Source organism: Arvicanthis niloticus, chromosome 16 (assembly GCF_011762505.2).
Source record: "Arvicanthis niloticus isolate mArvNil1 chromosome 16, mArvNil1.pat.X, whole genome shotgun sequence".
Taxonomy (NCBI): domain Eukaryota; kingdom Metazoa; phylum Chordata; class Mammalia; order Rodentia; family Muridae; genus Arvicanthis; species Arvicanthis niloticus.
In genome coordinates this window covers 50,517,485-50,578,432 of record NC_047673.1, presented here as the reverse complement: position 1 = coordinate 50,578,432, position 60,948 = coordinate 50,517,485, and the positions used below count along the sequence as shown (strand labels likewise).

Sequence of the window (60,948 nt, the reverse complement as noted above, 5' to 3'; positions counted from 1 at the left end):
TCCCTCCACCCCCACACTCCCATCTAGAGCAACATCGAAAGGGTACCTACAACTTATGGCTGCAACACACGTTTGATGCATAGGGAGAATAAACACACCAAGCTTTCCAGAGCCATAACAAGTGCAACAAATGTGGAGGCCCTGAGGTCTTCTTCTGTGCAATCTAGGGGTTCGAACCCACTGTTTGGATATACTGGAAGCTCCTCAATAAGGACCTCATAACCATGACTAGGCTCAATACCTGGGGCTGTCAGGATAAATACAATCCCCTTATTATTAGATTAACAGATGATAGCAGGAAAGCTGAATGCACTACTGGTGAGACTTGGGGACTGAGACTTTATGTTACTGGTAAGGATCCTGGAGTTCTGTCCATCATCCAACTCTATGTTCAGACATCCTCAGTTGCTCTCAGCCCCAACATCCTGCTGGCTAGACCCCTACCTACACCACCTCTGCAGGCCCATACACCAATCCTACCCCAAGGCCCATGCCCACCTTCTGCTACTAAGGCCTTAACCCAAGCCACCAGGATAACACAAAGACTGAGTAATGAGAACCCTGATCTCCTCTGGAATATGATGGTCCAGTCTTTTCAAGTCACCAATACCTGTCATTGTCACTGTGGGTATGGGCTTAAGACCCTCATCTTAGCTACCTGAAAGTTAGTGTTCCACTAGCAGCCTTCAGATGAAGATGTTGAACTCTCATCTCTGCCTGCACCATACCATCCTGGATGTTGCCATGCCCTTGCCTTGACAATAACAGACTGAACATCTGAAGCTGTAAGCCAACCTCAATTTGTAGGAAGCCGCTGTTAGCAGTGGCTATACATTTGCATTTCCAAGATGGCGCTGGCCGAGTGTCTTCTCCAGATGTAAACAATTATCTGCGCAGTTGCTAGGCTGATAGGTGTGCCAAAGTCACTACCAATCCCGAGGCATAATATTGGGTGGTGAGCGAACAGCCAATCAGAAGAGATGTCACTCTAGACTGTACTTAAGCCGGACCCCTTCCTCAGCTCTCCCCTTCCGCGCCTCTCCGCGTTTCCCCACGTGTGTGAGACAGATTAAAAAGCCTCGTTTTGCAGTAACTACCTGATCTCTGCGTCTTGTGCTTTCTTCCCCACGGATGCAAGGTTCAGGGGGGGCGCGTTAGATCAATTAAGTTTTGTTCTTATAAGAGTTGCCTTGGTTATGGTCTCTGTTAACAGCAGTAAAACCCTAACTAAGACAGATATAATAGAAGAAATCAATATATCAATCAAAGAAAATGAAAAATTTAAAAGGTTCATGACATCAAACAACCAGAACATTTGGGACACTATGAAAAGACCAAACCCAAGAATAATAGAAATAGAAGGAGAAGAGTCTTAGCTCAAAGGCCCAGAAAATATCTTCAGAAAAATCATAGAAGAAGAAAGAGATGCCTATAAAGATAAAAGAAGCTTACAGAACACAAAACAGACTGGGCAAGAAAATCCCCCTTTCACGTAATCATCAAAACACCAAATATACAGAACAAAGCAAGAATTTTAAAAGCAGCAAAAGAAAAAGGCTAAGTAACATATAACCTATCATATTTATACCGGATTTCTCATCTGAGACTCTAAAAGCTAGAAGAGCCTGGGCAGACATGTTGGAGACCCTAAGAGACCACAGATGTTAGTTCTGACTACTATATCCAGCAAAACTTTCAACCACCATAGATGGAGAAACCAAGATATTCCATGAAAAAAACAAATTCAAACAATACCTTTCCTCTATACCAGCCCTACAGAGGATACTAGAAGGGAAACTCCATCCCAATGAAGCTAGCTGCACTCAAGAATACACAATAAGTAAATAATTTCTGTCATCTTAAATTTTTCAAAGTCTACTTTAATAAGGGTTCTCAAATTCTTCAGTCCCCCTTCTAAGTCACTGTCCAAAGGTAGGGGAGAAAAGATGATAAATGGGATAAAGGCATATGGACCTATTTAGAAGTAGTTCTTTGGGACAATTTCAATCTCTGTTGTCAGAACACCATCAGTCCAGTTTAGTAGTGTCAGGATACCAACAGTCTTACTCATCAAACAGGAATCAACACCAGTGGCACAATCCAGCAGAAACAACCAGGCCTCTGCTGGATCGCATATGTCAGCCAGAAAGCCAGGAGAAGTTCTCAATGAAGTGAAGACCAGTGAAGATGCAAGACCAATGAAGCTTTGCATGGCTAACAATGCACGTACCCCACGACTGTCTGTTGGGTTCTATTTACACTCTCTCTATCACATGTCCTCTCATGGATCTGTTTCAACAAAACATGACATGAATCTGCATCACATGACACAACCAGAAATTTCCACTTCAAATTTCACATCATTAAAACCAATGAAAGAGAAACGTACACACATTCATACTCAACTACCTCCAACATCAAAATAACAGGATATGACAATCATTGGTAATTAATATCTTTCAATATTAATAGACACAATTCCCTAGTAAAAAAAATGTCACAAGCTGACAGACTGAACACATAAACAGAATCCATCATTCTTCTGTATACAAGAAACACATCTCAGCAACAAAGATAGTCATTATCTCAGTATAAGAGCTGGAAAAAGGTTTTCCAAGTAAATGGACTCAAGAAGCAAGCTGGAGTAGCCATTCTAATATTTAATAAAATAAATGAAAAGCAATCAGCAGAGACAGGAAAGGACACTTCATACTCATCAAAGGAAAAATTCACCAAGATGATATTTCAATTCTGAATATCTATGCTTCACATACTAGGGCAACCACATTTGTAAAAGAAACATTACTAAAGCTTAAATCACACATCAAAACCCACATATTAATAGTGGGAGACCTTAATACCCATTCTCACCAACAGACAGATCATGGAGACAGTAACTAAACAGAAATAATGAAACTAACAGAGGTTGTGATTCAGATGGACCTAACAGATGTCTATAGAACATTTCACCCAAATACAAAAGAATATACCTTCTTCTCAGTACCTCCTGGAACTTTCTCCAAAACTGACCATATAATCAGTCACAAAGCAAGCCTCAAAGGACACAAGAAGACTGAAATAACCCCTTTCATCTTATCAGATCACCATGGATTAAGCTGTGCCAAGGACCACCTCAGCATGGTCAGGGTTACTGAGCAAGTGTTTGCGAGTGGCAAAAAGAACAACTTGAAATTAAGTCACGGGTACAAGCCTTGTAGTCTGCTTGAGATGGTTCCTTAGACAGCACTCTGAAGATATATCTTGGCTCTGTAGTCTGCTCAAATTAGCTTTTTGCTCAAGACAGCTCTTTTTTGAGACCTCTCTCTCTCTTGCTAGAAAAAAATTCTAAAAGCTCTCTGGATAGCTCACGAATTTTCTGACCAAAGTCAGAAAAGCTGCTATAAAAAATTCTTGGATATTTTTAGAAAAAAATTCTAAAAGAGCTCTGTTCACTCTCCAACCAGTTCTCTCTAAGTAGATGCAAAATACAAATAAGAATCCAAAAGACCTGCGTCAAGCAAGGTCTTGTTCTCTCTGGATAGCTGCTAGAAAAAAAATTCTTAAAAGGCTATTTAAAAATTTTAAAAGAGCTTGCGGATGATGTGATATGATAATATATATTACTCCAAAAATTCTACTAGAGAACTCATAGCTGGTAAACACCTCCAGTAAAGTGGCTGGATATAAAATTAACTCAAAGAAATCTAGAGCCCTTCTCTACAACAAGCAATAATTGGGCTGAGAAATGAGTTAGGGAGAAAATATCCTTCACAATAGCCATTAAAAAACATAGAATACTTTGGTGTAACTCTAACCAAGCAAGTGAAAGACCTGTATGACAAGAACTTCAAGTCTCTGAAGAAAACAATTATGGAAGATTAGATTAAACAATTAGAAGATGGAAAGACATGCTCATAGATCAGTAGGATCAACACAGTGAAAATGGCCATCTTACCAAAAGCAATCTGCAGATTCAATGAGATTCTCATCAAAATTCCAACACAATTTTTTACATGTCCTGAAAGAACAATCCTCAACTTCACATGAATAAACAAAAAACCCATGATAGCTAAAACAATCCTGAACACACACACACACACACACACACACACACACACACACACACAAACTTCTAGAGGTGTCACATCATTATCCCTGACCTCAAGCAATACAGAGCAAATAATAATAAAAACTGCATGGTATTGGTATAGAAACACAATTGAATCAATGGAATTTAAACAAAGACCCTGAAATAAACCCACACACCTACATTTGATTTTTGACAAAGAAGCCAAAATCATACAATGGACAAGGGAGAGCATCTTCAACAAATGGTCCTGGTCTAACAGGAAGTCTGCATGTAGAGGAATGCAAATAGATCCATATTTATCACTCTGCACAAAACTCAAATCCAAATTGATCAAATTGACATAAAACCAGACATACTTAATTTAATAGAACAGAAAATGCAGAGTAGTCTTGAACTCATTGGTACAAGAGATAGCTTCGTGAACAGAATACCAGTGGTTCAGGCACTAAGGTCAAGAATTAATAAATGGGACCTCATGAAACTGGAAATCTTCTGTAACGCAAAGGACACTGTCATTAGGACAAAACGACAACCTATGGATTAGGAAAAATTTTTTACTAACCCCACATATGACAGAGGGCTAATATATCTGAAATATATGAAGAACTCAAGACACTACACACCAACAATACAAATAGCACAATTAAAAATGGTATACAGAGCTAAACAGAATTCTCAACAGAGGAATCTTGAAAGGCTGAGAAGCACCTAAAGAATGTTCCATGTCCTTAGTCATCAAGGAAATGCAAATTGAAACTATTCTGAGATCCCACCTTACACCCATCAGAATGGCTAAGGTCAAAACCTCAAAGGACAATACATGCTGGCAAGATTGTAGAGCAAAGGGGGGGATACTCCACCACTGCTGGTGAGAGTGCAAACGTGTACAGACGCTCTGGAAATCAACTCAGCAGTTCCTTAGAATATTGGGAATAGTTCCACCTCAAGACCCTGCTATACTACTCCCACAAGATGCTCCACCATCCCTCAAGGACACTTGCTCAGATATTCTCACAACAGTTTTATTTGTAATAACCAGAAACTGGGAATGACTTAGATGTCCCTCAGCTGAAGAAGGGATAAAATAAATGTGGTTTATTTACCCAATAAAATACTACTCAGCCACTAAAAACAAGGACTCAAGGGGGTGGTAGTCAGGGATGACACTCAGAGAGGAGCTTCTCCTTCTCAAAAGTAAAGGGGAAGGTGGAATGGGGGGAGGACTTTTATGAGGGGGTTCTGAGAGGAGAGGAGGAGCTGATATTGGATTGTAAAATGAATACATAAATGAATTAAAATTTATTTATTTATTTAAAGTATGAGTGCTCTGTCTGCATGTGCACCTGCTTGCCAGAAGAGAACATCAGATCCCTTTATAGATGCTAAGGATTGAACACCAGATGTCTGGAAGAACAGCCAGTGCTCTTAAATGCTGATCCATCTCACCAGCCCTTGAAGGAAACTTTTCAATTCCCCTTTACCTACAAACTGGTGTTATGCAGGCACCACAAACTCCCTACTGTGTGATCCAGAAGGCCAATTCTCAGTTTTCAGCACCTGACACCGGTGACCATTACACTTACACTCTCCTACCATTTTCTGCTGAGATTCTCCCAGCCCTTCCTGTCCATCTAGATCTGAAGCTAGAAAGAACTGGTTATAACAAGTGTGTCAATCAGCTTTTTATCTCCATGATCAAATATTTGAACTGAGAGCCTAAGGAAGGAAGATTTTTATTTTGGTGAGGGAGGGGAGTTTGCTCATAGTTCATTGGTTTCAGGCCACAGTCCTCAGTTCTGTCGATTCTGAGCCTAGGAGAGCTACAGCATCATGGTGGTGAGATCGTGTAGGAGAGGATATTCACCTCATGGCAGAGGGAAGCATAGGGACACCAGAGAGGAATGGACTGGGGACTAGGGATTAGCAACATCATCCCCTGAATGACTTCCTTTGGGTGTGTGCCAACTTCCCAGTCTCCCTCCATCTCCAAACCCAACACCACCAGCTGAGGGCCTACTGCTCACATGGGAGCCTGTGGGAGACTTCATACTCAAAGTATCAGTTAAACAGAGGTCCAAGGTACATGGAACATTCTAAATCATTCTAAATGCAATATGACTTGTGTCCTTACAGAGGACATGGACATGTTCTTGTGTGGGATTCCCACTAAAGACTTATGTTATATGCCATAAGACGGAGGACAATCACAAGTCAGAAGAGAGGTTTGAAATAGCCCTCTCTGTTCTTTTCAGAGAGAACATGACCTGATGACACCCTTTCCCTTGTAGTTTCTAGACCCATAAGACAATACACTTACTTTACTCAAAACACTTGGTTTGTGGTAATCCATTACAGAACCACAAGAGATACATATGCCTTTGTTAACCCTTAAGCTACACTGGCATCTTCATGGTGCGCCAAGCAGGCCACGTGTGGTGTCCTCAAGGCTTCACACTGGGAGTTCCCTCTGCAACCAGCTCTTGGCAACCATTGTGAACTCAGGTTGGGGTTCCTGACCCTGCCATGGAGATAATTGCACTTCCATGCTTACTTCTATTCTTTTCACTATAGCAAGGAAATAAAACCAACCTAGAAGTTCTTCAATAAATTAACGGGTGATAAAAAAAACTTCAACTCTAAACATGAGATTTACAGGAAAATGTATGGATTTAGAATGTTAACCAGTCTCAGAAAGAAAAACGCACACGTTCTTCCTCATACACAGATTCTAGCCCACATGTATATAAATGTACATATGTGAAGATCTGTAAGTGTGGGGACAATATATCTTTCAAAAATGAGACCAAGAAAGAGTAATATAATTGATTGGGAAGGGCAGAATTCAGGTCAAAGGGCACAGGAGTTAAGAAAGTGGTTATAAAGGTATTTTTTTTTAAATCTGGTTTCAATTTTTCCATATCCTCTCCCACTGAACTCCCACACACAAACCTTGTGGAAGGTAAGTACACAAAAAAATATAATCAGTAGTGAAAGTGTAAAACTGGAAGTGAGACCCCATGGCTTCAGAATGGCTAACCTAACTGCATAAACATTCATTGAGGTATACTGAGCTCAGGACTGAGCAGATGTTTGAGTAGCTACCTTAATTTAGCTTCTTGGTGTTTTGTGAGCTCATCAGAAAAAAAAAAGTGACTTTTACTGAAAACCACTGAAGGAGATGAATTAGCAGAACTAATGACTCCTTTGTACACCAGCATGAAATTTCCACACTGAAAAACAGAATTCATTAAGTAGATATTAGCTGCTCCAGAAGACATCACCAGACGCTCAAGTTCATTGTGGACTCTGAATGAAGAGGTAACCGCTTCTGCACAGAAGCCACAGAAGCCAGCTCCAAAAGTTAGCCCGTGAATTTGAAGTTTTGTTTGGATCCACACTGACTGAGATATGATGTCCAGTTTTGATTTTCTATTTCATGGTTTTCAATAGTTTTCACATTGCTACTCCTAGATTTTATTTTATTACTTCTGCTTTTACCTTTACCTTTAGGAACATCTGTTGAATTAATTAATTAATATTTATTTAATAAATCCTGGTGTGGGGTGTGCTTTCTGCCTTAATGGTCTAAGTTTTTGAATGAAACACACACACACACACAGCCTTTATATTTAATATGCCTTAAGCAGCACAATAGCTAGGAAGACTGCCTAGCCTCCATGCTGCTAGAATCTACCTCCCTCCAATAATTCTGAGTTACTACTTACTGACTCCTATGTTCCATTTTGGCCGCTCTGAACTCCAATTAGTCAGTTGTCTGTGCCACTTTTTCTTGGCTCAGAGCCCCAGACACTCTCCCTGTCTCTCTACTCCATGGTGGACTCTGTGTCTCTCCTCTCTCCACACTCTCGCTCAGAGCCCCAGGCACTCTCCTTGTCTCTCTATTCCATAGTGGACTCTGTGTCTCTCCTCTCTCCACACTCTCCAAAGGCATGATAGATCTCCCTCCTTCTTCCTCCCCAAATCCCGAACTTCTGCCTCTGTCTGTCCTCCCCAGCTATTAGCTGCTGGCATCTTTATTTACCAATCAGAACCAACTGGGAGTGGGTTCCCAGAAGTTACGTGCAGACCCTCTAGTGTAAGCAGATTTGGGAAACATAATTAACATTTGTAATACAAGCAGCTACAAACTTCTGTTTACCTAACAACAAAATAACAAAAAAACCCTCTGCCAGTATTTTGCTTCTGTTATTAAAAATAAATGTATTATCAAATTGTAGAACCAAAGGGCTATATTACAGAATATTTACAAACCTGGACACTGGGGTACTGGTGTCTTGGAAGGAAGCCTGGATCTGGTTCCTCTGTTACTGTCCATTGCTATCACTAGCAGGAACTCCAGGTACAGCCTTTTGGGTCCTATGAGTCCGTTCGGTGAATTCCTAAGGATAGTTTTGGAAATGACGGACTGACATATTTGATCATATAGGTTGGCCTTCAGTTACAGATAGAGCAGCCTGCTCTTGCTGGCTTAAGGAACAAATATTTATTACCATGTTTCTAAAATTGTTGCAATAATTGAGGAAGTAGATCGTAACTGAGAAAGTAGATAGGGCATCTAATAACCATTTATACCCAAGAACTACACTTTTGTCAGAATCAGAAGGCTATCAAACCAAAGAATTGCTTGCTATAAAATCATAGTCCTAATTATGATTCATACAAAAAAAAATAAAGACTCCCTTTCTCCTCTCTTAACTCTGCCATGTGAAAAACAGTACGAACAATATCTGGACCTGTTTCCTCCTGAGGTGTACTTTTTCTTTACAGACTTTACAGAAGGGACTCAGAGGCCATAACAATGAGATGATGTCCAGTAACAACATATTGCCATAAGAGATGCTATTTGATTAAATTTGAATTACCTCTTTAGCAAGCTATATTTTAGAATGTAAACAAATTTCCACCCATGAGGAGGTTGAGGCAGGAGGATTCTACTGCTTTAATGGCAGCATGAGCAATATAGTGACATCTCACTTTTCAGAACGGCCAGTCAACCTGTATCTCCTAACTTAAGCAATGTTCTTAAGTAATGGTCTTGTAGAATATAGCGAGAGAGCTAAGACAGTCGCTCAGTTACTGCATACCTGTCCACTTTTTTAAAAAAGCTGCCTAGGAAGCACACGTCTGTAATCCCAGAACTTGGAAGGCGAATGTAGGCAGATCTATGGAGCTTGCTGGCTAGTCAACATGGTGTACTTATCAAGTTCTAGGCCAATAAGAGACATGGTCTCTAAAAACAAGATGGAAGGCTCCTCAGGGATGGCATCTGAGGTTGACTTTCTGACTCTATGTGCACACACACACACACACACACACACACACACACACACAAATGCATCCATGTGTGCATACACATGCACCCGCGTGACCCCCTACCCATCTACAAAGAGTATGTTCTCCTAAGCAAACTTGTACCTTGGCCACTCAGAATGGCTCAGCTTTAGGCCGGTCACAAGCTGCAAACTGGCAAAACATGTTTAATTAAGAAAAGGGCAGACTGACCTATCAAGATGTTTCTGGATGACACTTCCAATTCCAGGTTGTAAGTATTCCTTGGCCATGGTGGCGGGCAGAGCTCCCTTAATCCGTGCCCCACCCCCACAACAACTCAGCTTGTCTGATGATTTTCTTTTATAAGATTTGTATACAAAGTAGAGCTCTGTCCTGACCAGCAGGATATTAAACAGGAGTCCAGGGAGGTCACCTGGAAGAGAAGATGGGGGACAGGCGAACACAAAGAAGACGGCTTGACTATAGGTTGATCAAACCGTAATTTTTACTTTTTCACACATGGGTTATATACACAAAAAGGCAGGATGTGGGGAAGGGGATGACACAGGAGCATAGGTGTTCAGAGGGAGTACAGATGTCTTCCAGAACAATGTGTCAGCTGGGTGAAGGTTCAGGGGACAGGTCACTAAGACTCCGCCTGTGATTTACTTGTCCTAATCTAAGTTGGTATTATCTACCAAGGTCACCTATCTACAAGGTCTATGACTAGAGCCTGGCAACTATCTACCAAAGCTGTTTGTTTACAATAGCTTCTAGCCATCTGCTCTAGTGTTTTTCCACAGAGACCAAGACTTTGTGCTAGCAGGCATGCATGCTAGGCCTACCGCTGTCTTCAGGCCTTTGGCTGATTCTAGGCCTTCAGCATATAGACAGAGATGCCCCTGACAGAGCTCCACAGATACCCAGGAGCACAGGGTACTCTAAGGTCCCTCCCAAGGCTGACTGTGTCCACAAATCCTCTGAGTTCAGGGTTAGATTGAATCCAGTAACTGATAAGGCCCAGTCAGCTTCAAGTAGGTACCTTTCTGGCGTGTTCCAACCCAAGGAATCTGGGATTCCCTCTCTTGGTCTCTAGCTAATTTTATGTGTAAGAACTGAAGTGTTGAATGGGTTATCTTTACTGGTATTAAGATGAAAAGATCTTTACTGGTATTAAGATGGTATTTACTGGTATTAAGATGAAATGTCTAACACATGGGGAAAGGTTAAACTTACATAAAATTATTTACTTGCAGAATGAACTAGAAAAGAGATTTCGAGGACCCCCCCCAATAAAACTGATGGGATGGATTTGTAATTGGTGTGGATAGTTGTGTAGGATAGATGAGTTATCCACACGACTAAAGTGACCCCTACTCTTCCATTTTAACTTGGATACTGATTCCATTGCTATTCAATAACCTTCTCTTGCTGGTACTAAAAAGCCAGGATTCAGAAAAATGGCATATTAAGTGAAAACCATCAGGCAGGTATACCTGCTATCACTGAGTAACAGGTGCAGCAAGAGAAGTTTGACTTTTAAAACTACTACCAATGTTTAAATAATTAAAACAACCAAAGACTCCGGAATCATCATGGTGGCTTACAAAGAAGGACTATATACAATGTTTCTGTATTTACTGGCAGGATAATGGGGCCTGGATGGCAACAGTAGAAACAGAAAAATCTAGGAAGATTTAAAACATTCCTCTTCTTATACCAAGCCCCTTCCTTAAACTAGTCAAAAAAAAGGTTGGAAAGTTTAGATCCAATCTTCAAGGTGTTTCTATAAAAATATTCATTAAAAACGATTTGCTAACCATATAATTTGGAAGGTAAAGCAAACCATCACCACCAACAGCAACTAAACCCCCAGATCAACTGCTTTCAGGGTATAGAGGTTTTCTTTCTTTTTAAAGCTCTAAGACAATTTTATTGGTTTAAAATAAAAAGAAAATGCCAGAGCAGACAAGCTAGACAGACATCTGCAGAATTCATGGCTGTCAGATTACAGAGCTTGAGAAAATATTTCTTTTGTTGTTTTAAAAACTATTTGTCTATTTTATTTATATAAAAGCTTTATCCACATGCATGTCTGTGCATGCCTAGTCAGAAGACGGTGCCAGATCCTCTGGGACTGTAGTTACAGATAGTCAGACCTCTGGTAAAGCATACAGTGTTTTTAACCACTGAGTCATCTCTCTAGCCCTGAGAACAAAATATGTAAAACCAATATGGATTTTGTATATAAGGAGTATTTTCTAGAGAAGCTGAAAAGCATTTCCTGTTGTATTTGAAAATTGACTAGTTTTATTAGCCTAGTTAGGAAACAGAAGCTGGGTGAGGTCTGCAGACATGATTTGTCAGCCCCCAATGAGAATTTTAAAAAGATGCTAGCAAGAGAAAATCCCAAAGCGAATAAGCTTTTATACCTCCAATTGCAAGCCACAGGACCAAGGGGAAACAGAACATCTCACTTTTCCTGAAATCATAACTAAGAAGTCTTCAAAGAAGAAATTCATCATCCCAGAGCATCTGCCTTCATGGACAGCCAGGGCAATCACTCTTTTCCTGCGGCCCAACCGTGTCCACTAGAGGGAGCCTGTGAGATAGTAATCACCAGATTCTCCAGCAGTCTCAGGAACACAGAGGCACAAACTTTCAAAGATGAACAAGGAACTTCAAACGATTCCTGTGTCTGGCTCGGCAGGGTTGCCTTCTGTAAGTACCGCTTAATACGCCAAGACATCCTTCTGAGTAAACAGGGCGTTTTTGTACTGAGGGATTTGATTCTCAGAGTTCCCGTTATTTCACCAGTTGGTCTTGGAACCATTTTCAGGAAACAAAGCTTTTCAGTAAACTGCTTCAGAATCTTGCTAGTGTGAGTTGTGTTATTTGAGCTAACTTTTTTTTTTTTAAAAAAGCTTTTTATAATCTAAAGTAGTCTTGGGACTTCTTGATATACCCCAGTCAGCACTGTTATGCGCTCTATAGGCAGAAATCGGTAAGGTCAAAACTCGTGCCTGCGTGTGCCCGATCATCCTGTAATATGCTTGCTTGTAGGTCTCTTCCCTGTATCAGAAGGTTAATTGTGTGAGGATTATAAAAGTTCAAATAGGTCGTTCTGAAATTTTGTTTAAGTGACCCCAATAGTCACCGAAGCTTGAAGCCTTCAGTGGCTTTTCTCAATGTGGAGAATTACAATTAAACAGATTATCACACTGTGTACCAGGGCTTGTCACACTCTCTTCATGCTGGCTGAGAGCCAAACAGATGAGTCTGTGGATTTGTTCAAGAGTTAGACCGATTGATGAGATTGTTAAGGCTGTTCCCTGTAGCTCCAAATCCTAATATCTTGTTGTTTGTCAGACACACAGATTCAAAACTGAACACACAGACGGAACTACAATGCTTCTGAAAGAAACGAATCATGCAGAAAGGTTAGACAATCACCTCATGACACCCACAGCCTGTGCAGTGGCCACAAAGACAGCCAGTACCAGGACAAAAGCTTTCCAGGAGAAAGGAGTCAGAAAGGCACAGATGCCTGCTTATCTGGCACCCACAGAGTAAGCTTGTGTCAGTTAACTCACGATTAACTCATGGTTGTTCACAGTAAGTTACCAAAAGGGTTAACTAGGCAGCAATTGGAGCAGAAGTAACCCAGGGCTCTGGAATGCAGCCCACCTCAAAATCCTGAACACTGCCTACTGTCTTTCATTGCTTCTTTCTCTACCCTCAACCCTCCAGGAAGAATATATACAAAATAGAGAAATGTAATTATTCGAACATATATGCACATACATGTGCATATGCACAGATAGATGCACTCAAAGGGCAAAAGCAGAGCAACCCTGGAGGCAAGCCAAGATGTTCTCCCGTGTCTCTGTGGCTCTTAGAGCAGCAGGAGCTACACTGAATCTGAAAGCAGAAGGATAACCCTTGTCAGAATAAAGATTTGTTTTGTTTTGTTTGATTGATTGATTGATTGATTTTTTTTTTTTTTTTTTAGAAAGTTGAGAAGTAGGGTTATGACTGAAACAAAAAAGAAAAGAAAGAAAGGAAAAGAAAAAAACAAGAAAAGTTTAGTTCACAAGAACTGAAACCTCTAAGGTCCCTGTCCAATGCTCACCATCAAATATGGATCACAAAGTCATGGATGTAATAGTAAAGATGAGAATGGGTTTATAGGCTCTAAAAGGTATAGAAGTTGCTTGTCAATCACAGAGGTGTTCGAGAATAGTGGCTAAACACTCGCCAGAGTGTTTGTAAGGCCCAATGAGATGTCAGGCCACGACAAAGTACTTTAAATGTCTATTTAATATACTTAAATTAATTATTTTTTCCTTTGTGTCTGTGTCTGCTGCCAGTGTGCAGAGCCAACATCAACTTAAATGGAGTTTAACAACGTCAACATCAACATTAACTTTAATTTAATGCAAGTTAAATTCTATGAAAAGCAGGGACAAGATAAGGTTGTTTACTTTCTCCCTATCTAGTCTCTAAAGTACTTGAAAGTCTGGCTAGAGCAATAAGACAACTGAAGGAAATCTAAGGGATACAAATTGGAAAGAAAGAAATTAATAATCAAACAAATGATATGATATTATACATATTTGATATATTTATAGATGATATAATAATTTACATAAGTGGTCCAAAAAAGTCCACTAGAAAACTTCTAGAGCTCAAAAACACTTTGACCAAAGTAGATGTATAAAAAAATAACTCATAGAAATCAGTAGGGCTCCTATATATAGACAGTAAATGGATACCTACAGGAGAGAGAGGGATAAGAGAGAGACTATATAGAGAGACAGCTAAAATTAAGGTCCATTTGAGGGGTAGTATGGAAACCTAATACAGTAGAAGCTTCTTAAAATTCATTTACATATGAAGGTGATTTAAATTAAATCCACAAATAATGGGGAAGACGGAGTCCCAACTGGATATCTCTTATCAACAAATAAAGCTTCCAGTATTGGGATTGAGTTAAAATTGAGGGCCAAATAGGTTTTATGTGAATCCCCAAACAGCACAGGCTGTTGCCAAGACTACAGGTGGTTCTCAACAAACAGAAAGCAAGCATTCATGGCCGTGATAACACCTATACAAATAATTGAACATAGAGATGTCGAGCTGGTGCCTACATCGTGCCTTTACCTCTATGTTCCAGCATCTCTGGTACTCTGTTTCTGCCAAAAAAGAAACATAAACACCAAGCCAGCAACAAAGTCATTGTTCTACAATGGTACTGCCTGTAAAATATGCTAGGCAATGGTGGCACAAGTCTTGTGGGAGTAACCAACCAATGACTAATTCGACTCAATTTAAGGCTTCCTCCATGAGATGGAACCCATACCTGTCATTGCTTGAGTAGAAGTACCTGACAGTAGATAGTCTACTACTGTCAGCAGATGGGGAAAATCAGATAATGCTGGTCTAGAAAAGGGAAAAAAAGCAGTAATAAATAGCTCCTAATGATATTCTGCTCTACTCATTGATAAGTGTCTCATTCAGCCACCATCAGAGAAGCTTCCTTCTGCAGTAGATGGGAACAAATACAGAGACCCAGAGGCAGATATTAATTACCCTGAGTATGAGAGACCTTGGAAGACTTAGTCCTAAATGGTATGTCTCCATCAAATCCCTCCCATCAGGACTCAGGAATTCCTGAGGAAGAGGAGGTAGACAGAGTCTATGAGTCAGAAAGGATGGAGGACATTAAGAAAGCAAAGCCCTCTACACCAACGTGAGGAAAGCTCATATGAACTACTGACCCTGAAGTAGCACACACAGAGACTGCACGGGTCTGTATCAGGTTCTCTGCACATATGTTATGCTTTCAAGCTTAATGTTTCTATGGGATTCCTGAGTGTGTGAACAAGTGTGTCTCTGATTCTTTTGCCTACTCCTGCACTCTGTTCTTTTTTGTTGATTTGTCTTGTGCAACTTTGATTGTGACAATTTTTGTTTGATTTTATTACATTTCATTTGGCTATTTTTTTTTTTTAAATAAATGAGTGAAAGAATGAAAACCTAGCCATGATGGTAAGGGTTAACAACTGAACTGTCATTTATAGCTGCTAAGGAAGGGAAAATCAATCTTCTCCAGTGGAGTGACACTGGGTATATCAACTACTCCAGGCAAGGCTTTATGTTCAGTATTCCAACATATCATAGATTCCATAGGTTTTTTTTTTTTTTAAGTGTGCTTTTATTTAGTTACAGTATGATGTGTTTTTATTTTTGTGTGTTGTTTAATTACTTTTTCTGCCTTTTTTGGTGGGTTTTGTTGTTGCATTGAGGGGTAGGGAGGGGAAGAGTATCTGGGAGGACTTGAAGGAGGGAAAGAATATAATCAAAAGATGTTTAAAATTGTTTGAAATAATAACAAATTTAAAAATTAGTAGAAATAAGTAAAGGCTTGTATTTTGGGGTGTAGGTCTTGCCTTTATTGGCCAAGCCCATTCAATAAGAGGAATGCTGTGTCTGGTACTGGAAATTTAGCTAACCATTCTGTGCTAATGAAGTCATGGTTTTTAGAGGAGAATCTACAGTCACTTATTTACTAAACCAGCATAATACCTACCAACAATCTGTAAACATGTGTCCTTATACTGATAGATATATGTAGTTTTCAGCCTTCATCAAAGAAACTTCTTTTTGCAAAAGATGGAGACCACTACAGAAAATCACAATCAATCAATATGCAGAGTTGTGTAAACCAGCTCCAGTGGATACATCTACAAAATACTCCTGCTTCTAAGGTTCAGGGAACATTGAGGAAGAGAAGAAAAGACTATAGTATCCAAAGGATTGGGGATTTTCCTGAGATTGTGTCTTCTTGCAACATCAGAAGCTATACCCATGAAGTCTCACCAATAGGACTGCCCAAACATGAGCTAAACAAGAATGACAACAATGGATTTGCCAAACTAGACAAAGAAAAGCCCACAAGGCCTCAGTTCTATACAATGAGCTACAGGCAACTGAATAATCCTTGGAGTGGGATAGGTGGTTCTGCCCAGAAGAGAGCACACCAATTGGTTTTCAAGTGCCAAAGGTTAGCCCTGAAAACATACATACAGGAAACTATATGGACTCAACAAGGTGATATTTGGAACATAAATATTTGCATAATAACAGCTGATGAAAAAGTCTGAATTTGGAGGAGACCAGGGAGAGACATATGGGAAGGGTTGGAGGGAAAAGGGGGAAGGAGATATAGAATCTCAGGACAAACAAAAAGGAAGTGAAAGCTTATCTGTATCAGACATATTGACATAAAACAGCACCCATTAATAAAGCAGAAACAGTAAGCAAACAAAGAAAACCCCATAAAATCAAGACACCAGATGGTGTATTGTTATAGACTTTTGCTCAGTCTTCATTAATTTTCGTGTTGAGAAAGAGTCATGGTTCTTTGCTTGCACTTGGAAAAGTCAACAATGCACCTGCACTATAGCATCCCCAGGGTTCACTGGAGGCATTGGCCAGGACTTAACAACCCTGAAGTTTCTTTACAATTCTACTCCCATTCAAGTCATAGACAAGCTAGTAACATTGCCTTGTACTTAAGACTACTGTGAGATGGTCTCCATGCCCAGCAGTGCTTTACCAATTTGCCTATAAAGATCACAGATTTCAACAGAAAAATTCAGTCTTTAAGGAAGATGTTTTGCTACTTAGAACATAACCTGACTGCAGAGAGGATTAAAAAGTATTCAGTTTTCCTTGGCCTACAACCAAATGACAAAGAACATTTTCTAGGAGTCAAAGAACATTCTGCAGATCGTAAGTCCTCACTGTTAGATGAATGCACTAAAAATGAACTTCCTTGGCCTCTGACTTGGGAAGATAGCCATAAACTAAACTAAACTAAACTAAACTAAACTAAACTAAACTAAACTGGCCTTACAAACCGCTATCAACCTGAGGAATTTCAAATTACTAAGCCTTGCATCCTGTTTGTTCATGAGTGTGAAGTATGTGAACATAGAACATGTGGCATAGGATAGCTTGGAATTAGATTCAGTTGCTCAGGCATGTCCTCGGTGTTTCAGAAACATACATACAGTAGCAGCAGCTGATTTTAGGAAATCAATCTTATTTACAGATCTCATATGCTGTGGAAAGCATTAAATTCCAGTCAGTCAGCAGTTTTCACTAAGTACACTAATAGAAACAGGTCCCATTCTTTGTCTTTCTAATGTCTATCTACAATGTTATAACTTAACTATATTGTTCTACTCCCCCTACCCAATGATGCTGAGCAGTGTGATTAGGAATAGTAGTAGTTCATGTTGGTTTGTGAGATGGTCTGTAGGATGGTCCTGAGTAGTGTTGATTGTCAACTTAGCAGGATCTACAATGACCTAGGATATCTGCCTGGAGTCCATCAGGAAGTCCTAGGCTATTCTTGTATCTTAAAATGTTTTTCAGTCATGTTTTCTTCTAGCAATTTTAGAGTTTTTGCTCTTATATTAAGGCTCTTGTTCCATTTTGACTTTTGTGTAGAGTGGGAGATACCTAGCATCCCTCTATAGTACCTGTGAGTATCCAGTTCTCCTGGCACCATGTGTTGAAGAGGCTGCTTTCCTTCAACGTGTTTTTTTGATAGCTTGTCAAAGATCAGGCAGCTATTAGGTGTGGGTTTGTTTGTGAGTACTCAATTCTATGACAGCAATTTATGTGTCAGTACCACAATGTATTTGTAATAGAGCTTTACAGTATAGCCAGAGGTCAGTTTTGGGCTGTTCCAGGAATGCTTTGGTTACTTGCAATCTTTTCTGCCTCATGTGAGTTGATATTTCTCTAAGTTCTATAAGAACATCACCAAAATTTTTATGGGAATTGGGTTAAATTTGCTCATCATGGTCATTTTCACATATTAACTCTAATGATTCACAAGCATGGAAAATGCTTCCATCCTCTGGTGTTTTTTTTTTTTTTTTTTTTTTTTTTTTTTTTTTTTTTTTTTTTTCGCCTCTTAAAGTTTTTGCTGTCTTGAAACTCTGGGGTAAGTTGTTCAGTAGTGAATGTATTGGAGATGAGTGCAGAGCATGTATGCCCCAGGATGCTCCTATTCTTCTAGCTGTCCATGTGTATGCACGGAGGAAAAGGGACAGATTCTGGTCATTGCAGTCACCAGATACGGAGTAGCTGAAGATACTGAGACACTGAGTGGACTTCATCTTATACTTTTCTGAAAATCTTGTAAATTTAAGATGATAATATACGACCCACTTGATGGGAAACATATCTTAGAAGTGAGGAAAATTATTAAAAAATTATGTAATGCTGGCCCATGGTCCAAGAGCGGAATTGTGTGAGGAGAACTCTGAGTGCTTGGGATAAATCTTTAAGAAAATAAGACAAAGAGTCTTGTGACCTCAGGTTCTTCAAAAACACAGAGTTGTTCTTGGATTACACTTCTGTGCCCCTCCCAGGCATAGTGGCTAGGAGTGAGTTTACTTCATGTTATTTATTACAACTAGCTATTGTTTTTGTTCGTGTGCCTCTATGGAATGTGTGGCTTTCCCTGTGACTGTACACTTCACTCATATGACTTCTGTTAACCCTCAGAGAACATATTGTCTGATGCTTTAAATAACGTTGACTATGAGACTTTAGCCCACCTTCTTATCAACTCAATTCTCCCAGGGTCCCACCACCACTTAAAGCAGTGAACAGTTGGTGCCCAATAGGAACCTGAACTTAGCTATGAAATAAGAGAGTGGGGACCCTTAAAAATGGGGGGAGTGAGAGTAACAAGGCAGAAACCAAGAAAGTCTTTGCCTTATGTTGAGTTTGTACATTATTTTTAAAGAAAGGAGAAACACAAATATTAAAACCACTATTACTAGGTAGCTTCCAAGTTGTACATGATTGTAATTCCTGGTTTCCAGAAAATGGAACTTTAGATGAAGACCTATGGGACAGAATCAAAAAGAATATTGAAAAGGCATATAAACAAGGGTGGGGATCTCTGCTTAATTTTGGGTCACTTGAGCATCAATTTGTACTGTTATCAAAATAAGAAAGAGAAAGGAGGATAGTTATCATGAGGAAGAGAATGAATACAAGCTGGATGATCAAAGCTTAAAATTGGTAAAATAGGGAAAAAAGTGATTTTCTTTTTTTAGGCAAAATTGAAAGCAAAATTAGCACCACTGATAACTATGCTGGTGATAACTGTGTCAGTTTCATTGTTGGGGAGCCTCCTTTAGATATGTATCCTCCATTGTCTGGAAACGACCCTGAAGCAGGAGTAGAGGGATTTGATAATCTAATCTTGAATTCTCTCTATTTTTTGTTGTTGTGGACTTTCGAGAGCCTATAAAAAAACCTAACATTGCAACCTAGGAAAGCTAGGGCAGAACAAGAAAAAGGAATTTGTTTCCCAATTTGTCCATGGCCTTGTGAGATGCACATGGGGGTATTTGCAATGCACTAATCTATTTTAAACCTTAGAAGAAAAGACAGCATTAGACAGTCCTTACGTATCATCTCGAGAGGCAAGAAAAAGAACTGCAGCTATTTGAATCCAGATGACTCAAAGAAGCATTTGTGTATTGTGTGGGTTCTTTGCTGCATTTAAACTGATTTACTTTACCCACAAGTGTCTCCTACAGGTATATCACAAGAAGAAGTCTCATCGAAGGGTATGGAAGGGATTCATGGTCCAGATATTCTCAAATTTATTAATACTTCTTTTTCCTCAGCCCAACAGCTGGAATGGGCTGTTTTGATTCATCTATTAAGGTTAATTCATCAACACTTAAATACAACATCTGGTTAAACCCATACACATCCCTTGTTTATTGCTCATATGCAGGTACACTCTAACCTCCCTGGCTAATGCAAGCTGATACATTAACCTACTCCATTTTTAACTTCCCCAGGAGAAAACTGGGAAAAGCATGCATCTGTAATTGCAAATGGATCCATAAAAACATTATGGATTCCTCTTTGGCTTCTTCAGCCCTGGGTCATCAAGAACAAGGGCAGAGGGAGAGAAGACAGTGGGCATCACCGGAGAGATAGCAACCCTCCAGCTAAGGGGCAAAGATGGATACTAACCATATCATCATAAGTTAAGTCTGCCCACCTGGGGCCAAGTTATAGGCCTGTGCACCAAGGGGGAAGTTAGTCCATGAAGCACAGAGAGTTCTATGTCACCGGAGAATCTTTTTCTGGTGATGATGACCTGTGCGTGTGTGGTGAGTGCCTATAAACATGTGTATTGGTCTTATGTTCCCCATCCTTCTTTACTTCAGCTTGTAGATGGATCCAGAGCATGTTATTATTACTAATGGCTCTATGCTTATGATGGACCTTGGGGCCATGATAGACTCGTTCATTTGTCTGAAGAAGAATCTGAGTTTGATTTTTCTTTGGAATTTGAATCCTTTCCCATTTTCATAGAGCATCATTACATTTGTGTTCATATGGGTTTATGTTTTACAAAGAATCAGAACGACTAATTATATGGGTCTGTTTTCAACCTATTCTTGAGATTTTTTTTCTGATCAATATAATAATGTAACCAAATAGTACTGGACGTAGTTTGAATCCTTGATCTTGATGTTAGAATACTTTTACAATGGTTTCACTGTTCTAATATTACTCATTACATTTATAATTTGCTTGCTTATAGGGTGGTCATGCACCGAATGACAGATTGATTGACAACATCTCAAATCAAATCTCTGAATATCCTACTATTAAAAATAAAAAAGGATGGAGATTTTGGAGCATGGTCCAAGAATGAAATCATATGAGGAGAATTCAGAGTGCTTATGAGAAAAAGCCAAGAAAACAAGATAAAAGTCTTGTGACCTCAGTTTCTAAAACAAAACAAAACAAAACAAAACAAAACCAAAACCAAAAAACAAAAACAGAAACAAAACAAAACAAAACAAAAAACCACAGAATAGTTCTTGGAGTATGCTTTTGTACCCCTCCCAGATGTAGCAGATAGGAGTGACTTTACTTTGGATTATTCATTACAACTGGCTATTGTTATTTGTTTATATGAATTTATGGAAAAACATGTTTTTGCCCTTGGTGGCTTGCCTCTCATGTGCAGTTTGTCCTTGTGATTATACAATTTGCTCATGTGAGTCTTTTTAATCCTCAGAATACAAATTGTCTGATGCTCTGAATAAAGTTGGCTGTTGCATGAGACTTTCATCTGTGTTATTTATTGACTACATTATCCCAGGCCCCACCAACTAGAATAATAAACAGTGTTAAACCTGAAAGGGTCCAAGAGGAGTCAGTTATGAAGTGTCTGTAAACTGCGCTTCTGTGAATTATGTAGCATTATGAAAACACAAGAAGAGTTTCCTAAGATCACAATTTCTTTCTCCTTATTTGAAACTAATATGTACAATTCTTTTGGTATGCTTAGCTTCAGAATTTTAATTTCAAAGAGACTCTGTGAGGCCATGTAAGGCTACAAAGTAATTTATAGCTGTCAAATTGTAATAATTTTTACAGTAAATGTTCATGAAATTTCCTTAAAAGTAGAAAGAGACTTGCATATATAGGTCATTTTCACTAATTTTCTTGCAATTTGTAAATAATTCAGTATAATATGCTAGTTTCAAGAAAAATTTATTGGACATTATAAAGCAGCTTTACAATAAAATTCAATGTTTTATGAGTTGAAAATTAATCAAAGGGCAAAAGTAGATCAGAAAGCTATTTTGGCAATATGACAGACTTAAAGGGACTTTAAAGTTACTTGGTGAAATTTCTGCAGATGTTTCACAAATTAGATCCATCCTGTCAGCCAGTGACAACCATTTCCTCAACAAAGTACAGAAATAATTTGTTTAAAAATTATGCTGAGTTTGATTCTTTCATACAGACTCTTTTATGAGTTGGGCCAATCTCTGGAAGGCCTAAAACAGAAAAGAGATAAGAGTTGATGTATTAGGATGTTGCTTTAAAAAACTTTATTGTAACTCAGAGATTTAAATAGAATGTCTACCCAAAGCTGGGATGAGGCAGCAAACGGTAAGTGTGACAACAGCTTGGCAGAATGACCTCTAGAGTTAGTGAGATGGAGTATATACACAGCTTATACATTCCCAGATTTTGCTTTTATTAGAACTTTCATATATAATTTTCTATTTTGTCCACAGTATAAATATTTGTGTTTTTATATATTCTTTCATCTGCAAACATAACATATAGTTTGGACTGCTTCAATCTGTTCATACAAAAGCAGAAGGTGCTAGTGGACAGCATATTAGCAGTATGAGAAACAAGTATAGAAAAGACACAAAAGGAACCTGTCCCCAGCACGCGTGTGTGTGCACACACACACACGCTTCTGAAGTAAAGAGAGGACACACAGGGAACTTGTCCCCAGCGTGCGCGTGCACACACACACACACACACACACACACACACACACACACACACTTCTGAAGTAAAGAGAGGACACACAGGGAGCCTGTCCCCAGCGCGCGCGCACACACACACACACACACACACACACACCTCTGAAGGTCAAAGGCAGTACTTGGGTGGTAGCTTTCTTTTGGATTTCTCTGCACACAGTTCTTAGAATATTTTTAATCCTTGCTACTGCATTTTTCTTCAGGGAAATAGACCAATGACTTATGATTTTGCTATTCATTTATGTGATTCCATGAAGGAAAGAGAAAGTATTGCCCTAGGACCTGTTGAGACCCCCCTAGAACTTTTCAGTAAGTTCTAACCAGTCACTCACAAAGACAACAAACTTTAACTCCACTTCAGTCTCATTTGTCCACAACTGCCAAGCAACAAAGTAAAGAGGAAGTGTTTATTAAGCTCATGACTGGTGCACCAAAGCCTGGCTTTTAGAAGAGTAAGAAGAAATGAAATAATTTCTAACTTAGAAGAAGAACCCATATGTCCAGCATCACAACCATTGGGCTGTGTGGCTGGGAGGAGACTCACTGTATCCATCTGAGCTGGAGTAACCAGAGAGAAGGATGCTCTGAAGAAGGAGGAAGGGATTGAAGCATCGATGTAGAAACCATTTCCAGGAACAAGTAAGACCTGTGAGAGGTTGTCAGAAATAAGTGATTACACCACTGAAGAAAAACTAAAAGAAAATTTAGGAATATCTAGTATTACTGTAGGAGGAATATTTCAAGCTTAAAAGCTATTAATCAACTAAAAAAATCACAATAGAAAACAAAAATACCATATAAAATACATATGACATGTGATAGACAAACCCAAGTACATAGAATTAGGAACAATATTTACCAACAATATGACCAATGCTATTTCTTCTCCAAATATAAAGAATGCATAAAAATGAGAAAAAACACCAAAATTTAAGCTTAAATGTATACAAGATAGGTTAATGGGAAATAGTAAAATACAAATAAGTGACTAACCTAGCTACAAAAGTAATATGAATGCAAACGTTGAGATTTCTAACAACAGTTAGATGCTGGCCTGATAAAAAGTAGGTACTAGTATTTTAGGGAGAAGCCTTAAAATGTAAGGGCCCTGGGATAGGAAAAAAATGATACATTTAGAGAAACTGAAAGGACACAAATGTTTAATACATAAGTAGAAGTTAGTGTGTTAAGATGGTGTGTTGAGAACAGCAAACTAACTGCTCGTTTTATGACCATGATGGTAGGAACAGCTTAGTGACCGGACACTCACTCCATCGTAGACACACACTTTACTCCCTTCCCTGCCTCTTCATCTCCATCCCATCTTCCCTCCCTTCCCCCTCTCCCTCTCCCCATCTCTTCTTTCTTCCCTCATGTACACACTGGGCTTGAACCCAGGATAACAGGCATTATAAGCATGCACTCTGCCCTCCTGGCACTGCTAGTCTTTTTGTAGTTATACGGGCCACATTAGTAAATTTTAACCAGTGGATATAAGCTCCTTCCACTTTGTAGCAATCTTAAGTCTGGAGTCATTAAGTCTGGAGGTCAAAGACTGGAAGAACCCAGGGTTTTAATTTTTAGGTGAGTCAGAAATAAATTATACTGTTTTACGTCTTAAGATTTAGAGTTTATATTTTATATAGCAATTGCCATGGATGCTCAGAAACATTAAGTAACTGGTTGTTGTTACAGTCTGTAAATCTGGGCACTCCGAGCTAAAACAAGGTAAGTTTAGAGTGGAATGGTATGGGATACTACTCTACATAGAAGATTTCAGGCAGAAGATGGGTTTCATTATCCTGATTTACAACATTTCTCCCAATATAGTGGAAATGTTTTGAGATGGACTACAAGCAAGGACCTGTAAGAGGGGGAGGATGTTGTCAAAACCTGGGCTAAGGCATTGGTGATGTAATGGGGGACTATTTAGAATAGGTTAAGAAACCCACACAAGGATCCCAAATGCTACAACTAATATATATACATATATATATATATATATATATATATATATATATATATATATACAAACACACACACACATATATATACACACACACATATAATAGATGCAGAATTTGGGGGAAAAGTGGAGACACTATATCTGTCTCTATTCTTTTCACATGGTTCACAGATGTATTCACACACTTTCCAAAAGTAATGATGTCATTGACAGAAAAATAAATCAAATTGAAGAAAAGTTCAAGTTAGCCAATTATATTAAAATGAATTAATTTGAAATAAGTTATATGCATGTGTGGATTAAGTACCTATTGGGTGCAGAAACTAGGATAAGAAGAAGGAGCAAGACATGAGTCCTGCCCTCTCATGAAATGGTCAGAGGACAGATAATCCTTGCCTGGGCAGTCTTTCTCTAGATCTAACCAAGCTGGGACTTGTTTCCAAAGTACCTGCATGGTACCTTGCCACTGTCAAACCAATCTGTTCTTTTAGAGTAACTACCTAGACAACAGTGATTCTGGAAATAGATCTCAGGTCTTACAGATACATCATGGTGAACATGATGTATTTCATTTAGAGGTTTGAGTTTACTCTGTGTCTCCAAGTGCCAAGGCCAAGTGTTAGCATTCCTTCTAAGAGAGAAGCTAGAATATGTGTAAATTCTTCTAGAAAACAGCACAAATGTTCACAAATCTGGGTAATAAAATGATGGGGAATTTCATTTTTGTTATTTTGTTTTAATAAACATTGTATTTTTATATCAAGTACTGAGGGCAAGTGCCTCCCAAGCACTTACACATCAAAGGACCAGGAGTTGGGTTATATATGCCATTTAATCATCACAGAAACTTGTTGGAGTGGGATTCTCATAGCTTGTGCATAAGTAAATGTTTGTGTGTGCTCACACTACGCTGTGCATGTTGTGGTGGCCGGACAAGTCTGTGGAATTGTTCTGCTGCAACTTTATGATTTCCAAGACAGAATTTAAGTCACACCAGGCTTAGAACAGCACACATTTTCCTACCAGGTTCTCTCACTGGCCCAGGAAAGCGTTCTTGCTGTTGCTATTATCAATAAATCACGGGGTGGGTAAGAGACTCAGCACTACATATGTGATAGAGTGAGTATGAAATCAAACCCAAGGAGGATGTCTAAACTGGGGCACCAACCCAGTCACTGACGTGAATGACTATATTTCCATCAACTTACCCCATCTGGATTGCAACTTCAAAATTTATTATAATTTTAATGATGAGACAATATGGCTGGGCCACAAAAATATCTCTTCATTTTATTCAAAGAAATAATATGGATTTTCTTTTGGCCTTCTCTTCCACCCACTTCCCTCTTTTACCTCTCTTTCAATAGCCTTTTTTTCAATCAGTTCTTTTGTATCGGAGATTCCCTTCACTTTAATCCATAGGAACATGCCAGCTTTGGGAACATGCCACTCTGCCAAATCTGCAAAGAAAAGACAATAGCACACTCTAGGCATGTCTCTGATGATCTTCAGTTCCACAACACAGGCGCAGTGACTATGAACAAGCACTTCTAAATAGTTTGTTTCAGTGGAAACATCTCAAAAATGCGATTTGATGAGGCCCCCAAACTGATGTTGTCAATGTCGGGTGTTGGGATGAACCACAAATATTATATTTTCTGGCTATGAAAAAGATGTCCCGGTGTTCTGAGTTGTTCATTTGAACCAGTGCCAGGCTAGCAAAATAGGTAAATGGCATTTCCCCAATGGCCTTTAAAAGAAAAGCAAGGTCAACTTCAACCAGTGGCCCCTAAAGCAAACTGCTTAGTAAAAAATGTGGCTTTTTGCATAACAAAGAAATAGAAAACAAATAGTTCCCACAGGCAGAGATTATGACAGAGAGAAGCAGACAGAGGACGTAGGAATGTAGACCACTGATCACCTGTGACCCCCTAGCATCCACCAATGAAATTTTAGATTACCTAATCCTTCTAGAGAGTTCCCCCAGTTCCCTATAAAAAGGCCTTTGTCTGGGGTCGCTATTTTGGAGAATGCTTGAACCCCACCCCCCTCCCGTGCTGGATGTTTCTGCAGAATAAATGCTCTTCGTTTTTGCATACTATCTGAGTCTGGGGTCTTCCTTTAGCAATTTTTCCACCCTTAAAATACTACACTACTTGTTTAAATTTATTTTTAGTTATAAACAGACTATTTTGGGGGCAAAAATTTGAAACAATTGTTAGCTTATAGGTGATTCCACTAGGTTCCTTCCAGGGTCAAGTAATGGCGTGCGTGCGTCATCATCTGCAGCCGGTTACCTGCTGCCAAGTGCGGCATAGGCATATAAAAGGACTGCTGGGCACTCCCGTTATCCCTCTTTTGCTCTCCCTAGTCTCAGGTGCTCCTGGCCGGTGTCTCTCTGTCCCTTTCTGTCCTCTCCCCATTTTTGCTTTGCTTCTACCCGTATCCAGGCCGTCAGTCACTCCCCTCCCTTCCCACAAATAAACCTGCTTTATACCAGATTTGTTACGAGGTAGTGTGATTTCTCAGGGGGCACCTTGGTGTTGGCCTGCCAGGTGCCCCCACCCCGAGCTGCACTATATATCATAACACTAGTAATTGCTGGAAGTTTTTAAAGATGGGTTTTATTCAGGTAATATTGCTGCACACAGTACTGCTAGTTAATTTTTTGACTGAGTTTTTTTTTTCTAACTTAGAACCACAAAATCTGGGGTTGATACAACTGCTCAGTTGGTAGAATATTTGTAGATTGCTGTCTCTATGCAGGTAAGGGCAGGCACAAGATAAGGCTAGAGCCTGTGATTGGGAAGTGGAAAAAGAAGACAGGCTGAGAGTTTTAGAGACGGGGACTGATAGGAATAGAGAGGAGAGAACTTCAGAGAAGACAGACAAAGAAGGGGACAAACTAGATCCGTGTGGCTCTGAATAGCCACAGGTAGCTATGAATATCTTAAAAGGAATAGACTAATACAGGACAATTTGTCCAATTTAGGTGGGCAGCTTGTATCGATATCAATTGGCTCTGAGTTCATTGTGTGTGGAGTTTGTGGGTTGAGAATTTACTGATATAAATCTGACTGATAAATTACAAGCCTCTAGGGTTTTGATATCACTGGATTTCGGGGCTTTATGATAGCTAGTCACAAGGGGCAGATGGATGGGAAGATAGTGAGCAATTTGAAGGCAGGCGAACTGCAGGGAACAGGGAAGACTGCAGCTTGCAGCTCCCATTGGGGAAGGAGAAACTGTGTTACTAGAGCACAGTATGGCTAGCATGATTGGTTTATTACATGCAACAAGTTATTTGCTTTGAATTCCTGAAGCCCAGGGTCCATTGCCAACACCTCTAAACTGGATGTAGTGGTATACATCTGCAGTTTCAGCTCTTAGCACATGGCGGCAGGAGGATCAAAAGTTCAAGGCCAGCCTGGGCTACATGAGACCCTGTCTTAAAAACATCTTGTGGTAGATGGTGGAGAAAATAGAGCTGAAGGGCTGACAACGTGGTTCTTATGAGACTATTGGTAGGGCAACCTTTCCTTGGCAAGAAAGAGCTTCCACTCCTGTCTTTCCACAGCGGGGACTGGGGACTGACCACATGCTGTTTGTCATTAGCTCTAGAAATGCCTTTGTTTATATTAACATCAGGTGCCCCCGGCCCTCCACTCACCACATAACCACTTGTCTGCAGCTGCCAACATCAAATCCCTCTGGTTCTTGTAGAAATTAATAGTTCTAAAAGAAGACAACGACAAGGCTCACTCACTGAGTTCAGAACACTGACCATAAACACAAGAAGAGCTCTGGACTCCAGCCTGTGAGAATTTGTTTTCTGCTTCAGCTGTTTCATAAGGGAACACGGCACTGCTTTGACTCAAAAAGGCTTTGCTGAAAAACTTAAAAGAAAAAAAACAAAAACAAAAAACCTTTCTCCCTTTACTATAGAGAAATCAAAGTACAAAAATGAATATAGCCAAATTTATTTCTACATAAAATATGGGATTTAGATGTAGCAGAAGTAGAGTGACAGACCCTTGTGTTTAGTTGACTTAAGGAATTGTCATTTTTAAGGCAGGAGAACACTTGAGATCAGAGGGACCTGTACTGAAATGCTGAGTCACTGGTCTGGGAAAGAGGCAAACCTATTACTGCTTGCTTATAAGTGACCTGGGAAACACATCCATTTACATAACAAACTTAATTCATGACTGGTTTCTTTATACCGACACAGACACAGTGTTCTTTCAGTCACTCATCCTTGAAACAGTTCCTGTATCCTGTGTCCTTAGCTGATTATCAAATAACATGTTTAAGTGTGTGGATAGGTTTTCAGCTGAAACAGTGAACTCTAACCTGGTGAACTTGGCTCACGGCAGTGTTAGGATACAAGAGTTCAGGTGGCACTTGAATGGTGCTGAAAAGAGCACCATGTGAAAAGCAAGTAAAGCAAAATGCTCATTTCATTTGTGTGACTTTCAGACATTTAAGAGACAATAAAGGGGATAAAGAAATGGCTCAGGGGCTAAGAAGGTTGTTACTATGACAGAGGACCAGGTCGGGTTTTTAGCATGTTCACAACAGCTTACAATTGCCTCATAGCTAGTTCACAACAGTCTGTTAACTCTGGTTCCAGGGAACCAATGTCCCCTTCTGGCCTCCACCAGCACCAGGCATGTGGCACACAGACATATATGTACAGGCAAACACGTATACACACAAACTAAAAATAAATCTTTACAAAGGAAGGAAGAATAATGCGTCGGTATTCTGGATGGTTTGTATTTTGTATTCTGGGCTCCTATTTTGCTCACAAAACATTTTTAACGACTGACTCAATACCTGTCAACATGAGCCAGGAAACCTTCTTCTCCCCATTGGGTTAGAAGCTGTAATATCATGAGCTGAAAGAGACAGAATAGTGGCGATGTCATGGTTCATTCTCAAAACTGAGATTGTACACTGTAAACACAGAAGCCATTCGCTTCTGCCACATGTAAACACACAGAAAGATGTAACAAGGTGTTAGCATTTTGTTGTCTAAGCTCCGCCCCACAGTTACCTGGCAATAGCCAGGTATGCCTGACTCACTATAAAAGGGGCTGCTTGCCCACTCTGCTCTCTCTTGCTCTTGCCTTCTTGTTCCCCACCACTGGCTCTATCCTCTCGCCCCTTCCTCCCTCTCTCCCCATTCCCTTCCTGCCTCTCTCCACATGCTTATGGCTGACCTCTTTGTTCTCTCTCTCTCTCTCTCTCTCTCTCTCTCTCTCTCTCTCTCTCTCTCTGCCTTTCTCTGTCACTACTACCCTCTTAACTCCTCTCCTCATGCCCTGAATACTCTATTCTATCCTATATTGTCATGTGTGGCTGGTCCCTCAGGGAGAAGGGATGCCTCAGCTTTGGCCTATGGAGACAACTCCTTCCCCCTTACCTCAACTCACACCCACAAAGCTTATTCCTTCTCTCTATCTTTTAAGTCACAAGGAGTCTGACTTCAACAAACTTTAATTAAAAACCAAGATGACTACAGTAGGCAGGCTCAGGTGCTAAAGTGCTTACTGCATAAGCATGAGGCCCTGAGTTCACACCCAGGCATCTTTGCAAGAAGCCAGGCATAATGCTGTGCACTTATAACTTCAGTGATGGAGGTCAGGGGCATGGGAATTCCTGAGGCTTGCTAGCAAGCAGGCTGCAGGTTCGGTGGGAGATCTTGTCTTAAAACAAAACAAAACAAAACAAAACAAAACAAAACAAAACAAAACAAAACACCTGGTGCTGACCTCTGGCCTCTTGCATACTCAAATGTATACACACACACACACACACACACACACACACACACACACACAAATCAATCAATCAGCCAACCAATCAAACACACAAAGTTCCCTTAAATACAAAGCTTTCTTATATGCCAGGTTCTACTATATAGACTAGATCTGTCTATTTGAACCTTCATAATGCTTAAGGGATGTTAGCTCTGCTTACTGATCAAGAAACTGAAGCACAAAGGCTAATTTTCTTTCTGTCAAAGAACTGATCATAGAACTTAGATTCCAAGACAGGGTTTCCAGCTCCAGATCCATGATATTGACCACCAGAGTATAATGCCTCGGTCAACTTGAGAACATACATAATGTTTTGTTTTTCTTTCCTTTTTATTGCTGTGGGGGAATCAAACCCAAGTCCCAATGACTGCTAATCATGTCCTGAACCACTGAGCTATAGCCCTGGTCCTCCAGATGTTTATGTCAGGTATATCCTATATTAAATATGGAGAGGTTTTTCTATTTCACATGGTGGAGTTCTAAATGTTGTAACAAAATCTTGCTTATAAGATCTAAAAATAAGGGGAAAGTTCCCTATTTGGTTACATACCGGGCATGTATATTTTACAAAACAAGCATCCTCGAGGTATACACTTTTTATTTTGATGGCTGAGGATATGGTTCAGTCAGTAAAGAGCTTGCAGTGCCAACAAAAGGGCCCAATTCAGATTACCCAGCTTAAAAGCCAGGCACAGCAGCATGAACCTGCAATACCAGCACTGGAGAGGTGGACACAGGAGGATCCAAGGGGCTCACTGCCCAGCCAGTCTAGCTAAATAGGTGAGCTCCAGGTCCAGTGAGAGACTGTGTCCCCGAGAAAAGCATGGGCAGCAAAGAAGACATGTGAAGCCAACCTGTGATCTGCACACACGTATGCACACTTGGGTGCTCACCCACATCTACACTTACACATATGCATGAACACGTGCAAGCATGCACACAGGATCTAAATCTCAAGATCACAATCATTTCTAGATCCAATAGTTTCCAAAGCTTGTGAGGAAGTTTATTCAGTCTCCAGACTTAACTTTATTTTAATTAAAATGCTTACTGACGAGCAGCTTTAGGAGCAGACGAGAAACGGGCAGGAGAGTACTAAAAGGCCGATTTCTTCATATCATTATAAATTCCAACACTATGAAGTTTGAGTTACTTCATCAAACTCAGTTCTATTTTTGTTTAGCTCTACAATTGTTCAAAAAATGTTTATTAATTGACTGACCCGTAGCATTTCTCCCCGAGACACAGGTATATAGATATTCTCTGATTCATAAGGACTCTGGACAGGCAGTATCAAGACACTAGCTTAAATGATTTCTCATCTGTTGCTTAGATTAAGCCTCTGCAGATGCTGATCTGCTAATTCTGTCTAGGAAATGGAGACTGAACATTTGATTTTTCTTCCCTGTCATCTTAAACCAATCTTATTTGCCTAGTGATTCTGATAAAAAAAAAAAAATCCTACGTTGTGCTTACCTGTGAGAGAGTACAGGGATGTAGTGATGAGACTTGTGTGTGGAGAACAATCCTCTCTATCAAGGTCTTGGGGCCAGTCATGAACCCTACTCTCAACCTATGAAGACAGAGAAAAGGTGTTATTCTAACCCCACATAAACAACTAACGTAAATCGTTTTGCTGTTTCACTAGAAGAGAGATGGTTTGGGGTCAAAGATATCTTCTTGTCTCACATATTCTAATTGGAGTACTTACTTCTTCCTCAAAAATATTTAAATGTAAGTGTATGTGATAAAAACAATGTAAATATTAAGAATGTCTAAACACAGTATTTCAATATAAGCGTCCAGAATGTTGACCATCCTTCTACAATTTAGACTAACAGTCAAGCATTTTTGAACACTAGGAAATAATAAAGAGAGAAAAATACCCGCATGCCTATTAATGATTAAGTGGACTTTCGGGCAAGCAGAATACAAGATTTTTATAAGAGGAGAATTCCTTGAACTGAAAGCTTTAAGATTGCCATCGGGTTAGAGACATGAACCTTACCCTGAGGAGACGACTTTTGAAAAGGTGTCAGCTCTGATAACTCTCCCATCAACATCCATGGAGAGAAAGGTTGGCTCCCAAGGCTGAAGGAGGAAGAAGAGCACTGTTGGTTTGCAAACTCTGGTCACTATAAGGTTACTTTGCATAGCATGGATGAAGGCAAAAAGTCACAGACTGGGCACATAGAACAGTTCCATCTTACCTTTGTCTAGGCTCTAAGACCTGTGAAGTGTGTTTCTTTTACTAGTGTCTTCCTGACCTCGGGGTTTCTTTGCTAAGTATGTTCACAAAGGTTTCTTTATTTGCTCAGGATGACATTGCTATGAATTTGGAGAAACTTCAAATAGGCCCTCTTTGCCTCCCCGGGATTGAAATTTAGTATTACTTTAGATTCAGGGGAAAGGCTCAGGAGTGTGAAGGAATCACAAATTCTAGTTAGCCCGTATAAAAGATACACAATCCAGGTATTTTATTTACAAGCCGTTAAGTCTGGATTAGGCAGGTTTGGAGCTGTTCTAACCTATTTCCCAGCCACATGTCCCTTGTTACTTGTTCTTTTTCCTGGCCACATGCCCATGGTCCAACTCCTTTCATGGAGGCTTCCTCACTCCCCGTGTCCTTTCGTCTCCCTTTGGTTTTTCCTGAGACCCTTCTCTTGCCCTTCAAGTCCACCTTTCTCCCTCCACTGCCCAATCACAGGCTCTAGCCTTTTATTGACCAGTTAAATTGAGAAGCAAGGTTTACATAGATAGCATCACTTGGTGTATGTGAGGATCTGCTCATGGGAGGGGCAACCAGATCTTGGAAGCCAGCGTTTAGCATTTAAATACAAGTAGCACCAGACCAACTCCCTACACTGCAGAAATGATTTCAGATAAGATGAAAAGTTCTTTCAAGATGACCAGCACCGTATTTGGGTTGATCCTTGGAACTGACTAGAAAGATTACGAACTGATGTGAATGCAGGTGAGAAATTTAGTTACTGCTGCATATGGACACTAAGATTGTCTTCGAATGTAGGGTCAAGTTCGAGAGGAGTTCATGGTCACACTCAGGGTGGAAGGGCAGGGCATAGCATGCTTTGCAAAGCCATGCAGCAAAGCAGCAAGTTTTGTGTCTTCTCGGTAGATGTAAATCTATTTACAGGATGGACATTGAGAGTCCTGAGGGCACACACTAATGCTATTGCCTGCTAGAAAACCATTATCATGAAGTGTAGCATACACATATGTAGATAGAGGTGTCGATCCTCTAATTGGTTCTTGGTTGTGTCAATAAAGGAGGCAGAAGCCCTATTGCTGGGCGTAAGGAAAAAGGTGGGACTTCTGTGTCCCAAGAGGAAGAGAAGGGATGCAGAAAAAAAGTTTTCAGACCAGGTTTTAAATCGAGGAAGAAGCAACAAACATGTAGGTCTTGGAGCTTCTAGAGTTTGTAGCCCTCTGCTGTGAGCGGGGGTGGGTGGGGGTGGGGGTTGGGGGGGTTGGGGGGTGGGGTGGGAAGGAAGATGGTGGGAGCTAGTTGATAAGATTAGGGTAAGAAAGTCTTCGCCCAGCCATTGGGTTATCTGGCTAGTTTTAAAATAATAAAACTGTCTAATGTTTTCCATCCAAAGCGCTAAGGTGGGCAGGAAGAGAAAGAGGGCAGCCAGGGCGGTTGATGGCGGCCTGGTGAAGCTAACTAACCATGAGGGGCTCGGGGAGTGATTGCAGTTCCCGGGGAAAATGGCCAGCTGGCCTTTGGCAGAGCTAAGCCAAGAGCGCAGCTCTGGGCAAAGGAGCAAGTGTGTTTTTAAAATTACACGCACCACACATATATCGAGGAGGACTTTAAAAACCCACGATCCTTATGAGCACGTGACAAGGATGTATGTAATTCATGGCTGCAGTGCTTTCTCTATCTATGCAGAGTATTGAGTGAGCACAGTCCTACTTCTCCTTCAGCCTGAGTATCATCTGAGTCCCCGCTTAGCCATCACTCTAGTCAACTACCATTACTAGACTGAAATTGAAATACAAGACGAGACCCATGCCATGTTCCCCATTTGATGCCTGAGGTAATATGATGTAGGATTTGGAATTCAGCACCACCAGCCTGATTGGTTCTGCTTGTCCAAATGCATATTTCAGAGAACTAGCTACTATTTTAAAAGTAATTTCTAGACCAAGCATTAACACACACACACACACACACACACAAAGAAGGCTGGGAAAACGGGAAGACAGAAAAACTATAGAGAACTCACTATTTACGCCAAGTTCACTGTGAGAGCAGATAGCTTTGACTCAAGCCAGGTTAGAGTCCAGTACCACCAATAACTTACAACAAATGATCTGTTGACAGTGATGGATGCTCACAGCATCACATACCTTGTTGAATTGCAGAAAATAGTAAGGATCATCTTCTATTATGAGGAAATCGTATTTTCTTGCAAGCTGGAAGGTTAAAGCGATATGTTTATTTCTTAAGAGCTGTCTAAAAGGAAGATCATCTGGAATCACAATTCTGTGTTCTCATTCAGGCATTCATTCATTCATGAGCTGGTAAGTTCCTGTTATCCCAAACATTGAAGCTGGATGTGAATGAGCTACCAAAGGCTCCTTTTCTCATGGAAGACAGAATGTGAACATGTCAGTTAGGTAATTAAATATTGGCAATTCAATAATGGTCACATCTGAAAGAGAATGATAAGATCACTTGCTGGCTAGTATTACATCAACTTGACACAAGCTAGAGTTACCTGAAAGGAGGGAACCTTAATTAAGAAATGCCTCCATAAGATTCGGCTGTAAGGCATTTCTTAAATTAGTTAATGACATGAAGGGCCCAGTCCATTGTGGGTGGTTACATCCCTGGGCTGGTGGTCCCAGGTTATATAACAAAGTAGCTCTGTGGAGCTCTTCCCAACAAGGTAAGATCAGAACTCAAAGTGATCAGAATAAATTAGTTGCAAAAATATTAAGAAGGAGGATTATAGACTGGGGGATGAATGCAAGCAGAGATTGTGGGGTGAGCAAAACCTTAGGATGGCTAAGAGGCAGAAGAGTTTGATATGGCTTTGATATATGGAATGCAGGTGGGAGGAAAGGGAGAGAGAGAGAGAGAGAGAGAGAGAGAGAGAGAGAGAGAGAGAGACAGTGACAGAGAGAGACAGAGATTCAGAGATAGTGGTGGTGGCATCATACAGGTTTTGGAAAGCCACAAGGCTGACTTTTCATTTACCATACAGCAGAGGCTAGGACTGTTGGACGTGCAAACACGGTGGTCAGTTAGACACTCTGGGCCAAGTGCATCAGGGTGAGTGATGATGCCATGCTATCAGAGTGTGGACAGGCCATGGTTTAGGAAGTGAGGCTGGGAGCAATGGTGGAGAAAAAAGATGGGCTTAGAAAAATCTTGACAGCGAAGTCCACAGGATGGATTGGATATAACAGGGGAAAAGAGAGAATGGAAAGAGAGAAATGAAGGGAATTGTTCATGAACATTATTTATGAGGCTGGAGAACATGGAGGGGTTGTCTGTACATGAGAGTTTTAGGGTTGGGGCTAGGAAAACCCAGGAGGTCTATTTGGGCCAGATTAAGTCTGAAATATGATTGGACATCTGTGGAAATAGCACAATGATTCACAAGTTGGAGTTCAGAGAGGAGATGGAGCTGACCAAGGCAGAAATTATCTTATGAAAAATGAAATTTATAACGATGGCATTGGATAATGCTATCTTAGGGGGATATTATACATAGTGCATAGAACTCAGGACAGAGCCCTGGGTGTTAGCAATTCCTGTAGGCTCCACCCATCTGCCCAACAGTTACCTAGCAACAGCTTGTTCCAGGTGCTAGCCAACCTAGCTTATAAGGACTGCTTGGTTACTCCCCCTATTTCTCCCTTCCCTTCTCTCCCTTTTCTCCCCCTAGAGCTCCCTCTTTCACTTCTTCTCCTGCTTCCAGACCCATTGCCTTTCTCTCTCTCCCTCCTTCTGTCTCTCTCCGTTCCCCCCTCTTTCTCTCTCTCTTCACTTGTCCCTGGCTGGCCTCTTCCTCTCTTTCTGTCCTTCTCTGTTCCCCTTTCTTTGCCTCTAGCCCTTCTACATGTCTTCTCTCCGTCCCCTAAGGAAACTCCCTTTTATACTAGGCCTGAGGTACTTCCTCCTGCTGCTCCATACCTCACAGCTGTTTTATAAAATACTATACTAGGGACTATAACATCACATATAAATATCAAAGCAATATCTTGAAACTTTATATTTTCCAAGTAAAGGAAACTGGTTGAAATCTGGCTGTGATTCCAGTACATAATTAGGTTTCCAGGTAGTTAAATGGGAGCTTAACACTATTTTAAAAACAATTTGCAAGGAAAGGTTAGGGACTCACTTAGGTCCTTCAGCAAGACTTTACAGAAGGCGTATTTGTTATGCTCTTTTTTCAGATTTATGTAAAGCTCCATATATGCTTGATATTAAAAATGGCAAAAATATGAGACAGCATAGCTACCTACAGAGATCTTGGAAAATTTTTTTTAAAGTTACTTTGTAGCCTGAAATGACATTGAGTAGCAGACAGACAAGGCAAGTCTAAAGTTCAGTGCAAACGCAGACATTCAATAATGAAAACCAAGTGTGTTCCCATAACAGGTGCCAAAGATTTTCATTTTTCATGTATTCAAATACCAATTAAGAACAAATAAGTTTCAGAGACAAAAGATGTGACAATGTATTGTGTATCTCTTTAGTAGGAACCCTGACATAGATGAACGAGTCCTTTTTATTAAAAAGTATCTTTCCTGAAATTAAGGGGTAATAAGAAAAGCAACTTGAATTTAAGACTCTTCCAGAAGGTAAGCAAGAAAGCAGAACTCATTCTGGTCACCCCATTGTAATTACCTCATAGATTTCCTTCTTGCGGTCACCTGTCAACGAGTTGCCTGTAGGGTTGTTGCCATTTGGGACAGTATACAGAAATTTTGGAGTCTTTTTTGTGGGGTCCTTGGAATCCTCCGGTTTCCATTGGGAAAGTATTTTTTTGAGACCCTCTGGAATAATTCCATACTCATCACTGGGGACATTAATAATGTTGCCGCCTAGTGGTTTCATCTGTGGAGAATAAAAGAAAACCCAAGAATGTAGCACGATTACAAAATGCAAACTTCAGTTTCTTTTTAAAGTTTTTTTTTTTTTTTGAAATTATTATGAAGAACTGTACTGTTCATGTCCCTAAATGTGTAAACATTTACTTTGGAAGACTGAGCTGTATATTGTAATCCTCTTATTCCTCGGAGGTCAGCAGAGCTCCTGTCTAGTCTCACAAGGAAGCTTAGATTTCCTTGCGTCATTTATGTCAAACTTGGTCATGCATGTCTTATTCTGGTTCACAAAAGGTGAGCAGCAATGATGTGCTCTTTTTCCTAAGCAGAATTCTTAAAATCCCAGCTCTTGGTTGCCTATGTGTTTTTTAAAATTTGCTCCAAGACTGGCAATGTTCCAAATACGGGGTGCTTCTGTGAGGTTGAGTCTTGGAAGAAAGATGCCACAGAGCAGGCTGCTCTTGTGCTGGGTGTGTCGTATCAGAGATATAAGGCCTGGTAACCGCCAGCACTTGAGACTTGCCCCTTCTGACTGAAATATCTTACAAGAATTAGAACTGGTTCACCAACACCTATGGGCAATTATGGGCAACATCGTTTGCATTTTGCAGTGCTGTGACTAAGCACCTGAAGAAAATTAGTTAAGGAAGGGCAGATTTCTACAGGGTCATTTATGGTTACAGAGGTTTCTATCCATTGTGGCAGGGAGGGCATAGAGGTGAAGAACAACTCACATCCTGTTGGTTAAGAAAAGAGCAAGAGGGAGGGGGAAGGATGGTAGAGGAGGGAAGGCAAGGAGAAGAAGGGAAGGAGAGAGGGAGAGACAGGGAGAGAGAATAGAATAGAATAGAATAGAATAGAATAGAATAGAACAGAACAGAATGAATTGTCAAGCCAATCAGCCTGAAATCAACATCAGACATTATATCCCTCCAGGCAGATTAGTAAGATTAATGGTTAGGTAGTTCTTAATATGAGTTGAAATAGTTTCCTTCACAGATGCAGAGACCTACAGTCAGACGTTATGTAGAATCAAAGTCTAAATTGGAAGTCTCCATTAAATCTTTCCCCTAAAAGGACAGAGAATCCTTTGGAAGAGGAGGCAGAAAGATTGTAAGAGTCAGAGGGGATGGAGAACACCAGGAGATCATGGTCCTCTGAACCAACTGAGCAAGGCACATATGAGCTCACAGACTGAAGCAGCAAGCACAGAGCCTACACGGGTGTAGAGCAGGTCCTCTGTGTATATATTGTAATTGTTGGCTTAGTTTTTTGTTTTTGTTTTCTTTTGTTTTGGAACTCCTGACTGTAAGAAAGAATGAATCTCAGACTCTTTTGCCTGGTCTTGAGACTCTTTTCCTTCTGTTGGGTTACTGTGTCCATCTTCCATGTTAAATTTTTTGCTTCATCTTATTATGTTTTATTTTATATTGTCTGGTTGTTATCTCTTAGAAGCCTGTTCTTTTCTAATAGAGAGAGGGGGGGAGGAATTGGGAGGAGTCGAGGAAAGGGAAGCTATAACCAAAATATATTGTATGATAAAATCTATTTTTAAAATCTATTTTCAGTAAGAAAGCAACAGTTTCCTTTAGTTTTTCCACCCTAACAACATGGACAAGTAGATTTAATTATTCTATATAATGATGACAATTCCTAGGCTTCTTCGGGAGGAAAACTGCCACAGTTCCTACAACCATTCATTGAATCACTGGAAGACTTTGAATTATCTATTAATCTCAGTTGCACTTCCTGTTTGTGCTCCAGTTTGTGGACATACCCTCTTAAAATGGAATGGCCAACCTGATTGTCAGCAGTGAGTCAGATAACCCCACCTCCTGTATATTGCAGTTTCATTGCCTTAACGCTGGAGTAGAAATTTCCAACATAACATATTGGTTTAGAGTTATAGTAACTTGACAAATAACCAGGCTGCACTTAGGTACTTGGCAATGAGAAAACAAGTTTTTGTAAATTAAGTCACATTTGATGTAAAATATTAAGAAACTTGGATGTGGATTTTATACAGTGTAATTTTAGCACACATTCCTTTCCTTTTTAAAGAAGAAATGGGAGGATTGTAGAAATAGGAGAAATATTCCTTTTTATTTTTTGTTTTTTTTTTTTTCTTGTTATTAGGAAAGTTTTATTTAAAATCCTTAAAACAGAATACCTTTAGTAAAACTTCTACACCCACCCATCCACCATATCCATAAAGATTAGAAGCAGAGTTTTTCAATATTTGGTCTAGGACTATTGTATGTTCGAAACTCCTGAGTTCTTTAAAACTTCTGGGTCTGCTCACAATCTACTGAACTGGAATCCATGAGGAAGGAGTATAGGGGCCGATGTTTGTTGCTGTTGGTTTTATGTGTATGAGTGTTTTGCTTGTATGTTTGTCTGTACACCATGTGCTTAGCTGGTTCCAGAGGAGGACTGAAGAACGTGTTGAATCCCCTGGCACTGGAGTTAAAGACAGCAGTGAGTAGACATTTGGGAGCTGGAAATTGGATCCAGGTTTTTTGGAAGAGCAGCCAAGGATAACCGGTGAGCCATCTTTACAGCCCTGGATCTGAGTTCTCAGCTATGGAAAAGTTCCATTTGTTCTTTCAGATAAAATTTTGCTGGCCTAGAATTTTCAAACCTCTTCCTTCAGCTTTCTGAGTGGTGGGATAAAAGACATGTGCAGCCGTGTCTGGCCCCGGCGATTGCTGTTGTACTGATGCTAAAAGCCATAGACTTAAAAGAAATCCGAGGATGTAACCTCATGTGGTTCCATGTAGGTAAAAAGTACATACTACAATGACTTAGAAAATTGAATCATCACCACAACGGCCTGTAAGGTAATCCAGGACTGCTGATGTGCTTGACAAAGCATTAAATATTCTCTTTTCCTGCCTTGAAGTTATCTTTTCCATCATGTACATTAGATGCTGATGGAAACACATAAAAGGAGTTCCAAGTTCAAGAGCGATGTCAATCCAGTCCCAGATACATTTCAGTGGGATCTCTTCATATCCAGCAAACATAGCTGGGTTTGCTAAAAGTCCTCTTGCAACCATCACGTGTGACAGATGACTGGGACAGATGGTGTGATGGTTGCAAGAAGAAATATTTCTTTTTCAACATATAGGAATATTTCTTTCTTTTTAAAAGAAGAAATAGAAGGTTGTAGGTGGGTCTTGTGCACTATGTTGTCATATGCTGATTTCTCTGGCCCAATCTGGTTACAATCTAGTTACAATCTGGTCATGTGCATTGCCATGAATTTTGAAGAATCTTTTTTTTAATCTATGCAGTGTAAGTAATGCTCCCCCAATTATCTCTGATTGGTTAATAAAAAGCTGAACAGCCAGTACATGTGCAGAGAAAATAGGAAGGCTGGACTTCTGATACCACCCAGGGGAAGTTCACCACAAGGCAAGTGAGTGTCCAGAAGGGCCACAAGGCAGGTGTGGAAGAAGAAGAAGGAGGAGGGAGAGAAAGAGGAGGAGGAGGAGGAGGAAGAAGAAGAAGGAAGAGGAAGAGGAAGAGGAAGTCACTGAGGTCAGGCTTGAGAATGAGAAGGGAGTTCTCCATGAGGCCAGACAGCTACTGCAGAGCAAGCCAAGGAGAGACTAAATACGAGTAACCCAGGAAGTGTTGCTGAGAAAGAGCTAAGATAGCATCGAGGATAAAGATTATCTGTACAGTTAATTCTGTGCTTAAAACTTGTTGAATAAATCTATAGGTCTCTGCCTCACTTATTTGGGAGTAAGCCGAATTAGAAAAAAACCTGCCACTCTTAAATTTTATCCTATATATGAACTAAGGCATGTTTACTGTGCTGCACCTTTTAAGAGCCTCTGGGTTACAGATGAAGATATCATAGTTTAACATGTTATGGGCAGATACTATGTTTTGTTTGTTTATATCTTCGTATTGCTGTGTATTCAAAGAAAAAAAATGGCATAAAACACCAATCTTCTTTGGAAATGTAAGTGCACTTTATAGCATATAACATTTCAAATATCAAATTATACCATAAGCATAGAATAGGAAGCTAGCACCTCTCCTTTGAACAATGTAGTATTTGAAGTTACTAAGTTCCACAAAGCACAAATGGCAAGTGATTCACAGGACACCCATAATCACCAACACTTTTATCTGAAACCCAACCACAGCTTAACTTAATAATGTGGTCCAAAACTATCCAGATTACATAAAATATATTTCATCAAAATTATCCAATTTACTTAAACTTTCTAATTAGATTTTTTTTTACCTGTCCTTCAATCTCCCTTTGCTTTCTCCATAACTCATGTACTGAGTGTTTCAAAGCATACCACAGTGCTATAGACATAACTGTATTTCCTGTAACACAAAATGATCATTTCTACTTGGTGCTAAGGAATGGAAACACACTCTCCCTCCACTCCTCAAACTTATGTCTGTATGATAGCAGCAGTTCGTTGCTGTTCAGAGTAAGCCATCCAAAATATGTGCAGGCTTCCAGACAACTTCACTAAACTTTAGAAAACAAAGACTCTCTAAGAGCAATTTAGTACAGACTATATATGTTTTTCTTGTTCTACCTCCCTTACCACCTCTGTTTTTGTTTGTGTTGCATGTGTGGGGTGCACAGTTATATGCAAATGCACATACATGTGTGCATGTATAGGCCCAAGGTTGATGTTGGGGAATCATCCTCCATTAATCTTCCACCTTATTTATGAAGGCAGGGTGTCTTAATCAAATTGGGTTCTCATACGTAGTTTTGATAGCCAGCTTGCTCTGAGTACTCAGCAGGTCTGCTGTGTAGTCTGGAACTGCAGACAGGCCTCACTCCCACCAGAATTTCCTTGGAGTCTGGACATCTGAACTCTGGTCCTCTCCTTGCATGAACCAACATTTAAATCACTGGGTCATCTCCCTAGTTCCCTAAACTACCTTTCAAAAAAAAAAAAAAAAAAAAAAAAAAAAAACACCACAGCATTTTGGACCCTAGTGTTTCGATGTTAATACGATTAACAACATATTGCACACTTAGAATTCAGCTGTCACACAAAACCAGGCACAGTGATAAATTATAATGAAAGTAAATTTACTATTATAGACTGATTGGAGACCAAATAGCTGTTCATATGGTAATAAACTACACAAGTTTTAAACACATGACCCTATTAAGCTTTATTGCAAAGGAAGAAAACTTTTTTTAAAAACAGGTCTCTGAGGTGATAGACAGTGTAAAGGGTTGCAAGAACTTTCTGTTTTGTAAAAAAATATGTACTTACAGCATAAAGCGTTCCTGGAAACAGTGGTTCATTGACAAGGATAGTGTCTCCAGGATTGATGAGCATTTCAAATGCCTAACAAAAGAAGCATAGGTTAGCTCAGACAGAATGGCTCCCATTCTTAAAATATCTTTTCTTTTGTACTTCCAGGGTCTAGGGAGGACGTGGACATTCTTCTGTAAGGGCCAGGCAATACCTACTTTGTGAGCCATAGTGTTTCTGTTGCAGCTGCTCGTCTCTGCTTCTATTGTGAGAGAGCAGTCACAAGCAATGTATAGGTCAATCTGAGTGCGAGGAAACTTTCTTTACCTCCTTAGCTATTGGTCTGTATTTTACTGTGGACTAGTTGGCTAACCTGGGTAAAATGAAAAAATAAAAAATAAAAGAACATAACTGGTTTGGCTCCTAAAATTCATCTATTCCTTTTACTGCTTCTTGAGAAATGTGTCAGTTGTCAACTATGAATCAGACCAGGGAAGAGAACTGGAAATAAAAATCCTTGGCAAAATGACCAGGTTCTCACTCTCATGAGGTTGCCGACCCTCTGAGAGAGCTAGACGCCAATCAGATCATTGTCTGAATAGAGAAGGCAAGATCAGTAGCAAGTGCTGTTGGGGATCCGGTGTCCAACATGGACATCACATTGCAGGACTTGGGAATTCAGAGAACCCAGGAAAGGCTTCCATGAGGAAGTGATGTCCAGGTATCCAAAATATATAGGGGATAAGTGACAACTGACACCTTTTAGCAAACTGGAAGACTTCTGGGACTCGAAGTGAACTGTGAAGAGGAGGAGAGGGAGGAGGGGAGGGAGGAAAGAGGAAGGGAAGAAGGGAGGGAGAGAGAAGGTAGGTTTAGACAGAGACTATATCATGTAAGTATTCAGGTCACGGGAGGACTTTAAGAGAGGAGAGAAAGGGTCCACATTGTCAGGAAGATTATTTTGACTGCAGTATAAAACGATAAAAGGGAGAAACAGCAGGACAGTTTGGAGGAGTATTTGGGAAGCGATTGATGCGTCCTAGGGATAGACACAGGTAGAGAGGTGGGACCTGCAGGGAAGGCCTGTGAGGCGTTTAGGAAAGGAAAATCATCAGGGCATGCTCATGGGCTACAGAGGAGAGAGGAAGAAGAGCGGAAGACTTTTAGTGCCAATCGATTAAACAAAGGGCCAAGATGTTGCCCGTATCGGAGCGAGTGGTTGAAGTGTTTAGATGGTGTTTGTTTGTCTGTCTGTTTGGTTTTCTGCCTTTAAGCATCCTTCTATAGTGTTACATAGAAGAACGGACAAATGCTTGTGGAAAGAGCATGGACATGGCGGGAATGCGTTTGAACAAAGACACCCAGATGCAGCCTACAGGTCTATCAAGGAAATCAGAGCTAAGCCAAGGAGGAGGGTGTGTAAAGGAGGCCACACAAGTCTGGGGGAGGAGAGCCACACACTGAAGAGAGTTGGAGTGTCAAAAAAGCATGAAGTGGTCAGTACTGCTAAACAGTAATTACCAAGGCTTGGCGGTGTGGACTGTGAAGACCCCTGATGTTGTTAGTCACGGGCAGACCTTTTTGCAGTCTAAATGCAGGGTCTATTATGACTCAACTGTACACAAGTCACAGAATAATCCCTCCTTACTGCCTGCTAGATTACAGTCCCTGCTTCAGGTCTTTCTTCCTGTCAGTTTAATAGCCTACATGTCATAGGCTATTAAATATTAACTAAAAATTGGGGCTATTTTCAATTGAGCTAGAAGACTTTAACTGTTGTTCTCTAACTTGGCCTGGTGCTTCATTTATATTTTTCTTTCTGAGCTTTTGACATCCCAGAGAAAACTTACTCCTCCGAAAGGTTCCCAGTGGACTCTGCCTTTACAAGACAGCTTGTCACTAAGGAAATCAGCTGAGCGACTGACATGTGTCTTAACAACAAATAAAAGGATCAGTTCATCATGTAAATGTTCCATGGTTGGTGGCATGGGGCCAAATGAAAGGGGAAGCTGCTCCTCACCTGTGGCACTAACTAAAGGATGGAGATTAGAAGGGGTGAGCTCCCCAGGGGTCACCTCTAGTAGAGGAGCTAGTGCCTGTTAACAGCTGCAGCTGCGGGGACAGAGAGGATCATTTTCCTGGTGTATTTGTCCACTGGCAATTTCCAATGCTTCAGTGGATGGCTCCACACTCATGAGCACATAGGTGAACATTAATTGGACTTAGCCAGTTATGAAAAAAAAGAAGAAAATGTGACTGCTTTTCTGGAGGTCATGAGTTCAAATCCCAGCAACTACATGGTGGCTCACAACCATCATAATGAGATCTAATGCCCTCTTATGGGGTGCCTAAAGACAGCTACAGTGTACTTACATATAATTAAAAAAACAAAAAACAAAAAACAAAAAAAACAACCCAAAACCTTTGGGCCCAAGTGAGTGGGAGAAAGAAAGGGAACAAAAAACCCCAACCAAAACAACAACAACAACAACAAGAATGTGGATTTGGGAGGAAGATGTATTTGTAGGTTCAGGAGAATTGGAGGAAGGAAATATGGGGTGGGATCTTATCATGTATGCTGTATTTATAAAATTCTCCAAGAATAAACTAAAAAGAGATGTAAGAGAAATGAAAAAAATCTATCGTTGACACAGCCAGGTAGAAATGAGGTTAATTTACTTAAACAGAAACAAATAATGAAGATACGGTTTTCTGTCTCTTTCCACAAGGAAAAGTCGCCGTATGCTTTTTGAAAGAAAGTCGTATCTTGGAGAGAATTTCTAAGTATGAATCCATAGACTCACAAATGTTTCTCTCCTAGCAAAAACCTACTCAGCAGCTAATTCGTTTCCCTTTTCTAAACACAAAAAGAAAAAGTTATTTTGATTTCTAATGTCAATTGACTAACCCAAAGCATGTGTACCTGGCTTGTGTGGGCAGTCAGTCCTCCCCCGGCCTTCACCCTTCCTGTCCTATCTTTTGACTTTGAGTTTCCTGTTTGTTATTCTAGGTGAAGACAAAAACAAAACAAAGCAAAAAAACAAACAAACAAACAAAAAAAAAACCACAAAAAACCAACAACAACAACAAAAAAAACCAAAAGAAAACAAAAAAACAAAAACAAAAGAAAAAAAGCCACTAGTAGCCCATAAATCATGTGCCTCCTGTAGCTCGTGGGAGAGGACCACATTGAGGAGTGAGCTTGACTCTACACCCAACTTTCCTTGTCCTTCTATTCTTACCTTACAAAGACCATCTTGGCAGCCAGATGTGATGCAGAGATCCATCTGTCCTTGACTGGGTGGGTAGTAGACAGTGGGAGGATTATGCAATTTTATTTGCAACTGTTTTAGCCAGGACAGAAGTTCTGGAATTCTAAGGCATACAATGTGTTTTAAAATTTATGGTCATAATAATCATAGAAATAGTAGGCAAGGAAGAAATAGTGGCGTAATATCAAACTCATTATGCATTCGATTTAAAAATCCCTCAAATGCCTTGCAGCAGTATCAGGATTCTCACTTAAAAAATGAGGCCATAGAGTCAGGTGTTAAGAGATTCACACAAATTCAACCAGCCAGAAATTCACAGAAAGCCAGTCGTTTAATCCACAAGCCAACCTTGAATCTACATCCTATTTAATTTGAAGCCTGAAGGCTTTGTTTTCCCCTAGGACATTCTTTACGTAGTAGAGTCTTTGTTACATTGGGAAGATTACTATAAGCTAGGTGTTTACCCAATTCATGTGCACACTAATAGGATGATTTCAGTAAACTCTTCAAACAGAAGACCTTTTGTTTCTTTAACTGTGTATATGTAGTCCAGGCTGGTTTTGAGCTGATTCATATTCCATTGTACCTGGCCACAAATACATTTAATAAAATATTATAGAGAGAATTAATAAATTAGCCTTTATCATTGGAAGAAAACTAGCTTAAAAAAGTCTTGGGGTAAATGGTTGAGTTTGGTGTTCAGCAGTTAGAATTTACAGAAGCCATGTATTTACTCTTGTCTAAAAGGAAACATCATGACACCTGTCAGAGAACCTGGTGGGCAGCTGGCAGACTTTCTCAGCTTTCTCTGTTCCACCAGACTCAATCCCCCAGTCTTGTCTTTAGCACTGTTGCAGATCAATTCTGCAGCTCCGCCTGACTCCTGCTGCCCACTTGTCCTGTGCCCACAGACCATCTCCTTCTAACTGTCCTTTCCTCCACTCATCACTGCATCCTAGTCTTCAGGACCAGCAGGCATTCTGTGAGGACATACCAGCTGAGTAGGCCAGTAAAATAGGCAACACACAGCTATCACACTCTAGAATTCAATGAAAATGAATACACAGCATATCCCAATTTATGGGACACAATGAAAGCAGTGCTAAGATGAAAGTTTAAAACTCTAAGTGCCTACATTAAAAAATTAGAGAGTTCTCATTGTAGCAACTTAACAATATACCTAAAAGCCCTAGAACAAAAAGAAGTAAGCATACCCAAGAGTAGAAGATGACAAGAAATAATCAAGCCGAAATCAATAAAGTAGAAATGAAGTGAAAAATTCAAGGAATCAATGAAACAGAAAGCATGTTCTTTGAGAAAATCAAGAAGATGGACAAATTCTTATCCAAACCAACTAAAAGGCAGAGAGAGAATATTCAAATTAATAAAATCAGAAATAAAAAGGAGACCTAACAACAGATACTGAGAAATCCCAGAGAATCATAAGAGCATACTTTAAAAATGTGTACTCTACCAAATTGGAAAATCTAAAAGAAATGAATAATTTTCTTGATAAGTACCACTTATCTAAGTTACATCAAGTTGAGATGAGCAATTTACACAGACCTATGACCACCAGTGAAGCAGAAACAGTCTTTAAAAGTATCCCAACCCTAAAATTGTGCAGGGGCAGAATTCTACCAGACTTTTAAAGAAGAGTTAATGTAAAATTCCTAAAATTATTCCACAAAATAGATATAGAAAGAATGTTGTCAAATTCATTTTATGAGGTCACACTCATGCTTAAATCCAAACCACATAAAGACCCAACAAAGAAAGAGAATTATGGACCAATATCCATTATGAACATAGACATGAAAATACAAAATAAAATACTTGCAAACAGAATCCAAGAACACATCAAAAAATCATTCATCATTATCAAGTAGGCTTCACTCAAGAGATGCTGGGATGGTTCAATATATGTAAATTGATAAATGTAATCTATCATATAAATAAACAAAGAGAAAAACCACAGGATCATCTCCTTAGAGTCTAAAAAAAGCTTTTGACAAAAATCTAGAACCCTTTCATAATAAAAGTCCTAGAGAGATTAGGGATACAAGGGTCTTACACCAACATATAAAGGCAGTTTACATCAAGCCCATAGACAACATCAACTTAAATGGAGAGAAACTCAATTCAATTCCACTACAATCATAAAGACAACACAAGGTCATCTGCTCTCCTCATACCCATTCAATGTAGTACTTGAAGTTCTAGCTACAGCACTAAGACAACTGAAGGAGATCAAAGTGATACAAATAGGAAAGGAAGATGTCAAAATATTATTTGCTGATGATATGATAATATAAATGATCTAAAAATTCCACCCAGGAAACTCCCATAGTTGATAAATACTTTCAGCAAAGAGGGTGGATACAAGGTTAACTCAAAAAAAAAAAAAAATCAGTAGTCTTTTTATATACACATGACAAACAGGCTGAGAAAAAAATTGGGGAACCAGTACATTTTATAATACCCTCACATAATATAAAACATCTTTGTTTAACTCTAGCCAAGTAAATGGAAAGGTTTGTAGGATAGAAAAACATCAAGTTTTGAAAAAGAAGTTTGAAGAAGATTCAGTAGATGGAAAGATCTCCTGTGTTCATGGATCAGTAGGTGAACACAGTAAAAATGGCCATTCTACCAGAAAGCAATCAGATTCAGTGCAGCCCCCATTAAATTCCAACACAATTCTTCACAGACCTTGAAAGGACAATTCTCAACTTCATATGGAAAAACAAAAAATAAACAAAACAAAACAAAACCCAAGATAGCTAAAGCAATCCTGAACACAAAAGTACTGCTAAAGGCATCATCACCATCCTTGGTTTCAAGTTATACTACAAATCTATAGTTATAAAAACTGCATGGTATTGGTTTAAAAATAGACACTTTGATCAACTGAATTGAATTGAAGACTCAGACATAAATCTCATACCTATGGACACCTGGTTTTTGATTAAAAAAAAAAAACAGAAATACACTGGAAAAAAGACAACATTTGCAAAAAATGGTTCTGGTCAAACTGAATGGCTGCATATAGAAGAATGCAAATAAATCAATACTTATCACTCTGTACACAACTCAAGTCCACGTGGATCAAAAACCTCAACATCAAACTAGATACATTGAGCATGGCAGAAATGAAAATGGGGAAAAGCCTTGAACACATTGACACAGGAGAAGACTTCTTGAACAAAACACAGATTGTGCAGGCACTAAGATGAACAATTAATAAATGGGACCTCATAAAACTGAAAAGCAAAGGACACCATTAATTGGATAAAATGGCAGTCTATAGAGTGGGCAAAGTTTTTATTATCTCCACATTCGGTAGAGGACTAATATCCAAAGTATATAAAAAAAAACTCAAGAATAGATATCAGAAAAACAAATAAACCAATTAAAAATGGAAGTACAGATCTAAACAGAGAATTCTCAACAGAGGAATCACAGCCACTATGGAAATCAGTATTACAGCTCCTCACTTATAAGCTCAGCAGTCAATAAACAAGGTACAATCCACAGGCCTGGAGAGGTTATGTAAAGAGAAACAGTCTGCAAGAGAGAAGAGGGAGGAATGATGACTTCTAGTAATGGCAGAAAAGGAGTTTTGACAGGTTATCTCTTGTTGCCAGGTGAGGCTTCCAGTGGCAGGATCGGGTTGCATTCAGTTGAGTTGTTGGCCAAGGGGGTCCCATGAGTATCCCCAAACAACTAAGGCTGTTACTAAGACAAAGGGCAAACTCTCAAACTTAGAGCAGGGTCCAGTTGCTGAGGACAACTCCCCCACAACTCATTAAACTTGTCAGTCAAGCTGGTGCCTAAATGGGGCCTTCATCCCTACATCCCAGTTTCTTTGGTATGGGAAGCTACTCTTCAGAGTACCAAGAGAGAAACTCAGACACCAACCCAGTCACTGAATCTTTGACCTACAATCTATAGGGGAATGGTGGCGTAGAACTTTTGGGAACAGCCAACCAATGTATATTTGACTTCTGGCCCACTCCATGGGAAGGAGCTCATATCCAACACTGCTTGGGAAGCCAGGAACCCTTAGATAGCTCAAAGACCTAGGGAAAAATCAAACACAACTGGTAAAACCCAAACCAAAACAATAAAATGACTCTTAATCATACTCTGGTATAGTCGAAGAGGAGTGCTGCATCCAGTCATCATCATCAGAGAGACTTTTTCTGGCAGCAGATGGGAACAGAAACCCACAGCCAGACATTATGTAGAGAGAGTATAAATTGGATGGAGTTCTCCATCAAATCCCTTCCCTCAGGGCTCAGGGAATCTTGAGGAAGAGGTCAAAGATTGTAAGAGCCAGAGGGGATAGAGGACACCAGGAGAGCAATGGTTCTCTGAATCAACTAATTAAAGTGCATAGGAGCTCACAGAGACTAAAATACCAAGCACACTGCTTACGCAGGTCTGCACGAGGTCCTCTGCATATATTATCACTGTTAGCTTAGTAGTTTTAGGGGACTCCCGACTGTGCCCAACTTCAATGTGGTAGTTTTTGCTTCACTTTATATTTTATTTTATCATATTTAGTTGTTATATCTTAGAAGTTTCCCCTTTTCTAATGAGAGACAGAAAGGGAGTGGATCCAGAGGAGAGAGGAGGTAGGAGGGATGGAGGAGCGGAGGGGAAAGCATATTCAGGATATAATATATGGGAAAAGAATCTATTTTCTATATCAAAATAAACCCACATTTAATTCTTTTAAAAAAGTAAATATCATTATTGTCCAAGGTCTGTTCTATACATTTCCCCTTTCTTCACACTACTATGTTACACCCAGTGCTCTTTTAAGTATCATATTCAGCTCAAACGGGACTTTCTTCTAGATGATTCTCTGGGTTTTCCTGTTATTTAAGGTCGAAAGCTAGTCACTATAGAGTGTGAAGCATTTAGTACTGATTTTGCTTTTAGTATTTAAAGTTTCTTCTCCCAACTCCTCCAGTCATTGTACAGTCTGTTAATAAAAGAACCAAGTCACTTCATCAATGGCATTTGAAAATGAACTAATATAACTCTACCATTTATTGATCACTTACCCATAGCTTGGAGAGTACTGGAGGGCCCTTTCAATCATCTCTTCTTCTAATTGGATGGTGGCTACGTTTTCCACAGTGAAGGCTGCTGACTTAAAGGGGAATAATTTTGGGTTTGGAGATCCCGGAGCCAGGGAGATGAGGGTTCTTGGTGCTCGACTCATTATCTCCACTATGATAAACACGGAAAAGAAGAAAAAAAATTGTCCACTGTCCTGTGGTCTGAACGCTAATGTCTCTGACCAAGTCCTATACTAGAATCTATACTTGATATGATATATTAAAGATGGGATTAGATTATGACAACTCTGCCCTCAGAAATACAACTAGTGTTCTTACAAAAGAGGCCAAGCTGCAGCGGGAAGCACCATCTATCTGGATTTGCCCTCGCTGGGTACCTGATGTTGGGCACGGCAGCCTCCAGAACCGAGAGAGAACATTCTTGCTATTTATTAAATTACCGCTCTTGCTAGCCTGACATAGCAGAATGTTAGCCTAAGACTAGAATGCTAGTCTAAAATGAATGCAAAATAACGTTTTCTAGGCTTCCCCACTGTTGGAGGGAATTGAAGAATGCGGATGGCCAAGAAAAAGGGAGAGGGTCTCAGTAGTAGAAGGCCTTTCTCCCCATTGCCCCTACCTATGTCCCAGCTCCACCTCTGGCTCCCATTCCCCAGTCATGTCTTCCCTGTAGAGCCTTTCTCTACAGCTTGCTTGCAAGATGTGCCACATGCTTCGCCTTTTGGCTCATCTCCTCCAACACCCCAGCAAAAATACTCACTGCCTTGCTTTGCCTCCAACCCAAGCTCTTAATGAACAGAAGCGAAAGAATCCCTCTTTACACTTGAATGAATGGGCGCAACCTAGCGGCGACCGCCAAAACAGGGCAACAGGGTGCGGTGCGGAGCTTCAGCTAAGAAAACTCCACTGTAGCAGAGCAGAACCGGCTCTGGCTTTGTTTTTCACCTGTAGTTCTGATGGGGTTTGGCCTTCTGGCCAGGCTCGTTGCAGTGAGGAACCGTGAGTAATTCATGTCTCTGCTGGTTGCGTGGAACAGGACTAGGAGAGCCAGTCACTAAGAACGGTCTCCCAGCTCACCCCGGTTGCACTGTTAGCTGTCCCTGCGGAGTATCACCCAATCGGTCTGGCTACCAGCTGCCGTCGGTGTCTGAGATCTAAATAGGCCCGGGTCAGGCGGCAGAAAGGACAAAGTCCATCCACACAGTGGTCGTGGCTGACCCGGGTGGACCCCCAGTAGACCACGCCCTCTCCCGCCCCGCGTGCAAGCCTATGGCAGCTGGCCGCAGGCAACCAAAGTCACCGGTCAGGGATGGGCGTGGGGAGACGAAAACTGCGAGGCCCTGCTGTGATGCGCAACAGCAACCGGGATCAGTGCCCGAATTCACAAAAAAAGCAGCTTGGATTCTTGACCTTGCTGCTCAGTGTCTCGCAGCACAGCGTTGCCATTGGCTAGTCCCGCCCCTGAACTTTGAAATAAGCGGCTGGAACCGGACTGGATCTCAGGATCCTGGTCCTTCAGTACCCTCTGGTGGTGGCGTTGTTCCATTACAACGAGTATCATAGGCACTCACCCTTGTATCTCAGTATCAAGCGCTCCCTGCCTCCCTCCCTCTCCCTCTCTCTCTCTCCTCTCTCCCTCTCCCTCTCTTTCTCTTTTCTTTCCCTCTCCCTTCTCTCTCCCTCTTCCTCTCTCTCCCTCTCTCCTTCTCTCCCTGTCTTCTCTCTCCCTGTCTTCTCTCTCTCTCTCTCTCTCTCTCTCTCTCTCTCTCTCTCTCTCTCTCTCTCTCTCCTCTTCCTTCCTTCATCCCTACTCCCAAATCTTCAAGGAGACCCAGATGAATTTGGGTAACTCTTCAAAAAAAAAAAAAAAAAACCACCCGGCAGAGTGAGTGGGGAGAGTTACTCTCCTCCCCCCATTTGAAGACTTCGTCTTCAGTCTCCTCAATTCTCAGCCTCCTCTCTCACTGAGTTCCAGAGCTTCACTGTGTAAGAGGTCAGTGTGTGTTGAATATGGTGAAGATAAAGCGATTATCAAGTATGAAATTACCTGGTTGATAACCATACAAAGAGAAACTATCTTAAGTTCACAGTTATTTAAAGGAGGGCAGGGTGAGTGAATCGCTTAGGGGGTACTTTTGGCAGTTGAGGTGCCTGGGCCATATAGTGAGTGAGTTCCAAAATTATTAAAGAACAGCTGAAAACACGGGATTAAAGCTTGTCCCTGGAAATGGGAGATCTCATGATTTTTGAGCTTTACATGGTAGCTTAAAACAGCAGTGGAGTCCTTTCTACCCAAAAGGACGGCCCTCGACTAGTGACGGGGGCTTTGAAGGTTATAACCATTCTGAGACTAAAAGAACTACGTGCCACAATAGCCTGACTTCTCAGCATTAGAGGTCAACCTCTTAGTGCAGCCATACACTCTGAAGACAGAGCACAGAGCACAGACTCTAAGACCATCAAATCATGAAATAAAGATTCTTAAAAAAAAAAAAAAAAGCTTAGTGCATTTTCTATGCAGACTTTTCCGTGTTTTAGTTGAGTTTAAATATTGTCTTGATAAAATACCATGACCAGGACAACTTAAAAAGCATTTGATTCAGGGTTTACCGTTCTATAGGGTTAGATTCTTTGACCATCATAGCAGGGAACATGGCAGCAGGCAGACATGTAGGTATGACATTGAAGCTGTAGCTGAGGGTTTACAATTTGATTCACAGGCAAGAGGCAAGGAGAGCTCACTGGGAAAGATGTGGGTTTTTGAAATCCTGTAGCCTTCTCCAAGTGACACACCTCCTTCAACAAGGCCCCACCTCCCCATCTTCCCAAACAGTCTTACCAACTGGGGGACAAACTGTTCAAATATATGAGCCTATGGAGACCTTTCCCATTCAAACTGCTACATCCTGGAATTAGACAGGAAAAATACCTGAGATGCTGACTGATTACGAACTGAATGATGACTTGGACCATCAAATAAGGTAAACGGATCTCAGGGGCTCTGGGGGGTGCGGTTATAGAAATGTCTCACAGAATATAACCACAGTCTATGGAAGTTGTTTTTTCTTGTTGCTGTAACCTAATACCTGTTAAGAAGCTACTTAAAGGACCAGAGGACCACTCTAGATTAAAGTCTGGGGAGATAATGTCATATTGTCAGAGAAGCTCAGAGACAGGAGAATGAAGTGTCTGGTCACATGATATCTACAGTTAGAAAGCAGCAATAAGAGAGAGCTGGGACCAGACTGTGAAACCTCCAGGCCTGCCCCTAGTGAGTCACTTCCTTTAGTGGGGTTCCTGTCTAAAGGTTTTTAGGACTCCTTAAATAGCCTCACTGAGTATTCAAACACTCAGACAGAAGAGAGATTTGACCCTTAAACCACCACAGACTGCCAAGAGTTACGTGGGGAGAACAGCAGTCCATCTGGACTCACAAGTTAAAGGTAAAAGTGATGGTGGGTGAGGAAGGACTCTGGCCTTGTCTGGAGTGCAGGAGCAGCTGTCTCCAGGGAGCAAGATGAATGATCAAAGCTCAGGTCTTACAGGTGAGCACTAAAATAACTGAGAATTCAAATCTCTTAGGACTTTATAATTATGTTCAAATATAATTCAGTGATTTCTCAAAATAAAGAAAAATATGAAGGGACAAAGAAATGGTCCAGTCAATCTTCTTTTCATAAAAGCATAAAGACAAGAGTTCTATCTCCACAGTCTACATTAAAGCACAGCATTGGTCGTGCTTCTATATTCCCAACACAGGTGTAGAGAGAAGACTGACAGAGCTGAAAGAAAGGGTTTGCAGCCCCATGTGGAGAGCAACAATACCAACCAACCAGAGCTCCAGGGTCTAAACCACCAGCCTGGGAACACATAGGGAAAGACCCATGGCTCCAGCTGTATATGTAGGGGAGGATAGCCTTGTCAGGCATAGATGGGAGAGGAAGTCCTTGGTCCCATGAAAACTGGATGCCCCAGTGTGGGGGAATTTGTGGATAGGGAGGTGGGAGTGGGAGGGTGGGTGGGGACACATCCTCATAGAGGCAGGAGGAGGGGGGATGGGATAGGGAGTTTCTGGGTAGTGTGGAAATGGGGAAAGGGGATAACATCTGAAATGTAAATAAAATATCCAATAAAAAATGTGATTTTGCCAAACAAACAACAACAACAAAACCCAAAACAAATAAACCCCACCATGTCCAGGAATAGAGACAGAGGTCAGTGACAGACCACTCACCCAGCGTGTACAGAATCCTAGGCTTTTGTCTTCAGCACCGCAGAGCAGAGAAAAACAGAACAAAATAAGCAAACACAATTGTGTTCAGATGAAATTTTATCATGTATGAATTTTTATCATGTATGAATTTGCAGATATTGAAGCCAAGTTGTTGAGATAGTTTTGGCTGTTGAGATGAAAAAAAAAAAAAAAAAAAAAAAAAAAAAAAAAAAAAAAAAAAAACGGGCCTATTTATAGGGAGGATAGCCTCCAAACACAATTGAATGAGTCTACTTGGGATTCCATAGTAAAATACACCCAAGCAGCTTACCCAATGGAAATTAATTTTCCCATAGTAGGGAGGCTGTAAGGCCAAGGTCAAGGTATTGGTTGACTTGGTTTCTTCAGAGAGCATTCTCTTTACTGTGTGGATTTCCTTCCTCTCTCTGTGTACTCATATAGCAATTTCTTTGGAGGATAAATGCATGCCTGGTGTCTCTTTCTTTTTTCTTAAGGATACTGGTTATATCAAATCACACCTACTCTTAGCATCTCATTTAATTTTAGTTTACCTCTTTAAAATCCCTATCACAAACACAGAGCAGGGGGTCAGGGCTTTGTTACTGTTGATACCAAGAAGAAACTGTTTGTTAGGGTCTGGAAGTTATAAAGGGGAACCCATATTTGCTTGTATGTTATAAGTTCTGTCTTTAGGGCTTTCTACAAAATGCATGAGAAAATGCTTCCCATTCTGTATGGCCTGTACACATTTTTACTTGTCTTTAAGACTGTATCGATATAGAAAAAAATAGTGAGGACAGACAAAATGAGTTATAGTATCTAATGAGTTGGCACCAGCTTACTTATCCCAAGTCCCCAAGACAATCTATGTGTCTAAGCAGTTTGTAGGAATGTTCCCCTTCCTGTATGAATAAAAACCTCCTCCTCATGCTTCCTTCATTTGGTACAAATGAGGCACATGATAGTGTCAATCTGGACTGAATGAATAACTCCTCAGCTTCGGCCCAAACATCAAATGCTCATCTCATAATTACCTTGGGAGAGCAACTTTTGTAGTTCATCTCAAAATGTGGTGGTCAAGATCCTGGTGTGGGCTTGCCCCACTGTAAAGTTTGAGTGGGCTAGACAGAGCTGCTTTTAAAGTGGCTCATTCAAGTGGTATCGTAGTTTACAGGGCTTGTAATGAAGTAGCCCATATAGGGTAGCATGTACTTATTGCTTCATCATTTTGGAAATTTAAAAGTATAAGGTAAAGGTCATAGGGTGGGGTCTCTGACAAAAGAAAACATGGAAAATATCTGGACTATCTTCTATGTTCTTGTAGCTTCCTTTCACACTTCTGCTTTTGTTGACACATGATTGACTGTAACTCTGTGCCAGAGATTCCTCTCCTTATTTGGACACTACTTGTATTGGGTTATGACTTACCTCAATGTTGTTTTGCTTGTTGCCTGTGTATAAAACCCTATCTTCAGGTAAGATTGTATGCTGAGGTAACACAACTTAGGATTATAGCATATCTTTTTTTTTTTTTTTTTTTTGGTATGACTATTTTATTAATAGCACATCGTTATCAGCTTAGGGCTTCTTGTTGCTCATTGGTAGGGAGGCTTCATGCTTTTCCTGTGTTTCTCTCTGAGGGGCGTCACCAATGTCCATGGGACATGGATGACTTGCTCTTCTCTGAGTGACTTAAAGGCTTATTAGTATTTTCTCATGGGCAAATCATATCAGTTCTTTTCCTCTGGGAATCCTGAATAAAATTATAAGATCAAGAATAAAGTGCTTAGTGGCCCCTAAGTTCCCCAAGTGCTAGCCTGGACCCCTCTCTGGCTTACTCTGCCATCCCCTCCCTCCATTTCCCTCCATTTTCTCACACATCTCAGAATGCCTGTCATGCTTCCTTATTTCTTTACAATGCACATGATGCTTCCTCCCTGGACAATGCATTCTTTTCCATCACTGACATCCATCTCAGTCTGGCTTCATGACTTAGTTTGTTTTTATTATTATTATTATTATTATTATTATTATTATTATTATTATAAAATCATAATCTTTACTTTTTAACACAGGGGTTATAAACACAAAAAATGCAGGATGTGGGGAAAGGGGATGGCACAGGAGCATAGGTGTTCAGGGGGAGTACAGATATCTTTTAGAACAGGGTATCAGCTGGGCGAAGGTTCAGGGGACAGGTCACTATGACTCTGCCTATGATTCACTTGTCCTTATCTAAGTTGGTACTATCCACCAAGGTTGCCTATTTACAAGGTCTATGACTACTCAGGCTGGTAAATTTCCACAGAAGCTGCCTATTTACAATAGCTTATAGCCATCTGTTTCAGAGTTTTTCCACAGAGACCCAAGACTTTGTGTTAGCAGGCATGTATGTCAGGCCTATTGCTGATTTTAGGCTTGTGGCTGATTTTAGGCTTTCAGTGTATAAGCAGGGCTGCCCCTGATATCTCCTCCCTTTTCCAAGTATAGAAGGGCTGTGGTGATTCTAATCTTGCCAAGGCAGGGTTAGAGGCCTGACCTCCAGTAATTAAAGGGGACCTTGTAATGACTCAGTTTTAATGTCACTTTCTCAGAATGAAGTTTACTGAGCCCTCTAACTTTTCTTTTTAATATACTTTTGAAATTGTTTTATTCATACTTCTGCAAAAAATAGCAAAGCCCATGCGGTAGGTATCACATTGTCTTGCTAATATTTGAACACTACTTTGGACATGTTAAGAGAAAGCCATCCTTTAAAATCATGAAAAAGTATATCCCTGTCTGGAAACAAGTAGAGTTGACTCGCACAAAGTGTTCATTAAATGTTTTAGAATGCTTGAATTTAATAGTAGTGATAGAATTAGCTGAAACACACACACACACACACACACACACACACACACACACACACAAGAACTCCAAAATTACAAGGGTCATATGGAGTAGAAAAAGACAGTAAATGAGGCAGAGGCACTGGTAGTAAGGTGGAAGAAAGTTAATCTAATGAGATATGACATATAAAAAAGAGAAAGAATGAAGAGAAATTCATACTGTGTTAGTCTGTTTTCTGCTGTTATAACAGAATATCTGAGACGACTTTACAGGCTAAAAGAGGTTTATTCTTGAGGACAGTTCTGGGAGAAGCATGGTACCTAAGAGAAAGGCACCCCTCACTGCTTGGCTTGGTTGAGAGCCTCACAGTGTAAAGACATGATAGATGGTGTGGAATGCCAGAATATGTGCAGCAGTGGTGGGGGAACGTGGGAGGGAGTGGAGGGAAGAACCATGTGCATGCACTACTGCTTTCATGGATATGGAGGCTTGTGATTTAATTGCATCTTAAATGTCCTGCCAGTTCTCAACACAACTACAAACAAGGACTATGATTCCATCCATGAAGGCTCTGCTTTCTTGATCAGCAATCTCTCACTTCTTACTATTACACTACAGGGTTAAATCCCTTAAGCTTCTGAAGGCATCAAGAACTCATTTAGATCTTTACTCTTCTCTACTAAACTTTGGGTTTACTGAATTCTTGCCGTGTGATACAGAGACCAGTTTCCTTAGAGTTTTCTCAAATAAAGACTTCTCATCTTTTAAAGCCCGCCCCACCTCACCCTACTATTGGGATGTGAAGCTGGGATCCTTTGATACATCACATTCATAGCATTTCCACTGCTCTTCCTTTCAACACCCATTACTCTCAAGCTTGTCTTGTTTGGCTCTGCCCAGAACACTTTCCCATGCTCCACTCTAGTTTCCATTTTAGATATAGTTTGAAATTTAGTGTCACTTGGGAGCCCCCATCTCTCTAACATTCTAGTACAAGCATTTAGTATCTGCTCACAATTTCTATCTCTTTAGCTTTCTTACTCGAAGCTCTGAGCTGCATTGGGCGAGGAGGGAGTTGTCCTCCAACTTCCAGGCACATGTAGGCCACGGGACCCTATACTTTCTGTACCAGCTGCTGCCTTAATTGGTTCTCTATGATTCTCAGATGCAGTATTAACTCTCAATTCCAATATTCTCAATTCTCTTGGTCTATAGATCTCGAATTATATTCATATGGGGAAAACCCAACCATATGAATATGGTAGGCTTATTTTTTGATTTTGCACTCTAAGTGAGATGTTGGCATTAATCTCATTATAAGGACCACATCTTCTACTGTGGTTCTTGCGTAAACATTTTATAGATGACAATATCTTGTTGCAGTGTCACAAGGTTGACCAGACTTGGGTTCATTTGGGGAGCAATCATGGCAGCAAGAATTAGGAATGACTGGTCACATGGCATACAAAGTCATCTTGCTTTTTCCTTTTTAGTCTGCCTACTTCCCAAGGACAATGGATGATGCCACCTATATCCAGCGTGGATCTTCAATGTTCATTTAAACATTTATGGAAACCTCACCATAGATATACTCTGAGGTACATTTTCTTGGAGATGCAAAATCAATCAAGTTCATAAGTTCATGACAAAGTCTTTTTTCTTCTTTGTAATTATTTTTTGTGGCCTATGTTACTATTACAAATAATTTGCAAATATTTGTTGGGTTTCCCATTCTTTTCCGTTCCCCATATACCCATTTCCCCAGCTCTCTCTTAATCTTATGGCTTTTTTTCTTTGAATTGACTTTCGAGCATATTTTTGAGTCTAAAAATAATTACAAGAGAGATCTGATTACTTATATGGATATGGATAAAAATTATTTGCTTATTGAGCTACTATTGCTATTCCAATCCATCAGTGTTGGGAAATTTTAATCACATCAAAGTCTCAACTTAAAAAAAAAAGTGTATGTTTTCAAGTGTGAGCTAGCATAGTCAAGCCATAGAGTAAATGTGGAAGTCAAAGGGCAACTTGGTGGAGTCAATGCTTTCCTATGACTTTGTGAGACAAATGATCAAACTCAAGTCATTGGACCTGTGGGGAAGCACTCTACCTGCTGAGTTAACTCACTTCTTTTCAAATTAAAGTTTTAAAACTGGGTTTCTGATGTGTTCATTAATAATGATAACAGTCTTGGTTAAATACATTCAGGTAGTTTATTTTAAATAAATTGTTCTCAACTATGTATAGAAGAAAGTGATTTTATAAAAGCATATAGCTTTTATAAAAAATGGAAAATGGAGTTAGTCAGAGGGAAATAAATTGTGCTGAACTGAGTGAACTTCTGGCTATATATTAATTTTTAGGAAACCAACTCAGAGAGTTTTAACCAGTTTGTTATCCCCTGGTTTTATGGGTTGACTGCTCTCAAGTTGTGCCTGTCTCTGAGGAATGTCTGGCCTGTTGCCTGGTGGAGGTGAGGGGCTGAGTGAGCTGAAGGTTTGATTTGATGATTTCCTGGAATCACCATGCCTGACTGGCAGCTGTGTACTGAGAACCCCACTGGAGGTATGGAATTGAGGGTTAGT

At 40.2% G+C, this 60,948-nt stretch overlaps 1 protein-coding gene and 1 long non-coding RNA gene across 4 annotated transcripts; one reads left to right on the top strand and one right to left on the bottom strand.

The window, feature by feature from the left end:
- The first annotated feature begins 11,511 nt into the window (after positions 1-11,511).
- Positions 11,512-21,265, top strand: LOC143434618 (uncharacterized). Its single transcript, XR_013104241.1, has 2 exons — positions 11,512-12,103; positions 21,045-21,265. It is a non-coding gene; the product is annotated as an uncharacterized LOC143434618 (long non-coding RNA).
- A 725-nt stretch (positions 21,266-21,990) lies between these two features.
- On the bottom strand, positions 21,991-52,460 carry Aadat (aminoadipate aminotransferase). 3 transcript variants are annotated; one of them, XM_034520375.2, is made up of 13 exons: positions 52,240-52,460; positions 51,277-51,445; positions 46,172-46,304; positions 42,948-43,022; positions 37,478-37,687; positions 34,966-35,031; positions 32,600-32,682; positions 32,068-32,164; positions 29,606-29,667; positions 28,437-28,501; positions 26,120-26,226; positions 23,345-23,446; positions 21,991-22,296 (listed from the first exon to the last, which is right to left on the bottom strand). In XM_034520375.2, the coding sequence occupies exons 1-13, from the start codon at positions 52,304-52,306 to the stop codon at positions 22,255-22,257; spliced, it is 1,278 nt and encodes a 425-aa protein (XP_034376266.1). In that variant the 5' UTR covers positions 52,307-52,460; the 3' UTR covers positions 21,991-22,254. The 3 variants fall into 3 exon arrangements, with proteins under 3 accessions (XP_034376266.1, XP_076770284.1, XP_034376267.1); XM_076914169.1 differs by having other exon boundaries at positions 22,191-22,296; positions 46,172-46,226; positions 52,240-52,452; XM_034520376.2 differs by lacking the exon at positions 52,240-52,460 and adding an exon at positions 51,914-52,038 and having other exon boundaries at positions 22,191-22,296.
- Positions 52,461-60,948: the final 8,488 nt, after the last annotated feature.

Excerpts from the sequence above, each read along its gene's own strand:
- Aadat (XM_034520375.2), bottom strand. The coding sequence starts at position 52,306 with ATGAATTACTCACGGTTCCTCACTGCAACGAGCCTGGCCAGAAGGCCA. Across the intron at positions 37,688-42,947 it reads TTCCAGGAACGCTTTATGCT|ATGAAACCACTAGGCGGCAA; the intron begins GTAAGTACATAT and ends TATTCTCCACAG. Across the intron at positions 29,668-32,067 it reads ATCCCTGTACTCTCTCACAG|CTCATGATATTACAGCTTCT; the intron begins GTAAGCACAACG and ends TGTCTCTTTCAG.